We start from the raw sequence: 67701 nt of genomic DNA, 5'->3' as shown, positions 1-67701 counted from the left end.
AGCAAGAGGCCTGGTGGCTGGACGTGGCTCGAGGTCGGTAGGCGCTGGGCTCTCCTTCCTCTAAGCAGAAGCTGTTAATCATTTGCCCAAGTAACAACTCCAGGCCGGTGCGGCCCCTCCCCATGGCTTGACCCGCTCTGGCCTCCTCTCTGCTCCTGTATCCTTTGTCCTCCTCACACCCCACTCCCTCTGCCCCAGCCTCCCTCTGCAGAGATGCCAGGGCCTGTGCCCTCTGGAAGCCCCCACGCCTCGTGCACACCAGGGGCCCCTTGGACTCCTTCTCACTGGGGGCGGTTCTCAGCAGCCTTGCAGAGGGTGGAAGCCCTCCCCTCTGACAGATGGAGGCCTGGGGCGCGGGGCAGCACGGCCTGCCGAGGGCACCCCATTGCTGAGCGGGCCTGGGTGGCTCCTGGCTGCTGGTGGAGGCAGCGGAGCAAACAGGAAGTTTCTCTCCAGTCTCAGCCGCCTGGGGAGGGGGTCTGATTTGTCTTCAGCCTCTCGAGAGGGTGTCTGTTGACAGGGCAGGCGGGGCCTCGCTGAGGGGGCCTCCAGACCCAGAGCCCGGCAATGAGGGTGATCCCCTAACTCTCCCCATTTCTGCCTGCAGGGATGTTGGCACTGGCCACCTTCGGCCAGGAACATGGGCTCTGGCCTCTGGCCCCTGGCTGGCCCGGGCACGCCCCACCCACTCTGGGACACTGGTCCTTCTGCGCAGAGAGCTTTCTGACCTACACATGCTCCTCTGCTCCCGACCACATCCCTGTGGAATGTCCAGCGGCGACCAGTCCCCCCAGTCAGGTGGCCATCCTCCAGGACCCTCTGCCCAGGGAGGAAACAGTGAGAGGCCCAAAGAGGAGAAGGCCCTGAGGTTTACACAGCCTTGGCCTTGAGGGCACCTGGCTGCCCAGCCTGCAGGGTGGGGGCTGCCTCCGCTGTTTGGTTACCTGCTTTACAAATGAGGAGACTGAGGCCCAGGTCGGGAGTCACCAGCTGGGAGGAGGTGGAGCTGGGAAAACAGTTGGGTGAAGGGCAGGGCTTGGAGGAGGCCAGCTTCTTATGTAGTCACCTAACTGACACCTGTGCTGGGCCCAGGGAGGCTGGGGACAGGCTCTAGGGAGAACCACCGGCTACTAGAAAGCCAAGTGCAGACGCTGCTGCAGGGGGGACCGGGGACTGGACACTGCCCGCTGTGGTGGTGCCCCTGAGGAGCCTTGAGGCAGGTACTAAAACAGGGGAGGTGGGCAGCGATGGCCAGGAGGGGCCCAGGCAGTGACCTGACGTGGGTGGTGGGGAGTGCTGGCGCAGGTTAGTGTCGGAAGAGTTCTTTGCAGGGAGAGTGTCCTTGGACTCAGAGCTGGCCGGTGTCAGGATGAAGCACTTAGCAAACCCTGCCAGAGGGTGACCTTGGGTAGGTCTCGGCAGAACCCTCTCCTTCCCTGTTTACTGGCTGATGGGGGAAGTGTGGGCTCAGGGCTTGGGGCAGCCCCAGGCTGTACCACCACAGGCTGCTGGAGGCCAGGGTCAGGCAGCCCGGGAACCCTCCCTCAAGTTCCTGGTGACCAGGGCTAGAGGCAAACAACGAGGAAGAAGGAGGGCAATGGGGTGGGGGGACCTATGGCACAGCAGGCTGGCGCAGGCAGATGGGGCAGGGTCCAGGGGTCTGCTGTGCAGAGCACGACCCCGCCAGAGTCTCAGCTCCAGCCTTACCTTGGGGTTTTCCTGACTTTTTAAAGCACCAGCATGTCCACCCCTGGGTGACCCACCTGCCTGACCCACCACTGTCCAAAGTCACCTGTTCCTCTTGGTGTTGGGGGCACAAGGGCTGCTGGGACTGGGGGGCCTTGGCCCCTTAGGGAACTTGGGGCTTTATGAAACATGTTTTTAAAGTCCCTGCCATCAAGCCAGGCCAGCGCTGTCCTGGGGCTCCCCAGCTCCATGCTGGTGATGGGGGTGGGTCCGAGGGTTGTCAGGATGGGCTGGGGCTCTTGTGGTCACCTGCTGCAGGTGGGGAGGTGTGACCCGGAACAGCAGGCAGGCCCTTGGGTGGAGGGGACCTTGCCCTGGGCAAGGCTAAAGGCAGCCACCTGCACCTGGCCCCAAACCCTGGGTAAGGAGCCCCAGGTGGCAGACGGGCATGAATCCTGTGGTTGCCACCAGCCAACGGTCCTCTGGCCTCTGCTTGTGAAGGTAACAAGTAATCAAGTGGCACACAGTTGGGCACCAGAGGTCTGCCAGCTGGCTGTCTCCAAGGAGAATAGAACACAGAGGTGACTACTCCTGGGGAGGTTCTGGGCTCAAGTGTGCCCACCCTTACCCGGCCAGAGGGCTTAGCTGTGGAGGGTGGTGACCGAGACGCTCAGGCAGTGTCCTCGCCATGCCCTCGAGGGCCCTGGTGTCCCTGCCAAGCTCACTGCCCCCTTAACTGCAGGGCTGAGTGCTGGCCTCAGCTCCCGTGGCCACCCTCGGTGCTGGTGGCCTGCCTACCCGGAGTGCTGCTCCCTCTGGGCCGCAGCCCCCTCTCCCCCGGGGTCTGGGCTGAAAGGTCCTCTTCCCAGGAGGCCCTTCATCCCCTGGTGTCCCTTCCCTGCTGTTTTCTCTGTCCTCCATCCCTTCTGCACTGAGCCCGGAGAGGGCCTTGTCCCAGCCCAGGGGCCGTCCTGCCCAGCGTGCCCACCCCAGCGTCTGAGCTGCAGGCCTCGGGTCCCCAAACCCTCTCACAGCCGGGCACCTTCCCTGCGCTGCCCAGCGCTCACCAGCCCTCGTGGACTCCCAGCTTTGACTCGGTCCATGATGTGTGTGGCCCTGCGGGAGGGGGCTGTGCTGACCAGGCAAAGCCACGTCCCGGAGAGACACGGCCCCTGTGCTAGAGCTCCCCCTTCCCTCGGGTCTGCTCGGGAGGACCCACCACCGTTTCCTCCCTGGGCTGCCAGGCGGCTCGGGAAGCCTCGCCCTCTCCTGGCCTGGCTGTTCCTGCTGCCCAGAATGCTGTTCCAGGCAGTGAATTCATAAGGCAGTACAGGCCCCCAGGGCCCTTCTGAAGCGGCCCGCTCACCCTGGGGCGTCTGTCCCTTGTCTGCCCTCTGAAGTCTGCTTGACCAGGGCTGGGGCTGGCATCTGAATCGGGGCAGATCCAGCTCTTGGCCCCTGGGTTCTGCCAGCTGTCACTGCCCTTCTGTGGGCTCAGTGAGGGTGGAGTCCCAGTGGGGTGTGTTGGACATTGTTACCTGACATTTGATTCTGTCAGCTGCCCCCCTGCTAGAGAGGGGGCTAGAGGCCCTGTCCCCCTCCTCCTCCTCGTCCTGTGCACACTCAGCTGGAGCTTGCTCTGCGAGGCGCTGTTCTGGGCCCTTTAGATAACCCCCCGAGATCCTCACCCTGGCCCTGCGGCAGGGACTCCACTCGCCCTCATTTGCCTGATGAGGTCACGAGGCCTGGAGAGGTGGGGAGCCCCTGGCGTCTGGCGCAGGGTCCAGATGCTGTTCCCTACTGGCCCTGGCTGCCTACACGGTGGCCTCCCCAGTGTCCAGCCCGTGGTCTTCTCCCAGCCTCGCTGCGTTGGGCGCTGATGGTCCCTGGGCGCCGGCTCGTTGGCGGCCTTCTTCTTCCCAGATTTCCCAGCCCCACCCACAGCCCTGCCTTTCCTTCCAAGGTGGGGGCACCACCACCAGGGTCTTCTGGTGTCCCAGAGCCAGGCTGCCCCCAGAAGTGCACCCCTCCCTGCCACAGTCATCTGCTGTTTGAGGAGCAGCCCTCTGTGCTGGACCTTGTCATCGGCTCACCACTGACCTGCCCCTGTCCTTCTCTCCCCTGCCTGCTGTCCCCTTGTCCAGCCCCATCACTCCGCCAGGGCTAGTGCAGTGGAGCTGGCTGACTTCCTGCTCCTCTTCTCCCTCGATGGTCTGACCCCACCTGGTCTCACACAGTAGCCGTGGCACAGGTGGCTATTAAAATTAAAATTAAATTGCAAATAGGTTGTTCAGTTGCTATGGCCAAGTTCAAGTGCTCAGTAGCCACCTGTGGCTAGAGGCTGTTGCACTGGACAACACAGGCCAGGGACATTCCCACCATCACAGAATGTGCGGTGGGACGGCACTCGAGGCTGGGTAGGTTGATCCTCTGCAGGCACAGCTGGCGGGACTCGCTCTGCTGAGAGCCTTCCGTGGCTTGGGGTGGAGGCCTGCCTGCTTAGAGGAGGGGTCAGCTGGGCCTGGGCCCTGAAGATCAGTGAGTGTGCCCAGGTGAGCAGACGAGCGGTCTAACAAGTTGCTTTACCCCTCTGAACCTCAGTTTTTTCATCTGTAAAATGGGGATGAATATTCCTAGCTCGGAGGATGGGGATGAGGGTAAAGCGTGTATAAACCTCCCTCCGTCGCCTGGGACGTAATAAGCATGAAATCAGTGTTGACAGGAAAGAGGTGAGGCAGGGGCAGGTCATGGAAGGGGAGGGTCATAAGTGGCCCGAGAGCAGAGCCATGAAGGCTTCTGAGCACTGCCACCCTACTGGCTGGCGCCTGAGGGTGCTTGGCCTGACCTCCAGCACTGTCCAGTAGAATGTTCTGGGCTGCTGGAAATGTTCTGCATCTGTACTGTCCAGGGGTCTCTGGGGACCAGAAACTGATATCTTGGGTAGGACTATAACCCATTTGGGGAGGGGGTCACCCTAGCAGGGGCAGGTCCCAACCTTGGGAACCAACTTCCCTGGGCACTTGCCCCCCACTCAGTGGGAGAGTTCTGCGGCAGCCAGCAGGTGCCGGGGTCAGGCTGAGCAGGGGCGGGTTTGGAGGGAGAAGGGGCCAGGTCTAGGGGGAGGGTGCAGTGGGCCCCCCATGGAAGGCGTTCTTTGGGGCAGGCTTTGAATAGAAGCTTTCAGGGAGGTCACCTTGAAATGGCCAGGAGGGCTGGGTACTGCTGGGACCTGGACCCCAGTCTGCCCAGACCTGCCTGGCTGGAGCGTGGCCTCCGTCTCCCCGCTGGGCCCTGGTTTCCTCACCCAGCACGGGCACCTGGCAGCTAGTCCACTTGCCCCAGCGGGAGCAGGATTTGCAAGAATCTCTGGCTACCCCGGGAAGATGGCGCCCTGGGGCAGGCCTGGCCCCTAAAGCAGATTTCCTCTCTCTGGTTCTGGGGCAGGACATCATGGTACCCAAATTCTTCCCTCCGCCCAGCTATCTGTGTTTTGTCTGGAGAAGGACGGACGTTCCCGTCTGCAGCCCCCTGGACCTCGGGTCTGCTGGTCAGCAGGTGCGGGATGCTGGGGTGCCTCGGTTTGCATCTGTCTCAGTCCCACCCGCTGAGCAAGCAGCTCAACCGCTCCCGGCCTGTGTCCACCTGCAGAGTAGACGCACACCTGCCTCCCAGGGCTGGGCCCAAGAACCGGCCCCTAATCTCTCTCCCCTGTTCACACACAGCAGGGCTCTGCAACTTCGGTGGTTAGCCTGGATGATACACTGGCTGTAGTGTGGCCATCAGGCCCTGCCTGGCTACATTAAAGGACAAAGCCACAGGGCTGAAGGGACAAACCCAGCATCAGTTTCCCTCTGGTCTCGTTCCAGGATCTGCCCTGTCTGTAGCCACCTCTCCTGCCCACCATTCTGGAGGTGGGAGGGTGTCACAAAACCTCAAGTTGGATGGACTCTTGTTGGACTCGGAGACCAGGGGAGGTGGGCACCATCTCCTGGGACACTGGCTTTCTCAGCTTTACACCAGGAAATGAATCAGAACCCACAGTGAGGACCCCAGGGAGGCTGATGTGGATCAACGGAGCGGAAGGAATGTCCAACAGTCCGGGGGCTTGGGGTTGGAGCACCGGGGCTGGACATGCACAGGCCAGACTCGAAAGTAGCAAGGTCACTGGATCCAGGAACCCGCAGAGCCAGGACTCTGGACCCTCTGCGAGGTTCCAGATGCTCTGGGTTCTGGCTGCAGGTCTTTTTTTAAAAATATTTTTAAATTATACATGAACACAATATCTTTATTTTGGTTGTTTTTTTTTTTTTTTTTTTTTTATGTGGTGCTGAGGATCGAACCCAGTGCCTCGCATGTTCAAGGCAAGCGCTCTGCCACTGAGCCACAATCCCAGCCCCCTGGCTGCAGGTCTTGAAAGCCTGATGAGTCACTGAGAAATGTCCCTTAGGATGGTGGGGGCCACTTAGTGGCAAGCACCCCCAGTTGGCCCCATCCTTTAGCAAAGCCAGCCAGGAGCAAGGCATGCTCCTGCATTGGGTTGACTGACAGGAAACCCAAAAGGAAGGAGAGCAAAAAGTCGGCCTTTATAGATAGAGCATCTCTCAGTATCAGCCTCTGCAGGATGCTTCGACATCATGGCTCATCCCGGTCTCCCACAGGACAGCAAAGCAGAACATGACTTTTTCCTGAGGCTCAGAGAAACTCAGCAACTTACCTAAGGGCACACAGCTATTTAGTCACAGCCTTGGGATTCAAACTATCTTCCAAACTTCCCTTAGCAATGAGGGCCAGGGTTAATAACATCCAGTGTGTGCCTAGGCATATTTCCGGCTCTTTGTGAGGATTTTTAAAAAAGGGAAATAGAGACATGGGCAGGCAGAGGAACTCACCGGGATCACAGGCATGTTCATAACTGGCCGTCATAAGCCACTAGCCTGCCCTGGGCCTCTGGAGCTACCAGACAAGGCAGGGTCTGCTGCAGAGACCCACCCCCTGGAGTGGAAGGTGACCCCAGGGAGGCAGACAGCAGCGCAGTCAAGATGTCCTTGAAGTCGTAGATGGTGACTCAGGAGGCAGTGAGGGTCTCTCCTGGACTGGCATCTGTGGATGGACCACTCCCACCCAGGAGAGGAGGCGGAGGGCAGGCTGGGTGGTATCCAGAACTCCCCTCCTGAGCACGCCCACTGTGCCTGGAGCACCTACTGGGTGTTGAACCCTCTGCTGCCATATAGGGGTGAGGCCTGCCCTCGTCACCTCGGGGCCGAGCTAGGACCCTGGTCAGCGCAGGAGAGCTCAGGACCACGGAGAGCTCCACAGGAGCCTCCTGTCACTCTAGTGACAGCTGTCATTGTAAGTTTGTGCCCCAGAGCTGCTGCCTGCTCAGGGAGCCCCACTGCACAGCCTCAAAGAGCACCTGGCTACCCTCCACCTGAGCCTGACTCTGAGGTCATGGCTGGGTCATTGTGATGGGTAATTTTTTTTTTTTGGGTGGGGGTGCTGGGTGTTGAACCCAGGGCCTTATACACACAGGCACTCCACCAACTGAGCTATATCCCCAGCCCTGTGATGGGTAATTTTTTTTTTTTTTTTGGTACCAAGTATTGAACTCAGGGTCACTGAGCCACATCCCCAGCCCCGTTTTGTATTTTATTTAGAGACAGGGTCTCACTGAGTTGCTTAAGGCCTCACTTTTCCGAGGCTGGCTTTGAACTCATGAGCCTCCTGCCTCAGCCTCCCGAGCCAGTGGGATTACAGGCGTGCGCCACCGCGTCCAGCTTGTGATGGGTAATTTTAAGTATAGGTATCACCTTGACTGAATTAAGAAACACCTAGAAAACTGGTAATGCATTACTTCTGTGTGTCTGTGAGGGTGTTTCTGGAGGAGACTGGTGCGTGGGTCAGTGGGCTAAGGGGAAGATCCACCCTCAGCGAGGGTGGGCGCCATCACTCAGCCGGGGCCAGTAGAATGAAAAGACTGAGAAGGACAAGTGGACCTGGGACACTTCCCCTGCCATGAGACACCAGGCTTTATGTCCCTGGGACTCCAGGACGTGACACCGGTCCTCTCCCTCCCCACCAACCAGTTTCTCAGGCCTTCAGCCTCGGATGGAGGATTACACCATCAGCTCTCCTGGTCCTGAGACCTCTGGACTTGGCCTGAGCCTTGCAGCCAGCATGGGAGCCGGGCCTTAGGTCAGTCTTGTCTTCCTGTGTCCTAGTGCTCAGCAAGGATCCGGCACATGGTGGGCACTCGGCAGGTATGTGCTAAGTGGTGAGTGACCCGGGCCGGTCGGGTGAGCACCCGGCGGGGTGGTGTGTGGATTAAAAGTGACCGTGGCTGTCCACCTGCTGGGCGTCTTCACTGGCCACAGGTGGACTCCTTACGGGTTCCACTTGGGTGGAACTTGGCAGATGGAAGGCTCCCAGGGGAAATTTACCGTGGGCTGCCGTCCGACCAGGGACCCTGAAGCATCAGATGTGGTTCTGACTCGCCGTGTTTGGCACAGTGTGACTTACATCATCCCTCTGGCCTCAGTTTCCTTGTCTGAAAAATGGGGGTGACATGACACCTGCTCTGTGTTGGGAAGATTTGGGGAGGTCCCATGTGTACCGTGCTCAGGACAGTGGCACATGTTGGCATTGGTGATGGGTCATCGTCATGCCTGGGGGGTTCTCAATGACACTTTGTAACAGAGGCAGGAATGCCACCGCCAGCCCCCTGGCCCGGGTGGCACTAGCCTGCCTGCAGTAACCAGTGCTGGCCACCTGCAGTCATGAGGGACAGAGGCCATGGCCAAGTCCTGACTCAGCCACGTCGTGATGTCCTTTGGGGAAGGACTTGCCGTCTTCTCGAGTTGCAGGGTGGTCTCCAGGAGCCCCTGAGCTTGTTTATACTCCATTCTGCTTGTGCGCCGCCTTGGTCCAAAAATGTACGTGAGACACTTGACAAACTTAGTGAAGAGCAAAAGGAGGAGGCTACGGAGAGTGAGCTGCAAAACACCTGTGGGGCCACAGGGAAGGGCCGAGAAAGTGTGAGGGTGGATCTTCCCCTTAGCCCCTGACCCACGCCGGCTTCACCCAGCCGGCCGGTCCCCTGACCCGCCAGTGGCTCAGCCAGGAGGGGACCTGCTGGGTTCCAGGTTCGCAGCAGCAGGCCCTGCCCTGGAGGCCCTAGCCCATCAGCGGAGCAGTCCCGGGCACTGACGAGCCTGTCTTCGAAGGGCACAGCTGCTGGTGTAACCGGATCCTGGCAGCCAGCCTGGCCAGGGAGCCCGGGGCGGCTGGGTCAGTTCGACCTCAGCGGGTCCCCGGAGGCCCATCCCACCAAGCAGGGTCCCCAGCCTCTTACTGTGCCAGGGAATTGAGTCTGGATGGCAACCCTAGGCCGCCCTTCACAACTCATGGCCAGTTGAGTCCAGCAAGGGCTGGGATGGGGGCGTGTGCCCCACAGGCAGGTCCCCAGCAAGGAAGAACCATCCACCAGAAGGATCCAGGTCCCGGAACCCCACAGTGGTCACGGTGGGGAGCCGCTGTGTAGACCTTGGGCTGCAGTGGTACCTTCTGCTTGTCCCTGCTGGTCACGACCTCCTCTCCACCTGCCCTCCTCTGCCTGATGCCACCCACCTTCGGCTCGCCCTGCTGGCCTGATCTGCTCTGTCACACTTGGCCAGCCCAGGGCCAAATGCTCCCAGGGAGCAGCCCCTCCCCCCAAGAGCCCCATCTCTGGCCTGGGTAGCTGGCATTTAGCCGAGGTCAGGCCCCCGCTCTGGCTTGTCCTCCTGGCCTGCAGTATGGTTCTCAGGCCCCTGGGGAACAGCTCTAAGGGGCAGGCATTTCAGTGGAAGGAAGCGAGACTCCTGGGTCCAGGGTTGGAGGAGATGGTCCTCCAACACTGAGCTCCACGTGATTTCGGGGTCACGCACTGCATGGTGCTGCGCCTTGTGACACTGAAGCTTAGAGAAAGTGAGGTTGGGGCTCCCAGCCTGAGCGTCGAAGGAGCACCCGCAGCCCGCCAGGGACTCCACCCGTGCTGCCGATGAGGAAACTGAGGCTCTGGGGGTGAAGCGCTTGCTTAAGAACACAGTGGTCTGAAGCCAAGTGCTGTCCTCGGCTAGAGAGCAAGGGGACTGGATGGCAGGAGGGCACCCAGATGACCTGGAGGAAGAACCAGAGAGTAAGGACAAGCCACAAAAAGGGATATTTTGAGGGAAAGAATGTCATGGGTGGAGGGATGGTGCCAGATGCCAAAGGCCAGCTGCTCCTGTGACCCAGTGCCCACTGCCCCCAGGCAAGGTCACCTGGTGTCAGGTCACCTCTGTGCCTGCTCTTCTTTAGACAAAGGGGTGTGATCTCCTGGCCTACCTGCCCGTCTCCCCAGGTTCAGGGACAAAATGAAGCAGGTGGCTGCAGTCTGAAGTGCTCTGCACAAGCTCATTTGCAAGATAAAAGTGTCCTTGGTGGGGTGTGTGGCCAATGGCAGACCTGAGGCTCTGAGTTCAGCCCCAGCACCCAAACCAAAACCCCCTGAAACAATTAAAAAACCCAGTGAAGGGTGGCGTCCGGTTAACAGTGGCGCCTCAGTGTTGGTCTCCCCCTTGTGACTAATGTGCCGTGGTGGGGTCGGGTGTTAACTCGGGGGGACCAGGTGAGACATGTGAGGGACCTCTCCTGTATGTGTGACCTTTCTGATAATCCACAAATATCCCCCAATCCTGTATGGGATTGAACCCAGGGTGCTCTTCTGCTGAGCTACATTCCAGCCCTTTTTATTCTTTAATCTGAGGCAGGATTTTGCTAAATTGCCCAGGTTGGCCTTGAACTGGCAATCTTCCTGCCTCAGCCTCCCGGGTTGCTGAGATCATAGGCATGTTCCATCGAGCCTGGAGATCTACAAGTATTCTAAAATTAAAATTAAGTTGGAAAAAAAAAAGAAAGAAAAGAACATACAAGCATCTCTATTGTATAGCCATAAACCAATCATAAACTGCATACATATAGCAAATGGCTGTATCGTGCATCCCTCGGGGACAGAGAGTGTTTTAGTCAGATTTTTTGCTGCTCTGACTGAAAGATCTGACCCGAACAGTTTTGGTTCAGAGGTCTTACTCCATGGAAGGCCGGCTCCATTCCTCAGGGTTTGAGGTGGGGCAGGACATCATGGAGGAAGAGTGTGGCAGAGGGAAGCACAGAGAGACTCCACTCCCAGATACAAATATCACCCCACAGCCACGCCCCATGAGCCACTTCTCCAGCGACACCCCGCCTGCCTCCAGGTCCCGCTCAGTGAATCCCTATCAGGGAATTAATTCACTGATTAGGTGAAGACTATAGCCCAATCTTCTCTCCTCCAAACCTTGCATGTCTCACGTGAGCTTTTGGGGGACACCACATCCAAACCATAACAGAGAGTGAGTGATTCATTCAAAAGAACCAGGGAGCGGGTTCACTCTCTGTTGTGGTTCAGTGGTAGACAACTTGCCTGGCATGTGTGAGGCACTGGGTTTGATTCTCCGCACCACATATAAGTAAATAAAATAAAGGTCGTTCAACAACTAAAAAAAATTTTAAAAAAAACAATAACGGAGTATTACATGAGATTTAAAAGGAAATAGGAAGGCTGGGGATGTGGCTCAAGCGGTGGCGCGCTCGCCTGGCATGCGTGTGGCCAGGGCATGCGTGCGGCCCGGGTTCGGTCCTCAGCACCACATACAAAGATGTTGTGTCCGCCAAAAACTAAAAAATAAATATTAAAAAAAAATCTCTCTCTCTTAAAAAAAAAAAGGAAATAGGAGATTTGTTTCTACCAATATGAAAATCATTGAGGAAAACAACTTGATTGGATACGGAGTCTAATGTAAGACCTGTGACAAATATTAGATCAAAAACAGAAAAATTGCATGGAAAACCAGTAGTACACCTCAAATTGTAGGGCTTGGGTGAATGCAAGGTACTGGGGATTAAACCCAGCGGTGCTTAACCACGGAGCCACATCCCCAGCCCTTTTTTAGATTTTATTTAGAGATAGGGACTCATTGAGTTGCCTAGGGCCTGCCTAAATTGCTGAGGCTGGCTTTGAACTTGTGATCCTCCTGCTTCCGCCTCCCAAGACACTGCAATCCCAGGCCTGGGCCGCGGCGCCTGACTAAGCAAGAAATATTTAATGTGTTTCTTTCTTGGTACTGGGGACTGAACCCAGAGTCACTCCTCCCACTGAGTTATGTTCCCAGCCCTTTTGGTTTTTCATTTTGAGAGGGTCTCACCGAGTTGTCTAGGCTGGCTTCCAACTGTGATCCTCCCCTATCAGTGTCCCTGCGTAGCTGGGATTACAGGCGTGGGCCACCACGCCCAGCTCTGTTTAATTTAGTTTTTAAAATGAAATCCCAGTGATTCCACAGCTGTGACAGGAGAGCAATTTAGTGAGACCTTGTTTCAAAAGAAAGCTTTAAAAAGGGGGCAGGGGAGGCAACTCAGGTCCGGCGGAGCGTCGGAGGAAGAGACCACACAAGAGACCAGCTTCATGCAATAGGCAGGAGGGAGTTTATTGAACCAGCATGCTGGGGCTCAAGGCTCACTCAGGAAAGGAGAGCAGCCCAGAGCAGAAGTCAAGCAGAGCTTAAGTACACTTTTTGGAGAGGGTAAGGGGCTTTGCATACATCAGAACAAATCATCTTGAGGCGCAGGAAAATTGAACAACAACCCTGAGCCATGATTAGTACATTTATTGGCGGGAACAGTCTGGGCAGGGGCGATTGGTCACTACTAAGTGGGGTACATATTTAAACTGATTGGTTTTGTGGCCTGGATGTTTTCCTACCGAGCTATTTGGAGCCCTTAGCTAATAAACAACCAGGGATTCAATGGAAATATTACTGAGCAGTTCAGGTATTGTCCTAACAGCTACAGAGATTACAGGTTCCCGGAGTTGCAGAGGAATTTTAACAATACCTGGTCTATTATTTTCTTTTTTTAGCCCAAGCCTTTCAATTTAGAAACTTTACAATGCCCACTCTTTTACACTTTAACTCAGACTCTTTCAGCTTAGAGTCAGCTTGGAAATTTTACCTTTACATTCCCCACTCCTTTTTTTGACCACTTTTAATCTTAAAAAGTACTGAATCATAATTATTGGTGGGTCTCATTTTCCATTTCTGCCAGTGAAGCATATTGTTGTCTGATTACCATGAGTTCCACCTGTCCAATCTGAGCCTGGAGAAAAGAAACTATGCGGTTAAGCAAACAGGGACCCACAGTTAGTAACAGCATAAGAATGATCAAGGGTCCAGCTAGAGCTGATAGGAGTGTAGTTAACCAGGGGGACTGAGCTTGCCTACATGGGCGAGGCCAAAAAAGAGTCAGAACTGAGTGTGTTTCCATGAGATCTGTGCATTTTTAAAAATACATTTTTTAGTTGTAGATGGACACAAGATCTTTTTTTATTTTTATGTGGATCGAACCCAGTGCCTCAAACGTGCGAGGCAAGCGCTTTGCCACTGAGCTACAGCCCCAGCCCTGAGATCTGTGAATTTTTTTCAATGAAAAAGTATTGAAACGGTGTGCCTATGTCCACAAGATCGGTGGATGGTGGGATGCAGGACACGAGGCTGGGCACCTGAGGGGTTTTCAGGAAGCTGGTTTATTGGCTGCAGCTGGCCAAGAGTGTGGCTCATGTCTAAAATTCTCCTCTGGACCATGAGTCTAGAAATTCTTTGTACTTTTACCCAATGTGGGTGTTGGAGAGTGTTGGTGTTTTACATTTTTGCAAAAGTTTACATAAAAGTAATTTTTTCCTTGCAAACTGCCATTTACAAACCACAATTACCAAACCACGGTGCCCCCTGCAGAAGATTTTGCTGATAGCTGATATCTAGAGGCTCAGAGGAACTTACATGTTACAAATATAGTGGGGGGCTGGGGTTGTGGCTCAGAGGCTGAGCGCTTGCCTCCCATGTGTGGGCCACTGGGTTTGATCTTCAGCATCACATACAAAAATAAATAAATAACACGAAGATATTGTGTCCATCTACAACTGAAAAAAAATATGGTGGGGGTTTCTGCTTATTATTGTTAAGAGTCTTCTGTGGTCTCTGGCCTGTTTCATTTCTGCCTTTGAATGATCTTTATTTATTTATTTATTTATTTATAATTACTTATTTATTTTTTAGTTTTCGGCGGACACAAGCCCCAATCATTATTTATTTAAATCAAACATTATCATCATCCTCTTGGCTTAAAGCTTTATAGAATGTCACAATCTTAGTTGTCATATCTTTTTTTCCAACAGCTGCTTCTAGAGTGGACCCAATAATGCACAGGGAGCCAAACATGGGAGTAATAAACAGGTTCAGGGCAGAATACCTACTAGGCCAATTAAGCTTTTGAATCTACCAAGAGTAGAAAACCACAGGATATCAAAGGCCGGAGCAGTTTGATTAGCAATAATTTCCAGTACAGTCTGTAAGCCAACACTCCAATGTGGCAAGACAGTTCTGTAGTGCCAGCTGCCCTCCAGGGTCCAGGCAGCAGGACCAGGAGTGGCGATAATTCTCTGGGGTGACCATTCATCCTTACCCCAAGTTTGTTGACCTCCTAGATTAAATCCTTTTCTAATGGATCCCTAGGTCTTTTCCAGAGACAAATAGTCATCCAATTACAGCATCTTTCTGGTGGGGCAAGTCCTAAATATATATATAATCACTCCCTAATTATAATAAATTGACTTGACCCACAGTTCACAAAATTTCTACCACTGAGGCAAGAGTGGGGTAGAGCCCCCTAAGATTAAAAAGGAAACCAAACTAAGTGATAGACCAACATATAGGTTAAACAGTATAAGTTAACAATGTCAAATTAATAACACCAAACAAACCCTAGAAAACCTGATAACCTGATAAGCAAGATTAATATATATAGGAAATTTTGTTACCAAGGGTCCAGTCAGTTGGAGTTACTGTTATCAAATCTGTAGCAAAAACCAAGCGGAGAACTACATATATGGCTAGAGGTGGGTGACAATGCATTAGGGGGACTGTCTTAGAGGATGAACCGAGTCCATTTGTCCTGGTGGGAAGATTCTCTTCTGCCGGGTGCCGATCAGCCAGGCCCTGGGTGGCTGAAGCAGGGCTGTGGTCTCCTCAAGCTTGGACCATGCTCGGGTTAGTGAGCTTCCGGAGTGACCAGAGGAGGGCTGTTGTCCTTCTGACCCTCAGTCTTCTCTGGTGTTCCCTCTGGTCAGTTTCAGGGGTGCAGCGGGGTCTGGAGTTCACCCCCAGGCTTAAGCCTGATGTAGTGAATCCAGGGACATACCTCTGCAACTTTTCCTGCAGTTGGGGTGCACAAAATAACAGTGACAGGACCCTTCCAAAGAGGTTCTAGGGGCTGACTATTCCATTCGTAGGCCTGAGGGAGGGTGCAGACTGACTGGCAATCTCTCTGACCCACTGGTTGGGAGTCTGTGAGGTTCCCCCTAAAGCCTGAAGCTGTTGCCTCAATGTTAATTCTCCTTTTCCCTTAAGTCCCCTGTAACCCCCTGATTAGTGGGGGTCCCCCATGCACTAGCTCAGAGGGAGAGCATCCAGTCCTCTTGATGGAGTGATCTAATCCGTAATGGAGCAGTAGGGAGGAGTTCATCCCAGTGCAGGTGAACTTCCAGACCCAGTTTGAGCCTTTAAAGTCCAATCCATCCTTTCTACTTTACCAGAACTCTGTAGTCTGTAGGGCGTATGTAACTTTCACCTGATATTTCAACTCTTGGCCAATAATCATATGACCTCTGCCACAAAAGTTGGCCGGTCATCTGAGCCAGTGGTTATGGGGATACCAAATCTAGGAAGCTGGGGCAGGAGGATCAGCCTCGGCAATTTAGCATGGTGCTAAGCAGCTCAGCGAGACCCTGTCTCTAAATAAAATACAAAAAATTGGGCTGGGGAGGTGGCTCAGTGGTCAAGTGCCCTTGAGTTCAATACCAAAAAAAAAAAAAAAAAGATATTTCTAACCCCGTGAGCACGGCAGTTCAGGGAAGTCCACTCCCAAGTCCTCAAAGGTGCTTTCTCCTGTAGCCTGGATTCCTGCTGGGAGCCTTGGCCCTGGGGGGGTTGTTGCAGGCACCAGTTTTGCACTGTTCCCACGTCACCTGGGAAGTGCTCGAGAGCCAGGGATGTAGGAATGCTGACTCAGGACAGTCTCAATGCTGTTTGGCCCATGTGTGCTCCCCCTGGACCTGCCTGATGAAGGCAGGGGCCGGAGTCTCAGGGATGGCCAAGCGGCCATCAGAAAACCTCCCCCATCCGCCTGGGAGACACCTTCCTTTTCCAGTCTTAAACCAATCACCTCCACGCTGGGGATATCTTGGCTTTGTCCTGGTGGGACCCTCCCTTTGGGTGACTTCTGGGTTTGTGGTGAGGGCAGCTGCAAGGAGACCCCTCTTCTTGGTCTCAGTTATGAAAATTGTGGTGGCTACTTCATCAGCTCATTGGCATTTTTTCTTTTTTTAGCAAAGTTTTTGGCGTTTTCGGCGAGTATCTCTGTGGGCTGGTTTTACTCGCTGGCAGTCTGGTGCCTCAGGGTCAAAGGGAGGGAGGGTTGGAGGGTCTTGCACAGTCGTTCCTAGAACTGGCTGGGGCTTTCCTCAGGCTTTGGAGCACTCCGGATAGCTTGTTCCTGGTTGGGGCTCTCATTTCCCCTTCCTTTAGGCTGCCCACAAGGGCCTCTTGATATCTCTTTATCTTTAGGTGCTCTCACTCTTCCTGGGGTCCCACCCTGGGTCTCTGTTGGGGCACTGGGCCTGGGCACAGGACTGAATGTTGCCTTGTGCGTCCGGAGCGTGTGCCTCTAGCCACTTGCAAGCTGCTGGGATCACTTCTGGGCTCTGTCGTCAACTCAGGTGGGCAGGTGGGTCTGGGTACTGGATCACATCAGATCAACCAGGGCCCAAGGCTTCTCCATGTAAGAGGGAGTATGATTTTTCCAGTTCAAGAGATCAATGGTGGGGAAAGGCTGGCTGCAAAACTACATTGTCCCCCTCAGACGTTTCCCTCCTGGTCAACATAAGCAGGTCCTCTACTCTCTCGCAGGGACATTGGGAGAGCGCTCACCTGAGTCATGGCTCTGGTCTTGGGACAAGTTTTCTGCCTTGGTCTCGGGGTGGAGGAGTCTGGCTCTGAGGAAGCCTCTGGCACTGAGGACGTTGAAGGAGGATGGAGTAGCCAGTGTTGAGGACCGTTGTCTGTTGCCTCTGGGGACAAGGGGGCTGAAGGGACAGTCTGCTGTCTCGGTGGTCTTGGCAATGTTGGGTAGAATGGCACATAAGGTGGTGGGTTCTCTTGTGGCTCATGGAAAAAACTGGTTTCCTTTCTGTCTTTTCTTTGTCAGGATTTTCCTGTTGAGTTCCCTTCTGTTGAGTCCTAGAGGCCACTATAGCCCGGGCTAATGCCAACTTAGACCATCCTTCCAGACAGGCTCTCAGCCAAAGGAACTGTTTCTGCACTGTCTCTTGCCAGCATTCAGTGTAAGGGAACTGGTCTGGTGACCAGGGGTTCTGTCAACTCTTAAACAGACCTCACCAAGGACACTTTTATCTAAAGATCCTTCTGGTGGCCATTCTAATTCACAAAGTATATAACCTTTGTGGAGGGAGCTTCACCCCACAGTAACCATTCAGAACTTTTCTTATGGTTTCCTAACATACATTTCAAAAGACTCAGTTTCCTTGGTGTGCCTCCCATGTTCCACCCTGCGTGGTGTCTCACATTAGGTCAAGACTCACTTTGTGGTCTCCGGCTGATCTCCTCTTGGGGACTTAGAGTCCTCTTAGCTTTATGGGTGGGCAACAACCCCCTACCTGGAGCTTCCCCCAAACCTTCCCTTGTCCCTCTCATTCACACACTTGTACACAGACATGATCAGAGCAAAATTTCTGTACCATCCCAGCTGCACAATTCCAAAACCAAAGAAGGGAGTCACGGCCTCCCCTACGCTCACTGACCCCCAACAGAGACTCCTTGGGCAACTCCCTGGGTCTTCTTAATAGTTGACAGGACCCCCAGACACCCTGACCAATTCCCTTACCCTGAATGCCGGCAGGTTACTCAGGGCCTCAGAGGTGATCAGCCTCTCTTCCACCTGCTCAGGCCTCCAGGGGGAAGTCAGACGGGCTACCACTAAAGGAGCCGGTCCTACCTGTTCAGCTCCCTAGTCCTGGTGCCTGCTCCTCGTGGGTTCCACTGTGCTTCAGGGTGGCTGCTCCAGGGCACCCAGTGCCTCCCCCACAGGCAGAGTCGCTGTGGTGCACCAAAGGGAAGCACTGTCCTCCAACGCCCCGGGGAAGCCAGACCCTGGAGAGGTGGAAAAGCCATCTTTGGCTCCACTGTCCCATCTGGAATTGCCAAATGAAGTAGGACAGAGAGGCAGTCTATTGGCTGCACCGGCCAGTCCAGAGTGTGTCTGAAATCCTCCTCTGGACCATGAGTCTAGAAATTCTTTGAACTTTATACCCAGTGGCAGCAGTGTGGCGGGGGTGGGGGGAGTTGGGGCGTGTGTATGGCCAGGAGGCTTGGAGTTTTACATTTTTAAAGAAGTCTACATAAAAGTAATTTTTTTTCCTGCAAACTTGGCATTTACAAACAGAGGAAGGTCCAAACCACAATGCCCTCTGCACAAGATTCTGCTGATAGCTGATACCTTGTGCAAAAACTTTCTGACAAGGCTCAGAGGAACTTATATATTACAGAAATGGTGGGGGTTTCTGCTTAATTATGAAAAGGGACTCCAGGGTGAGGGTCTCTGTCCTGTTTCAGATGGATGAATAGATAGATAGGGAACAGCCCCCCACCCTCTGCAGTGCAGGATGGGACCCCAGTGGGTAGGGGTTAGCCTGCTGGCCCCTCCCCTGGGGCAGTACAGCATTTCCATGGAGCATTCCCAGGTTGCACATTGCTTCTGGAGCAAATCCTAGCCCTGCAGTTGGTCCAGTCACGGTGGGCCAGGCGGAGAAGCAGCGGGCTGAGGGGATAGCCCTGGTGGCTTGGGATCTCTGGGGACAAGGGCTGTGGGAGCAAGGGGCAGTTTCCTTGACCCTGGGACTTCCAGGGGCTTTGGTGCTGCCGTGGACCCTTAGGGGGCAGGAGGTGGGTGACTCTATGCAGGATGGCCTCAAACATGGTGCCAAGAGTAAAGGCTCCCCCTCCACCCTGCCCTCACCTGTCCTCCCTAGGAGAAGAGCCCCAGGCTGCCCCTGACGGTCCACTCTCTCCTTTTTTCGCAGGATGAAGATGAGACGCTACAAGCTCTTTTTCATGTTCTGTATGGCCGGCCTGTGCCTCATCTCCTTCTTGCACTTCTTTAAGACCCTGTCCTATGTCACCTTCCCCCGAGAACTGGCCTCTCTCAGCCCTAACCTCGTGTCCAGCTTCTTCTGGAACAATGCCCCCGTTACACCTCAGGCCAGCCCTGAGCCCGGTGGCCCGGACCTGCTGCGAACCCCACTCTACTCCCACTCGCCTCTGCTCCAGCCCTTGTCCCCCAGCAAGGCCACCGAGGAACTCCACCGGGTGGACTTTGTGCTGCCCGAGGACACCACCGAGTATTTTGTGCGCACCAAAGCGGGGGGCGTGTGCTTTAAGCCAGGGACCAAAATGCTGGATAAGCCACCCTCAGGGCGGCCCGAGGAGAAACCCGAGGGGGCGTACGGCCCTTCCACCCGGGGCCCGCGGCGCCCTCCCCGGCACACGCTGACGGCCCGGGAGCGTGCGAGCAGGCAGGGCGCCAGGCGCAAGTGGGTGGAGTGCGTGTGCCTGCCCGGCTGGCACGGGCCCAGCTGCGGGGTGCCCACGGTGGTGCAGTACTCCAACCTGCCCACCAAGGAGCGGCTGGTGCCCAGGGAGGTGCCGCGGCGCGTCATCAACGCCATCAACATCAACCACGAGTTCGACCTGCTGGACGTGCGCTTCCACGAGCTGGGCGACGTGGTGGACGCCTTCGTGGTGTGCGAGTCCAACTTCACGGCCTACGGGGAGCCGCGGCCGCTCAAGTTCCGCGAGATGCTGACCAACGGCACCTTCGAGTACATCCGCCACAAGGTGCTCTACGTCTTCCTGGACCACTTCCCGCCCGGCGGCCGGCAGGACGGCTGGATCGCCGACGACTACCTGCGCACCTTCCTCACGCAGGACGGCGTCTCGCGCCTGCGCAACCTGCGGCCCGACGACGTCTTCATCATCGACGACGCCGACGAGATCCCGGCGCGCGACGGCGTCCTCTTCCTCAAGCTCTACGACGGCTGGACGGAGCCCTTCGCCTTCCACATGCGCAAGTCGCTCTACGGCTTCTTCTGGAAGCAGCCGGGCACCCTGGAGGTGGTGTCGGGCTGCACGGTGGACATGCTGCAGGCCGTGTACGGGCTGGACGGCATCCGCCTGCGCCGCCGCCAGTACTACACCATGCCCAACTTCCGCCAGTACGAGAACCGCACCGGCCACATCCTGGTGCAGTGGTCGCTGGGCAGCCCCCTGCACTTCGCCGGCTGGCACTGCTCCTGGTGCTTCACGCCCGAGGGCATCTACTTCAAGCTCGTGTCCGCCCAGAACGGCGACTTCCCCCGCTGGGGTGACTACGAGGACAAGCGGGACCTCAATTACATCCGGAGCTTGATCCGCACCGGCGGCTGGTTTGACGGCACGCAGCAGGAGTACCCGCCCGCCGACCCCAGCGAGCACATGTACGCCCCCAAGTACCTGCTCAAGAACTACGACCAGTTCCGCTACCTGCTCGACAACCCCTACCAGGAGCCCAGGAGCACCGAGGAAGGCGCGCGGAGCAAGGGCCCCCGCGAGGGAAGGCCACCCGCCGCCAGGGGCCAATCGGACGTGGTCGAAGGCTAGGGCTGCGCGATCGCATCGGCAGAGGGCAGTGAGGCGTGGTGGCCACCCCCAGAGTTCTGGCCTCCTGCCGGCTTGGGGCTTCTTGGGAGGACCAGGAGTAGGTCGGTGATCTTCCCTGTGCAAGTCCTTGTGCGTCAAGATCAGGTCTCTAAGCTCAATAAAGAAGAAAAAGGAAATCCTTCCTGCCAGGACACGGGAGCAAGCCAGACAACTCCGCAGTCCTTCTGCTGCCAAGAGGGCGGTGGCCAGGAGGTGCTACTGGAGAGTGCAGCAGGTGGCGCGGAATGGAGCCGGCAGGGACTCACCAGGCAGCCACGTGGGGGCTGCAGCCTGGGGGAGAGAAGACGGCCTTGGGCCTCCTGGGGCTTGGGACCTGCAGAGAGATCAGGACATCCCAGGAGTCCGCGGGCTCTGTAAATAAGTGCGTTTGGGTCCAGGGGCAAGAGGGGGTACCTAGTGGGGGGGCAGGGAGCATGGCATGGAGCTGAGAGGAGCGCTAAGGGGGCTTCACAGTGTCCTTGGAGTTCTGGGCAGGAGGGATTTGAGGCCCCCCGCCGCCTGCCCCTCCCGGCTGAGGTAGGCTGGGCCCCTGGCCTTGAGGGTCCCTCTTGCCTTTCATATTGCTGCCCGTGGGCTGCCTCGCAGGGACCCACAGTCCAGTTCTCAGGTGGGATGAGAGCAGGGGCCGGGGGGGATGGGGAGCTTAGTAGAGGGTCCCAGAGAGGGGAGGCCCACATGAGGCCTCTCCCTCCACACACCGTGGCCCCAGCCTGCCTCGTCCCTGGGGCAGTCACTCTTGTGCCCCTCCTTAGGGCTGATTAGGGTCCAGGAAGGGGCCATGAGGCTCTTCTGGGCCCAAAAGGGACATTCAGGCCAGTTATATGTCAACCCGTTCCTCTTGGTTTGCCTTGGGAGAGGGAAGGTGTTTGTTGGAGTAAGTTCTAAGCTGTTGTAAGTAAAGAGACTGAAATTCAAGCAAGACAAGCTTGTGGGTGGTTCATTGTCCACAGGGAGATGGTTGAGGCCAGAGGGCGGCTCTGCTTCCTCCAGCCACACCTTCCAAGTCTGGATACAGGGCTGCTCCGGAGCCCCCTATCAGGGGGTGGGAAGGGCACCTTTCCCACTAAGGACAGGAGCCAGGAATCCAGTCATTTTCATGGCATCTCATTGGCCACAACTTGGCTACAATAACCTCCAGGGAGACTGGGATATGTAATCTCTGGGCTCCTGGTGCCCGGCCTCGACTTGGGAGAAGAGGCTCTTAGGATGGATGTGGGGAAGCAGCATGTTGGGGAAGGGGCAGAAATGAGTGTTTGAGTCTTGGGTCCTGCTCTCGTTGTTCAGAGCTTCTAGAATGAGCCGTTCCCACTCTCCTGTCCGCACAGGGCTAGGGTACAGCAAGAGCCTGCAGGTCGGGGGGAGGGCGGCACGCCCCCCTCCCCTGACCCCCCTCAGCCGTTCCCCGTGATGCCCGTGTGCAGAGGCTGCTGTGGAATGGCCGTGTGTGTGCGTGTGTATTTACGGGCATGGGTGCATGCTGGTGTGTATTGTCCACGTCTGTGTCGACGGTCCCCGTACGTAGGCGCTTGTGTGTAGGTGTGGGAGTCCCGGTCCTGGACCTGGAGCCTGTGGCCACACTTCCCATGGCTCCCCCAGATGACCGAGGCAGAAAGCCCATGGAGAGCCCAGAAAACAAAGCTAAAGGGGATTCAGGGTGTCTGTCTGTCTGTCTGTCAGTCTGAGGAATGAGAATTGTCCGGGTCTGAGGCCGAAAGCTTCGAGCCCTCTACCCCTCAGCCCCTCTGGCCCCACTGTGCCTCCTGATCCCCACACCCGGTGGGTTTTGGGGGAGTCTTACTGGAGGGTTCCTGATGGGCTGGGAGGGCTCTCTGCTGCCACTGCTCTGTCTGGGGACGTGCCAGATGTACACATGGTGGGGGAGCTGGCCTCAGCAGCTCGGGGCAGGCATGGAGCAGGCTGAGAGGGCTCCATGGCTCCTCTCTGCCTCCATCTAGTGGACACCCCCGAGGGAACCCCTCCTTTGGAGTCACAGAACCTCTCTCCTTGGGGCTGAGTCTTGGCTCTAGAAGTCAGGCTTCGGTTGGGGCAGGGGCCACCTCTGCTGGCCCTGTGACAGGCAGTCTCTGGGGCTTCTGCATCATTCCTGAGCCTCAGCCCAGGGCCTCCCTCCTGATGGCTTCCTGGCCCCCCAGCCCTGCTCAGCTGCTTCAGGGATGGCCCCTCCCAGGGCAGCTGCGGCCCTCAGCCCAAGGCACGGCCTGGACTCGGGGAAGAACGGGAGAAACTCAGGCCCGGGCGGCCCTCCTCGCTTCTCCCACCATGCGGAGGGCACACTCGGCCAGAAGTGGAGGCCAGGCCTTGGGTGCAGGGGGCAGCCGTGAGAGCCAGGGCCGGGACGTGGGGTGAGAGTTCCACATATGACCGCAGCGTACACTGGGAATTTGGGGGGCAGGGGATCCCCAGGGCTGTTCCCCAATATGAAAGGAAACCAAACAATGTGAACCGCAGGACACCACTGCCCTGTCACCATGTCCAGATCTCTCCCCAGCAACCACTGGCCCGTGACCTCCAGACTGGGGTGGGCTTCTGTGTCGGCATCCAGCAGGCCTCGTCCACCTGGGGTCACAGGGTTCTAGGGACAGGTGCGGGAGAGCTTTAGGGCAAAGGTGGTATTCTGAGTGGGGACACAGGACTTGCCCAGGCAGAAGGCAGGACCCTGGGAAGTGTGTAATTTAAGGACACCAAGAATAATAATAGTATTATTTTTTTTGTAAAGGAAAATCAATATGTACATTCTGAAATCATTTTCTCTGTAAATGGTTGAATTTCATTTCACCCTTAAAGGGATGCTTAAAGGAGAAGATAATATTATTAATAAAAACAGCTGCGAAGTCTGAAGGTGTGTGTGTGTGTGTGTGGAGGGTGGGAGGCAGGGGTGGGGGTGGGAGGCAGAGGTGCGGGTGGTGGCCCTGGTCTTGCCACCAGGTATGGTCAGTGGGTGATGAGGCCTCCCTGAGGGCTAGATGGCCACGGGGACAAGGGGCCCCACTGAAGGCCTTCACTCAGGGAGATGGCCACCCTCCAGCCTGGGGCGCCTCTTCCCTCAGGCAGTGGACACAGGCTCAGCAATGGAGGACGCCAGTTCAAGTCCAGCAGGAGGAGGTGGCCAGTCTGGCCCCTGGTCTGCTGGCCCCCTGGGGGAGGACAGCATCCTCCTCTGCAGGAACAGTCATCTTCTCTCTGTGGAGCTGGCCTTGGACTTGTGCTGTGACAGTACCTGTGGCCTTGGAGTGTGGGGGCCTTCCTGGAGGCCTCTTTCCAGAGTGGACACTGGCATTTGTCCTGGGGGACCCTGGTGTGTTCTAGGAGAGTCCCGGCTGTGGGAACAGACACTCTCTGAGCCCAACCTGGGTTCCTTGTGGGTTCCTCTGGCTTAGCTGGCAGGCCCAGAGGGTGGAGCAGTGGTGTCAGGTTGGTGGCCTGAACAGGGACTCCCGTCTCCCGAGCACTCATGGGGTGCCAGGCACTTTAACCAGGCTAAGCTCTGACTCCCTGGGGCACAGGGGAGGGGCCAATTCTACCTGATAAAGGAAACAACGAGTGGACACCTCTATTCAGCCAGAAGGGGGCGATGGTGAGCCATGTCCTATAGATCAAGTTTATAACTTCTAAGTCATGTCCTGGGTGAATCCACCACCACCACCGTCGCCAGTATTTGCAGGCATTACTTATTAGTTGCCTATTTTGTGCCAAACTCTGGGCTAAATGCACAGATGTGGAAGGTGAGACGTAGACACCGACGCCCTAGGTGTGTGCATGGCGGAGTGGGTCTGCCCCGCTTCACAAGCTGGGCCTCCCTCCATCCACAGCTGCGCGCAGGGTCGGGGAGGAAGCTGGGGAAGAGGCCAGGGAGAGGAGGGGGCCGAGGTGGTGCTCATGTTCCAAGACCATCCAAGCTCCTGACAGGCCCGGCAGGGCGCCAGGTCAGGGGACCCAGAGAGGGATCACGGTCAGTTGTCAGGGAGCACAGGTAAGCACTGGCTCAGAACGGTGATGTGAGGGCTGGCGCAACGTTAGCAGAGCCAGGAAGACAGCACGGAAACGGCTTGAAGTCCTCCTCCCGGCCAGAAGGTAGGTGTGCGGGCGCTGGGCGGCCCTGCCCTGGGGGTGCACATTCTCCTCCCACTGAGTCCCCTGTCTCTAAAGATGGCCCCTGGCGTCTCAGTGCTCCTAGCCCACAAGGACAGGGCCTGCTTAGCGACCTGTGAAACCTCACCCAGTGGGACAGCAGGGCAGTGGGACAGCAGGTCCATGCTGAAGGCCATTCCTGGCCAGGTCTGAGTGAGTGGTGGGCAGGGAAACCCTGAGGTCCTGAGAGTCCATGCCTGAGGCCAGCCAGGAGCCCCTCCTGTCACCCCAAGTCAGGAAGCACCCTGCCCAGGGCCAGCCCTGGCCAGCACCCTTGGCCCCTCACTTGATCTTCTAGTGAATTCTCAGACTCGGAACAGAAAATAGATCCCTTTAAATTAAAAAGAAAAAAAATACTTTTAGTTTCTCGAACATTTATTTATTTATTTTGGGGGGTGGGTGCCAGGGATTGAACTCAGGGGCATTCGGCCACTGAGCCCCATCCCCAGCCCTATTGTATTTTAGTTAGAGACAGGGTCTCACTTAGCTGCTTTGAGCCTCGCTATTGCTGAGGCTGACTCTGAAGTCACGATCCTCCTGCCTCAGCCTCCTGAGCCACTGGGATTACGGGCACCCGCTCAAATATTTATTGTTGGAAAACAAACCACCGGAGTCTGAGTAGATTCGAACAGCAATGTATTTACTCACAGTTGTAGGGTCCAGACTGGGCTCCGCAGAGGGGCTCTGCTGTCCGGCAGCAGGTGGACAGTAGCCACAGGATGCACTTGCCCACGTGGGCCTGGGCAGGTGACAAAGGAAGGAATAACAGAGGAACGAGCCCGTCACCCATCTCTGATCACCACCACAGACAGGACTCCAGGCCCCACAGACCCACTGAGATGAGGCTCTGAGAAAGAGGCCTGCTGCCGAAATTGTCACTGAATCTCATCCCGAGGACTGTCACACAGGCTCCAACTGGAGGGCAGTCTGGAAAACTGGCTGCTGTCCCGCACACGCTTCGCCCGCCACCCTGACCCTCCGTGGCGATTGCAGACGCAGCCGGACCCTGCAGCAGGTCACAAGCCACCTTCAAACACTCCCTCTGGGTGCTCGGAGCATCCACAGGGAAAGCACCAAGAGTGACACAAAGCTCTGCCACCGTGGCTTCAAGGGGCCACCTGCTTGCCCAGCGTCCCCTGAGTGTGCGCCCGGCTGCACCGCGATCCAGTCTCCAAGCTCACGCGAAGCCGCGGAGCTGTGGGTGGTTTGCTACACGGCTTGATGGCAGCCACAGGTGACTGAGCCATTTTGCTTTTAGTGATGTCAGAAAAGCCAACCCAGGGAGGCAACTAGTGAGGCGGGAAGGGATCTGCTGCTTGTTAACGTGACACTGGGGGCACTGCTGGCTTCGGCTGCAGCCCGAGGAGGAGCTGGTTGCCCAGGGCCAACAAGCCCTGTGTGGCTCGGCTCAGCTCACTTCCCGACCTGCGAGTTCCCGCTCTCACAGGGGTTTGCCTTGGGGTAGTCAGCTCTCCACCCTGTGACCAGACGCCCGAGACCATCAACTGATAAAGCGTAAAGGTTGACTTTAGCCTGGGGTTTCAGAGGTCTCAGTCCATGACTGCTTGGCCGCGTGGCCTTGGAGCCTGTGGTGAGGTGGCTGGCAGAATGCAGCAGAGGCTGCTCACCTCGTGACAGCCAAGGAATAGAGACCGCAAGACACCCACTGCCCAAGGACCACCCCGATCAACAAATGGGAGGGTGTCACACTGAACCGCTTCTTCACAGCAAAGGAAACAGTCAAGGACGTGAAGAGAGGGCCTGCGGAGAGGGAGAGGACTTGGCCCCCTGCTCCTCAGATCAGCACTAATCTCCTGGAGAAAACCGTCAGGTGGAATGTCAACTGTGTGCCAGGCTCCCACGGGGACCCCCGATTCCTGGAAGCTCCCAGGACCCTCGCTCTGGCAGTCTGTCCCCGTGGCCTGCCACCCCGGGGGCCCACCGAAGCCCTCGGCCACGTCTCCTCCCAACCCAGGCCCACCCGCCAGTGCTGGCTGCTGAGGGACGTCTTCTGCCCCCGGAGTCAGAGCCACCGGGCAGCGGGCCAGGGTCTCCCGACGACGCTGTGGCCACCTGGGTGCACCCGACGTTCAGCGCAGCCCTGGGCTCCACCACCAGGAGGGGGCTCCAGGGCACAGGGCCAGGCTCTGGGCACAGGCCACCATGTTGGACCCTCAGGGCGTGGGAGTGGTCAGGGCAGGTCACCCTTCCTCCTCTGCACCCGAGTGGCCCCTGGAGGGGCCCTTCCCTGTTCCAGCCTGCCAGACAGGAGCTGGGGGACCTGGAGCACCCCTGGGAGGTGCCTGCTCCTCATCAGGGCCGGGTCCTGCGGCTCCCAGCCGCTCTTGCTGGGCTGCGCTGCCTCCTGGTGGAGGGCGAGGCGCCTGCCCTCGCTCCCAGCTTCCGCCTCATCTCACTTGAGGCCACCTGCGACGTGAAGCTGTTTGTACAAACACATGTCGCAAAAGGCGAGAGCAGTACTCAACGTTAGAATACAGGGCCATGACGATAAAGCAAAATCAAGCCTCAGAAATAACACAGGAGGAGAGAAGGAAACTTCTAGAACATGCTCAGAGGTGGCCACACTTTGAGGATAGACACTGATGGGGGCATCCAGGTGCTGACCACGCCAGGGCTGGGCGTCTTCCTCATCTTGGTGTCCCTCCCCAGCACTCTGCCCAGGGCCCAGCGGTGCGCACTGAATCCCCGCTGGGTCCTGCTGCCGCGGTGAGCACTGAGCAAGCTCCCTGGGCCTGCACCCCGCGTCATTAGTAATGATTAGTATCGACCTGTGCCTCGCGGCAGGTCCCTGAAGAGTCAGGTCCCAAGGAGCCGCCCCCGGGCAGCCAGGGCAGCCACCCTCTTAGTGGAGATTCACGTGTCCCCTGGCCTGAGGACAGAGGCCCTCCGCAGGGTCAGTGGGAGGCTTGCTAGACGGTGACGTCACCAAGTAGAAGTCACCGCGCACAGTGGCTCTGGCCTGACCGGCCTGGGCTGCTTCCTGGTGCTGCCCCCTGACAGGCTCCCGGAGCAGGTGGCCTGGGTGCAAGGTCCCCGGGTTCCCAGCCTCCCGCGGGCCGAGCCCAGGGGGAGGCTAGGTGTGGGGGCAAGGGGCCCAGAGACTCCAGGGGAAGAAAGAGCGCGGGTGGCACCGCCACATGTGTCACACCAGGCCCTCGCGTCCCTGGGAGCAGACCTGCTCGTCGTCCCGGGCCGCGCCCCCCGTGCTGCACCTGACACAGCAACAGCCCCCGCTGCCCCTTCTCCCTCCATCCATTCCCCAGCAGGGCCGCACAGCCACAGGGGCCTTGGTGCAAAGTGACAGGTCACTGTCACCCGCTGGGTGCACCAGACATGCATCACTGGCCGCGAAGCACCAGTTTCATTAGCATGATAAACTGCAGCTGGGCGTGTGGCCCACGCCTGTAACACCAGCAGGAGGATCGCGAGTTCAAAGCCAGCCTCAGCAGTGGCAAGGCAGCTCAGGGAGACCCTGTCCCTAAATAAAACACAAAATAGGGCTGGGGTGTGGTCAGGGGTCGAGTGCCCTGAGTTCAATCCCCGGGGCCAAAATAATAAATAAATAAATAAAAATGATAACTGCCTTGTGCTGAAGATGTCTTCTAGGAAATGTTCACCTCCATGAGGTCAGTGACATGAACGGGCTCCTCAGATGGAGTGCCCTTGTGCTGTATGTAACCTGAACAACCATCCCCAGCAGCCCTGCTTCTGCATTCGAGATTTGATCCTCTCACACTCCCAACCTTAAAGTCACCTCTGGCGCCCCATCATCACAGTGCCAAGTCAGAGTTCTTGGCACAGCTTTGGGGAGTGCCTGCGACCCTGCCATGCTACTTGTCCTAGCCACTTGGACAGAAGTAAACAGCTGACTCAAAGGTAGCCTACCCACTGTGGCAGCACTGCCCGGCACACAGGGTCCTTTGAGGAGCTGAGCCGGGCCAGCAGAGGAAGCAGAAGCTGTCAAGAGGTGGTGAGCGGAGCGGTACAGGCAGAGGAGCGGTGACAGATGCCAGCCTCCAGCATTCTGTGCTGGGGGGTCCTTGGGACAACCCAACCTGAGCAGCCCTCGGGGGGCTCTGGCAGTGGGCTCCAAGTCACCTCCAGAGCCGCGACTCCGGGGGCCTGCAACGCCCCCGAATAGGCAGGGTCTGGGCAGCCTCAGCATTCTAAGATGGGGTCCTCAGGTCCATGCAGGAGGCTTGCACATGACAAAGGTGACACTTGGTGGCACTGGGAGGAGGGATCATCAGTAAATACCTGACAGCAGGAAAAGGACTCATTCTAAGCCAGGCGTGGTAGCTCAGGCCTGTCATCCCAGCGGCTCAGGAGGCTGAGGCAGGAGGACCAGGCGTGCAAAGCCAGCCTCAGCCACTTAGTGAGGCCCTAAGCAACTTAACGAATAAAGTATAAAAAGGGCTGGGACGCGGCTCAGTGGTTAAGCGCCCTGGGTTCAATCCCCGGTACAACAAAAAAAAAGACTCATTCTAACCCGTACCTCCCTCCTTTCATGGAAAGGAATCCAGGTGAACACATCAAAGATAGAACTTTTTTTCTTTTTTGCCAAGTTGCAATTAAGCCCAGAGCCTCGTGCTCCACCGCTGAGCTACAGCCCCGCCCAGCCCTGACTGTGCCCCCCAGTCCTGGGATGGCACCCCGGGGCCACTGCATGCTGACAAGTGCCCTTCCATGGAGCTGCATCCTCAGGGTCTCTTCAGCTTGTCCAGGATGGCCTTGGACTTGTGATCCTCCTGCCTCGGTTTCCCGGGGAACTGGGATCATGGGCAGGTCCCACCTCACCAAACCAGAAATATTTTTCTTTTCTTTTCCTTTTTTTTAACAGTACCTTTATTTTATTTTTTTATTTTGTGTGAGGCTGAGGATTGGACCCAGACACATGCTGGGCAAGCGCTCTGCCACTGAGCTACAGCCCAGCCCAGAAATTTTTCTCTAAAGTGCCATTCAGCTTGTCCTTATTCGAAGCTTCAGGGCTTTGTGACTGAAGACTGGGGGCAGTCACTCTGATTCCACTCTTCCAGTGAGGAAGGAGACCCCAACGAGACCTTGGCGGACCACAGGAGCCCGTGGGTGAGAGTAAGCCACCCGGGGTGAGACTCTAGGGAGCGGTGGGGCTTGAGGAGCTGGGAGCTCGTGTTCTGTCAAAGGTGGTGGCCGTTCCTCAGCCCAGGGGGGAGCCGGGGGAATCCAGATCCTGCGGTGATTTCCACCAAGTGGAGAGCTGGTTGGTCATCTTCTGGGGCTTCTTTCTTTTTGAGGAGAAGCTGAACACTTCCTGGGTATCCGGGTTGCCCCCAGGAGGTAGGGGCTGTAATCAGCCCGGCGAGGCGACCCTGTCTGTGCAGGGGGTACGTTGCAGGACCCTGGCAGAGACGCGGGACACCAGGGCATTCATGTTTTTATCTGTGCCAGCCGAGGCTCAGCGGATTCCTAGCCAAAGGCTGAGCCCCTATGGCAGGGGCACAAGGCCTTGTGTACTCTTGTTAGCCTTTCTTTCTTTCTTTCTTACCTACTGGTTCTTTGTGTCCCCAGCCGTCCACTTCCAGGCCACCGAGCAGCAACACTGTTGCAGTGGCTGTGGGGGGCGCGGCCAGGCGGGCAGAGGGCAGCCTGTTGACTTTCTCTGTTCCCTGAGAGATCTCCCCCACAGGTACCCCGGCCCCCGCCCCCTCAGGACTGCAGCGGGGACCAGCAGCGATACACATGTGGCTCTGTGAGGGGACAGGTGCCTTCATGAGGCAGCTGCTCTGGCCTGGCGCCATGGGGGCAGCTGGGCTTCCGTGGGCCCGTCGAGGGCCTCCCCTGCTGCCCGGGCTGTGGGGTTCGGGTCCGGTGAACTCGTGGCTGACGACATCCCACGACAGCAGACCCCAGGAAGGGGAGGCGAGGGTCTGTGACCAAGATTCCTGGGTCCCTGTCTGGCTCGCATCCCACCGGCCCCCCATTACCCCAGCAGCCTCTGTCCACCCCGGGGTCGGCGGGAGGCGCAGGGCGGGGGGACCTTCTGTCCTGTCCACCAGGATCCTCCCAGAAGTTCGGAGGAGCATTTACCGAGGGTCTCAGCGTCCTGAGGCAGCCACTGGGCAGAGCAGGTCAGGGGCAAGGTCAGGGGCAAGGTCAGGGGCGGCTGCCTGCCTCTGTGATGTCACTCCACCAGGGTCCCTCCCTGCGGTGTTTCCAGCTCTCTCCCAGCCCCTCCCAGGGCACACAGCTGGCTTTTGTCCCCTCCAGCTGTCCTGCCCGCTCTCTCTCGTCCCATTCATTCTGCAGGCCCCGGCTCTGCCCTGAACTCTCGGGATTGCTGGCCTTTGTGACCGCACCCCCCAAGCCTCAAGGACACTCTGTCTTCTGACTGTTCCTCCCCAGCGTCCCTCTGCTTCTTCAATCTTAGATTCCAGGGTCCCCAGGGTTCCCTCTTCTTGTCCTCGTTCTGCACTCTGGTCGTTTGGCCTGTGGACGGTGTAGAGCCCCAGACCTGACTCCTAAGGCTTTTTAAGGTCCCATTTCCTCGGATGCCGTCGGGACACCGCCACTTCTCTTGCCCACCTGTGCTGAGAATAATGGGAGCTGGCACTGCCAGGGCCGCGCATGGGGAGAGTTTGGTCCCTGTGAACTCTTGCTGATGAGTGGACGCGGTGGTCACCTGGGGACTGATCTGCTGGGCTGGGCCAGCTCACAAAGCAGCGAGGCTGATTTTCCCCAGACACAAGCTGTGCCATGGCGCAGACTTCTCACTGCTGTTAGGTCAGGGTCAGGTTACAGGCTGTGGCCTGCCAGCCCTGGGTGGCTGATCCCTGTCCTTGGGCCATCACCTGGAAAGCCCTCTGAGACCTCTGTCATGGTTATAAAGCTTGTTGCAAAAGCTCCATGTGACCTGTGTGATCTCCACCGCCCCCCGCCCCCGCTTGCTACAGTGGGTTGGTGTCCACCTCCCGGCTCTTCTGGGTCCCTGTGGCACCTGCGAAGTCTTCACTCTAGTGCTTGTCCCCTCACTGTCTCTCCCGTGACCCTGACCTTCAGGAGGACGAGAACGGCACGTTTATTTCCTCATTCCATCCTTTAATCCTGGTTCATACTAGGTGCTCAATAAACGCGAGTGAGTGACCACTTAACCCAGATTCATTTCCACCCCACTGGAGATGGGGGTTCACCCGGGCCATTCAGCAAAAACGTTTGGTTCCTTTTCGTTTTGCATCCTGCCTTGGCCCTCCAGAGCCCAGACCCTCGAACGCTGAGACTGTCCAGGGCCAGGGGACCATGACTTAGGATTCCCTTAAGGTCCTGCCCTCGAGCCGCTGTCCCTGGGGTCCAGTCTGCTTGTGCATCAGTATTTCCATGTGCCCGTCCACGCCACATAACGACACAAGCCCCCCTTATTGCAAACTGTCACCCCTTACAGCCCCCTCTCTGGCTTCATTGCCAACAGCCTATAGGATGGTCCTTGTATCACTTTCTCCAGCCACCGACATGGAAGCTATGGCTCCAGGGCCCAACTCTGCTCGGCTCCCACCAACCACGTGCCCTTTTCAAACTAGACAACTGGGTCCCGGCGAAAGGGTCCATTTCTCCTGGTTCTTTGTCTTTCTAGAAAGTATCCATCCGTCCATACATTCAACACCGCACACCGTGTGCGTGTCCCTGTCTAGGGGGACAAGTGATCCCCTTGCCTTCACCAGACGTGAGACCTGGGCTTACATCAGTCTTGCTTTCTCAATCCAAGAGATTCCAGAAGGCCCCGTGTTCCATGAAACCCAGCAAAGCCCTGAGATGTGGGTCAGTGCCCCTGTTGAGCGCCTCTGGTCTACAGTACGAGCACCATGGGTATACATCTGGGTGCAGATGATAGCCTGCTGTCCATCCCCCACTCCGCAGGAGCACGGGGGGCAGGAGGGGCATCCTGACCCTGGGGAGGCCGACCCTGAGGTGAGACCTCCTCCGAAGTATCTCCCTCCATCCTTCCCTCCTAAAAATAATATTCTACAGACCAGAAGGTCAGGAGGGATCAGAGCGGTCACCTGGTCTTCCAGCTGGAAATGTCACCAATTAGATTTAACTGGGTCACAAAATTATTCCCTTAAAGAGCAAAGTAGGGCAGTCAAGAAGAACAGAAAGGACACACGTTTCAGAGTAAAGCAGACTTGGGTCCCACTGTGTGCCTCTCTGTGCGCCTCTCTGCTGCCCAGCTCCGTGTCTCAAAGATGTTATGAGGACTGGGGATGTGGCTCAAGCGGTAGCGCGCTCGCCTGGCATGCGTGCGGCCCGGGTTCGATCCTCAGCACCACATACCAACAAAGCTGTTGTGTCCGCCGAGAACTAAAAAATAAATATTAAAAATTCTCTCTCTCACTCTCTCTTTAAAAAAAAAAAAAAAAAAAAAAAGATGTTATGAACCTTTCTAGGTCTTTGTTTCCTTTTTCTTCTTTTTTTAATACCCGGGACTGAACCCAGGGGCCCTTAACTACTGAGCCACATCCTCCCCTTTTCAAATATTTTATGTAGCAACAGGGTCTCGCTGAGTTGGTTAGGGCCTCACTAAGTTGTCGATGCTGGCTTTGAACTTGTGATCCTCCTGCCTCAGCCTCCAGAGTCGCTGAGGCGTGTGCCACCATGCCCCGCTTCGGTCTTGGTTTCCTCATCTATAAAATTAGGATAATGGTGACTAGCAAACAGGGACACTGAATTAGACTGCGTTTGGCCCGTGTTTGGCATGTAGTATGTGCTTAGTGAAGGCGGCTCTGGGGTGTGGTCCTGCCTGGGTGGTGGGAGGGAGACCATCTTGTTTCCCAGGCCAGGCCAGCCCTTGGGGAGTGATTCCCAAGGCCCTGGAACACACAGTCCTTAAGCCTCCTTCAGGCCTCTGTCTGGGACCCTCCCTCCCCCAGAGGCCCCAGGGGCTCACAGTCTCCCCGGGGTGCAGTCACAGGAAGTCCCCTCCCCCACCGAGTGGAGACTGGAAAGTGGCCTTCTCCCAGGGATTTGGAATCCCCATCCCCGGAACAGGCTCCTAAATAGCAGGATGGTGGCAGGGCCATTGCTGAGGCAGAAGCCAGAAGCCATTGGCTCTTCTCTGTCAGAGCCACAGTAGCAAATTCTGCCTCCCTGCCTCCAAGTACACTCCAGAGCTGGCCCCTTCTCCCTGCACCGCCCCTTTCTGGCCTGAATGCCATCCTCTCTTCCAGGGGTTTGGCAATGCCCTCTTGAGGGGCCCCCTGCTCAGCCCCGGCTCCTTTCCATTACTCTCCCTCCAGGTTGACCCTGTTGAATGGGAAGCCAGGTCCCATTGCCCGGGTTTCAAACCTGCTCACCTGCGTCTCCCTCCCGTCCCATAAGGACCTCTCTTGGCCCCTCTGCTGCTCGAGAACAATTCAAGTTTAAGGCTCTTCTCTGGAGAGTTGTCCCTGTTATTAGGAGGGCCTTTCTGGATCTCTCTCTCCTGACCACTGGCTGGCTGGCTCACTGCCTCCTCAGGCCCTCTTCCTCCTGTCCTTGTCCGCCTACATATGTGGGGTGTGTGTGCCTGTGTGTGTGCCTGTGTGTGTTTTAGTGACACTGGGAACTGAACCAGGGGCATGGTACCACTGGGATACATCCCCAATCCTTTTTATTTATTTTAATTTTGAGACAAGTTCTTGGTAAGTTTACAAGGCTGGCCTCAATTTTGCTATCCTCCTGCCTCAGCCTCCTGGGTAGCTGGTATTACAGGAGCGCACTAACAGAGCACTGCCATCTCCCAGCTCTTGAGATAGCAGTTTCCATTGGGGCCACAGCAGGGCCTAGCTCCTTAGAGGTCCAGGATTTGTGGCTTGAAAGAATGAATAAGTCGACAATTACCTGTAATTCCCCAAGTCCCTCCTGCTGAACAGTTTATCCCAACAGTCTAGGTGCGAGAAAGGTTAGGAGACTTGTCAGAGAGCCACTCACCTGAGTCCCAAACCCCAGCAACCCTGGCTGGGGGAGGCACTGGGGACTGGGGCTCACAGATTCTGGAGGGACACGGCCACCAACCCGAAGTACAGTGAGAGACAGAAGCAGTTGGTGAAGAACACGGAACAGGTGCGGAGAAACGGGTTCATTGTTGGACAAAGAGCGGTGCAGGCATCTCTGGGGGCCCAGAAACAACCTGAGGGTTGGAGGAAGGGGCTGGAAAAGGCGGGGACATTTGAGGTAGACCTGGAAGCAAGGGCTGGAGTTTGCCCGGAGACAAGAGGCCCAGGAGGCCGGCCCGGCATGGAGGGATCAAAGGAAGCGATCCGAGAAAGTGGGTTTGGAAGAGTTCCGAAGCCAGAGAGGGTATAAGGGTGTCAGAGTCCCTCAGAGCCCGGGCCCGAGGTCAGCAGTCAGCGCAGGGGGCTGGCCAGAGCCCGTGGCGGCCAGGGGCTGGCAGGAGGTGGCCGGTCTAACAGTCTGAGGGCGACTCCCGCAATCACTCCCCACCGCACACTCTGGGAATCCGCGGGGCCCACCGCCGCCCCAAAAACTCCGGGGGCGGGGCCCGCAGATTTCTGCAGGCCGGTCCCTGGATGACGTCACCCACGGAGGCGGGGCTCAGGGAAGTGGGCGGATCCCCACGCGAGGGGCGGGGCCCGACGGAGCCCTCGGCCCCGCCTCGGGAGGGAGGCAGTGGAGCGAAGACCGGAAGTCCGCCCGCTCCTGGCTCCCCTCAGTCCCTCCCTCGGCTCGGTGCGCAAGGTCGCGTCCCGGAAGTAAAGGGGCCATGTTGATGGGTGACCCCGAGAGAGGTACCGGGCCAGTGGCGAGTCCTGAGGAGTGGTAGCGCGCGGCCCGCGGTGAGTGAGAGCAGGCGTAGGGTCCGCCGGGGGCCGCCTCCGGCCCAGCCCGCCCTGAGCCTCCCCCCGGCCTCTCGGTGGCTCCTCCCGCCTCATCTCCCGGGTCCTCCCGGGGTCTTGGCGTCGGGGGAGCGAGCGTGGACCGGCGGGGCCGCCGCGCGTCGCCCGGCGCCCTTCAGGAGCAGCCCGCGGGTTGGTGGCTCTCCGCATCGGGCACCTCCCGTTTCCTGCGGCTTGTCCCGGGGCCCTCGGGGCCCTCGGGACCGCGGGGGCGCCTCTGCAGCTGAGGGAAAGGGGACAGCGACGGTGGCTGGCCCGAGCGCCCCGGGAGGTCGGCCAGGCTGGGCTGTGGTCGACTCGCCGTGGGCCCCAAGTCCAGATCGCCCCTCGGCCCCGCCGCTCCCCCGTGTCTGACACGCGAGGTTGTTCCTTCCGCGGAGGCACGTCGCAAACCCCGAGGTCGGGCGGGTTGAGCCGGGCAGTGCCGGCGCTGCGCTGGGGAAGTTCAGGGCGCCCCGAGAGCCTCGCAGGCCTCCCTGCACAGCTGTGGGTCCTGGGCGAGCCACTTCCACCGGGAGCTCCGCTGCCTCCACTTACACGGGATAACGTGACACTGGGGTTGCTGAGGGAGAGGGGCCCGGGTGGGAGGTGCTTAGAACATGCCTGGTGGAGAGTCGGGATCACTTGTTAGGAACGCTGACCACCTCCTGGCTCTCAGTTTAGATGTAATAATGGATGACAAAGCACTTTACTCCATCCCTGTGTGGGGCTTCTTGTTACTGTGGTCCGTGTGTAACTAGTGTGTCAGGGAGCATCAGCCTGGAGGTGGCACCGTGGTAGCTGTCCTGATAGGCTCAGTGTGTGCTGAGAGCTGCTGTAAACATACTCACTTTAAGACTCAGACCAACCATCTGGGCAAAATATGATCTCTCCCCACTAACAGATGAGGAACTAGGCAAACAGAGGTTAGGGAACTTGCTCCAGGTCATGCTGCTCATAAGTGGTGGGCCCAGGACTCAAGTGTGGCTGAGTCCTTATCATCAACTACTCTAGACCATGGCCATCTACTTAACAGGTGCTTTACATGGCAGTTCTCAAAATAACCTTATGTGGTAGGTACTTGTACCATAATAGCATCATCTCCATTTCATAAGTGAAGAAGCTGATGCTCAGAGGGGCAAGTATTTTACCTAGAGTCATAGCAAGTAAGTGGCAGAGCAGTATTCCAGCCCAGGCACAGACCAGGATCTGAGCCCTGGTGAGCCACACTCTGGACTTCCCTGGAGGTAGTGTTGGGAGGCTGAAGTCCAATCCTAACCCTGCCACAAGTCACAGTGTAACCTTGGAAGTCCGAATCTTGGATTGAAAACCTGATCTCCCCAGGAGTGGTGGTACACTACTTTTGTCCCAGCTGCTTGGGAAGCCAAGGAGGGAGGATCACAAGCTGGAGGCTGGTCTGGACAACACAGTGAGACCCCATACATAGTCTCTGTATGCTCTGCTGTCATTAATTCTGATTCTAGGCTTTTATATCTTCCCTCTGCTTAGAGTGTGACGCCCAGCCCCTAAAGTCCCCCATGGCCCCGTGGAGCCGAGAGGCGGTGCTGAGTCTCTATCGGGCTCTGCTGCGCCAGGGCCGAGAACTTCGCTACACTGATAGAGACTTCTACTTTGCCTCCATCCGCCGTGAGTTCCGGAAAAATCAGAAGCTAGAGGATCCTGAGGCCCGGGAGAAGCAGCTGGAGAAGGGCCTCGTCTTCCTCCGCAGCAAACTAGGGGGGCTTATTTAGGATCCTCTCTTTCTCCTCCCACTCTAATTTCAAGGGAAAGAGGACAAAGGTGCCTTCTGTAGACATTCCTGCTCTCTTCCAGCCCCTCCTCACAGATGCATTAAGACTCCTCAGGTAGGTCCTTGTTCCTGTAGGTTTCTTTCTTTTTTTTTTTTTCTTTTTCTTTTTTTTTTTTCTAATATGGGGGACCAGGAAAGGAAGAACCTTTCCTTTGTGACCAGAGCCCGCCCTTTGATCCTTTGAAATCAGAGGAGGAAATGGACAAGTTAATAGAAGTGGGTTCTCTTATTGAGAAAAACAGGACCTGAGTTTCAAGTCCCACCAGAACCATTTTATCACAACTTTATTTCATAGAACACTTTATATATAAAAATGTTAGGAAAGACGTTGGTTAATACCATTTGAGTTCAGCTTCAAGCTCACCTGTTCTTCAGTTAGATTCAGGTATACTGTGGGTCAGATCATGCTCTGGAAGATAGCTGTTCTGTTACAAGACAATTTATAAAGCAAGCATAGCATACAGACTGCAGAGTTCAAAGATTGAGATTTAAATATATATTTTTTAGTTGTATATAGACACAATATCTTTATTTATTTATCTTTATGTGGTGTTGAGGATCGAACCCAGTGCCTCACACATGCCAGGCAAGTGCTCTACCACTGAGCCACAACCCCAGCCCCAAAGATTGAGATTTAAATCCTGGCACTGCTGCTAATGGCTATGAGGCTTAGGGCATGTCACTAAACTGTTCTAGGCCTTCATTTCCTTATTTGGAAAGTGCAAATAATAGTACCTCCCTCTTTAGGTTCCATGAGAATTGAATGAGTGTGCACACAGCACTGGGGATGCTATTGTGAGGGGTGTGCTAGCTGTCTTTAGCTCTCCCAGTGTTATTAAGAAGTCCCACTGCAGTATAGTGATCATATTTAATTCAGCAGCCTTTCCGGAAGGCCTTGTATAGCCCTGGCATTCTGGTGGGCTCTGGGGAGAGAGATTAATGATACTGCCCATCAAGGAACTCACTCTAAGGAGATCGGTGGGAAGTAATTCTAATGTAAGCAGCTCTATCCTTGAGGGTTGTAGGAAGAGTTGTGGAGACAATGAAAGCACAGCTCTACCTTGGGCTGTGTGGTGGGAGGGGATCCCAGGTGGCTATAGAAAAGAGGACATTTGTCTACGGCCATACCACCCTGAACGCGCCCGATCTCGTCTGATCTCGGAAGTTAAGCAGGGTCGGGCCTGGTTAGTACTTGGATGGGAGAAAAGAGGACATTTGAGGTGTACCTCATATGAGAAATAGAAACTCATCAGACAGGGGGACGAGAATAAGCAGGTGCCTGGACATGGGAACTGCATTTCGTAATGGCTAGAAACATCTGTAAGGCACGTGGCTGGAGTTGAGGCTGGGCCAGATCTGGAAGAACATTGTTAAGGACTGTGGTGGGACCATCACAGCTTTGTAAGAATGCAGTGACATTTGTGTCTTGGAGCATGCCAGGGTGATGTGGAGAGTAAACTGGTGAGAGAAAACAGAGGCACTGAATCTGGCCAGATGGATTAAAGGGCTAAGGTTGTGGTGGATGGTTAAATATAAATACAGCATGTACAACTAGGGCAGCGCAATCAGTTGGCTGAGGCAGGAGGAGACAGAATGAAGGGTAGCTGTGGTCTAAGGCTTATCAGTTGGGTAGAAGGTGCTGTTTTGGGTAGAGATGGAAATCAGGAGGAGGAGCCTTATGTAATGACTTTTGGTTCTCATTAGCCATGTACATTGATTGGCAGAACTGCCTTTGGTAATACAAGGTCAGGGGTGGATGATGCCCCTGGGAGCCTGCTTGCACAGGGAGGGGTAGTGGATATGGAAGGGAAATAGCAAATTATTAAAGCCTCTTTGTTCCTATTCTGTTTTGACTCTGAGCTACACTATATCTTGCTATCACAACCCACTCAAAAAAAAAAAAAAAAAAACAACTTCAGGTTAAGAGGGGTTCCCTATGGTTCATTTATACAATGGATATTCACTATGTTAAAAATTGTACCCTAAGTCTGGGCGCCGTGGTTCATGCATGTGATCCCAGCAGCTTGGGAGGCTGGGGCAGGAGGATCATGAGTTCAAAGCCAGCCTCAGCAAAAGCAAGGTGCTAAGCAACTCAGTAAGACCCTGTCTCTAAATAAAATATAAAAAAGGGATGGGAGTGTGGCTCAGTGGCTGAGTGCCCCCCCCCCCCAAAAAAAAAAAAAAAGATTGCATCCTAAGGACACAGCAGTGAATGCACCAGAATGTTCCCAAGAAAGCTGGTGGTCTAGTAGGTAATAGAAGAGATGTGAATAAGGTGGAGTTTGGAAACTGTTTGGGTCTCCCATAGATTAGTTCTCCCTAGCAGCATAAGCCCTAGGTTCAAATCCTGGCTGCACAACTTATTGGTGTGGTATGTTACCATGGGCCAGTTATTTAGCATCTGCCTCATTTTTTTCATCTTTAAATTGGAGTTAACAGTATTACTGACCTCATAGGATTGTTGCTGTGAAGAATTAATGTGTGTAAAGTGCCCAGCACAAGGGCTCTCTTTCCTACCCATCACAAAGCATCATGAGGGACACTCTAGGAAAACACAGATCAACAAGACAAAAGCATAATAGATTAATCAAAGTTTTATATGTGCACAGGAGCCTTCATAATGAAGGCCCAAAGACCCAGATTAAATTACCCATTGTTATGCTTAGGTTCTTGGAAGTGTGAATAGCTGTGCAGAAAAATGACTGGACAGAAATTATGATTTACAGTGATGGATGGAGAGGGGAAGCCCAGCAAGGCTGCCTGGCCTTGTTACCTTTGGCTCCTCAGCTGTAGCATCTCCTCCTGTGGCTCCTTTATGGAATGGGAGGGGGCGTGTCTTAGGACTGTAGTCAAAAGAAGGTCAGAGAATGTTATTGCAAAAAGATGGGGGAAAGATGGAGTAATATTTTTAGGCTTTAATGCTGGCTTTTGGGTTCTGGTTTCCATGACTTGCCATAGAGAATGAGGGGTGAGAGACAGGAGGGTGGGGAAAGGTTAGAGGGACTTTGTTCCTGAGGCTTTCACTTTGGCTGTCAGGAGCCTCCACACTTGCTATTAGCTCTTCTCATGTACATGCCAGATATATTTATAAAAAAGCCTATGACTTTCAAGTAAACTAAGTTGGAAAGTTCATAGCTCGACCTTTCAAGCTAGAATGCTGCAAGACCCATCGTCCTTACTATCTTGAGTGATGAGTGTTTCTTTACCCATTTTTGTGTCTAGGGAAACAAGTAAAACTTGTCCAAAATGTTGGCATACCTAGTCCTGGCCAGAGTCAGAATCAGCTCAGAGTTCCTTTTTTTTTTTGGCGGGCAGGGGCGGGTACCAGGATTGAACTCGGGGACACTCAACCACTGAGCCACAAGCCAACCCTATTTTGTATTTTATTTAGAGACAGGGTCTGAGTTGCTTAGTGCTTTGTTTTTGCTGAGGCCGGCTTTAAACTCATGATCCTCCTGCCTCAGCCTCTCAAGCTGCTGGGATTACCGGCGTGTGCTACCATGCCTGGCTTCTTTTTTTGTTTCTTAAACTATTTAAGCATTTAAGTATATACTTCAATAGTATTAAGCTTATGCACATTGTTGTGGAACAGATCGCCAGAACTTTTTTCATCTAGCAAATCAAACTAAACCTATTAAACCACACTGGTCCTTTATTGCCCTAAGGAACCAGGCCCCACCTCCTTGGAAGGTGGAGTTCCTCTCAGCTAGTGGGCTGCAGGATGTGCCACGGAGAGCAGTTTCACCAAGCAGGTTGAATTAAGTTAGAATAAGGATGGCATCTCCTTGTAGGAGCTTGTGAATGCTCTTTCTCCTCCAGGTTACCCGATCTATGATGTCACCTGGTCCTTGGATGGGGTGGGGGCATTGCATTAGGGCAGGAGAGTCTTTAACAAGCCTGCTGTACTTAATAGTTTCAATCTGAAGCCCAGGATAGTTTCAGCATGAGTTTTAGGGGCCAGTGTAGCTCCACCTGAAAAGGTGCAGATTGCCTTAGAGGACAGGTGGGACTGTCGAGTGCTTCCTGGAAACTGACCTTGTGCCCTGTAGATGGGAATCTTAAATAACTTAATGACAGCCCTCATTTGTGGAACATGTTTACAGTTTATAAAATGTTCACAGACAGCATTGCAACAGAGTTTTTTCCTCACTGCAGCCTGTGATTTGGGGCCATGTGGGGATCATTTTCCCCTTTTCATAGCTGAGGGGTTAAGTAACCATTTGCGGTCACCCAGCTAATTAGTCAGGGCTCTAGGCAAACTCTCAGTCTCACGATTTCCTACTGTAAAGCCCATGTTTTTGTTAGAATACCATGCAATTGCTGGAATGAGTATAGTCAGAAGTATTTCTTTTTTGAGGGGCACAGAAGGATAGGCAGGGGCATGAGATGTGACACTAGTAATATCCTGTTGTTACAGGGTATTGAGAAATGTGATCTGATATTGGAAGATACCACATGGTACACAATTTCATTTTTCCGGGTATTTCCTGAAATATAGGTCACAGGCAGTGGGAGAGAGCAGCAGGCTGGGAGCAGGAGTCAGGTATGGCCCACAAGGCCCTCCTTTACTAGGGAAAGGCTCAGGGCTACTTTAATCAGGATGATTCCAAGATGTAGCCCGGGAGCAAGTGTGTACTTGCCTTGCTTGAGCACCAGGCAGGAGGCCTCTTCTGGTTTGTGTCATGTACACTTTGTAGGTGACTGTGTTTTGAGTTCACAGGACATTTGAGCAGATGGCTGATTGGTTGGTTTAGTTTTCTAGTCTACAGCTGAGACTAGAGTGTTGTGTTTTTTTTCTCGGCATTACCTGAGCTTTGGTAGTCCCACTGTGTACTTTCCCCAAGAAACAAGCATTTGTCAAGTAGCAGCATTCACAAAGTGAAAGAGATCACTTTCTCTCACATGGACTTGTAGTTGTGTTTCTATGTACAGGGTGTTTGGTCACTTTTGTGTTCATAACAAGGACTGACAGTGAACTTCATGCTCTCTGATTGCAGATCACGGGGCGGTTTACCCACAGTAAACATGGTCAGTTTCCCCTCCCTTGTATCCAGTTATATCATAAGATCTGGTGCCTTTCTTTAGGCCCTAGGCTTGAGTGCTAGAGGCAAGACCTGACCTTGACAGGAGAGGGGGCGCAAGGCGCATGGTTCCTGAGGTCCCAGGTGGTGATAGCTGTGTTCTTTGTTCATTCGCAGGTGAGCAATGGCAGGCGCTGGTGAGCGCAAAGGCAAGAAGGATGACAATGGCATTGGCACAGCCATTGATTTTGTGCTCTCCAATGCCCGGCTGGTGCTGGGGGTGGGTGGAGCAGCCATGCTGGGCATCGCCACACTGGCGGTTAAGCGGGTAAGTGCACACAGCCAGGGCCAGGGGTGGGAGGCAGTAAGGCAGCCTCACAGAGTAGAGCTCAGTAGAAACAAGACTTTGATACTGCCGGTCTAACTTGGTGTTGGAATCAGATATCTGAGGCCTTGAGTCTGTTTCCAGGACTCTGCCCTAAAGAAATGATTGGAAATACAAATAAATGTATCCTGGCAAGTAAAAAATTGCAAATAACTGAAGTGTCCTTTAAAATAGTGGCACTACACCAATTGCATACTTCTATTTCCCTTGCCTACTTTTTTGTTTTTAAACACTCATCTCTACCTGTGTACTTTATATTTAGCTTGTTTGTTATGTCTTGCCTATATCTCTCTGGGAGACTAGAAACTGATGAGGGCAGGGATTTGGGCCTCTTTGGCTTGATGGTTTATTCTTGGCACCTAGAAAAATGCCCAGCATGCAGTAGCCTCCCGATAAAGTCAGCTCTCTTTATCTGTGGGTTCCACATCCACAGACACAACCAGCCACAGATCGAAAATATTTAAAATGTGTCTGGGGGGCCAGGGATGTGGCTTAGTGGTAGAGTGCTTGCCTTGCATGTGTGAGGCCCTGGTTTTGATCACTGCAAAAAAAAAAAAAAGTGTACTGAACTTGTAGAGACTTTTTTCCTTGTTATTATTCCCTAAACAATACTGTTTAAGAATATAGCATTACCATTACATTAGATATTATAAAAAATCTGCAGATGACTTAAAGTACATAGGTTAAATGCAGTGTATTGTGCCCTCAGAGGAACTTGAGCATCAGAAGGTTTTAGAAACCTTAGGGTGTTCCCCTGGAATACCAAGGGATGATTTTTTTTTGTTGTTGTTCTAGGGATTAAACCCAAGGGCACTTTACTACTAATCTATATCCCCAGTCCTTTTCATTTTAATTTTTTAAAATATATATATTTTTAAATTTTTGATGGATTTTTATTTTTTTACTTATATATGATGCTGAGAATTGAACCCAGTACCTCACACATGCCAGGCAGGTACTCTACACTGAGCCAAAACCCCAGCCCTTATTTTAATTTTTGGAGACAGGGTTTTGCCAAGTTGCTGAGGGTCTTGCTAAATTGCTGAGGCTGACCTTGAACCTGTGATTTTCCTCCCTCAGCCTCCTAAGTAGCTGGGATTACAGGTGTCCACTACTGTGCTTGGCACTATTTGTTAAATAAATGAATCATTGTTCAAAATCATGGTGTATTCATAATATATGAATGTATAGTCAGAAAATGTGGAAGCATCCTAGTCATATGAGGAAATGATCAAAATGATAAATGAAAAAATTCCATTTCAAAAGTACACATAAGTACATATACGTGTGGTGGTACATGCTTGTAATCCCAGCAACTTGGGAGGCTGAGGTAGGAGGATTTAAGTTTGAGACCAATCTTAGCAATTTAGCTAGACCCTGTCTTAAAATAGAAAATAAAAAGGGCTGGGGATGTAGTTGATTGGTGGAGTGCCCCTGGGTTCAATTCCCCAGTACGACACCACTGGAAAAAAACAAAGTAGTGGAGGCTGGGGATGTGGCTTGGTGGTAGAGTGCTTCCCTAGCATGTGCTAGGTTCTGAGTTCAATCCTGAGCATAGGTAAAAGAAGTAATTGGCACTTACTAGGGCCAAACTTCTGGGGAGCAGGGGATTGGAAGGAAATAGAGAAGGAAAGGCAGGTATATGTCCTGGGCCCTCTGTGCCATTTCAGATGTATGACCGGGCAATCAGTGCCCCAACCAGTCCCACCCGCCTGAGTCATTCAGGGAAAAGGAGCTGGGAAGAACCAAACTGGATGGGCTCCCCCCGACTGCTGAACAAGGACATGAAGACAGGCCTGAGCCGGTCCCTACAGACCCTTCCCACAGACTCTTTGGCCTTTGACACAGGTGAGAGGGGATGTTACCCTGCTGGAACTGCCTCTGGACTTGATCACTACTCCTTCGTTGCACAGATTTCTTGAGCACACTTGTGCCGGGCACCGTGCAGGTACTTGTCCTTTGTGCCCAGCCCTTCTCCTTTCTGGGGCTGAGGCAGCTGTGGACTGAGCAAGCATGGGAAGAGCTCATGTGCCTCTCTCTCTTGCCTTGGCAGATACATTCTGCCCGCCCCGGCCCAAGCCATTGGCCCGGAAGGGCCAGGTAGACTTGAAGAAGTCACGACTCCGCATGTCCCTGCAGGAGAAACTTCTTACTTACTACCGGAACCGGGCAGCCATCCCTGCTGGAGAGCAGGCTCGGGCCAAGCAAGCTGCCGTGGACATATGTGCTGAGCTCCGGAGCTTCCTACGGGCCAAGTTGCCTGACATGCCACTTCGGGACATGTATTTGAGTGGCAGCCTCTATGACGACCTGCAGGTAACATGGTGGTTCTCACAAAGGGTGGGGCTGGGCTCTGACCAGAAGCTTCTCAGTAGTGTCATCAGTCTAGAAAGTCCTGGGCTGACCAGGCAGACTGAGGTTCTGCTGTGAACCTGCTCCTGGGCAGCTTTGGTTTTGCTCACGTCATCTTTAACCTTCTCATTTTTAGTCATATTCACAATTTTGAAGAAAGTGTAAGAAAACTGCTCCTTCCTATATTCTTGTTCCCATCTCTCCTTTCCGGTTTCCTCACGACATGGATTGCTTTGGTGACATGAAAGAATTCTTGGCTTCTGTTCTTTTTTTTTTTTTTTTTTTTTAAAGAGAGAGTGAGAGAGGAGAGAGAGAGAGAGAGAATTTTTTTAATATTTATTTTTTAGTTCTCGGCGGACGCAACATCTTTGTTGGTATGTGGTGCTGAGGATCGAACCCGGGCCGCACGCATGCCAGGCGAGCGCGCTACCGCTGAGCCACATCTCCAGCCCTTGGCTTCTGTTCTTGTTGGGGAATGCAAGATGGTGGCGCCTGTGTGTGGGGAAGCATGTCCCTTGAGCAGAGTAAACCCCTCAAAACCTTTTTAATTTTGCTCTGGCAGGTGGTGACAGCCGACCACATCCAACTCATTGTGCCCCTTGTGCTGGAGCAGAACCTGTGGTCATGCATCCCTGGTGAGGACACGATCATGAACGTCCCTGGCTTCTTCCTGGTTCGTCGTGAGAATCCAGAGTACTTTCCTCGTGGTAGCAGTTACTGGGACCGCTGTGTTGTCGGGGGCTATCTCTCCCCAAAGACAGTAGCAGACACTTTTGAGAAGGTTGTGGCTGGCTCTATTAACTGGCCGGCCATCGGGTCCCTCTTGGACTATGTGATCCGGCCAGCTCCACCTCCAGAGGCCCTGACACTTGAAGTGCAGTATGAGCGGGACAAACATCTTGTCATTGACTTCCTGCCATCAGTGACCCTTGGTGACACTGTCTTGGTGGCCAGACCACACCGGCTAGCCCAGTATGACAACCTGTGGCGGCTGAGCCTGCGTCCTGCTGAGACAGCGCGTCTGCGGGCTTTGGACCAGGCTGATTCAGGCTGCCGATCGCTGTGCCTCAAGATACTCAAGGCCATATGCAAGTCCACTCCAGCTCTGGGCCCCCTCACTGCCAGCCAGCTAACCAATGTCATCCTCCACCTGGCCCAGGAGGAGGCTGACTGGTCTCCAGATATGCTAGCTGACCGTTTCCTGCAGGCTCTGAGGGGACTCATCAGCTACTTAGAGGCAGGAGTCCTGCCCAGTGCCCTAAACCCCAAGGTGAACTTATTTGCAGAGCTCACCCCTGGAGAAATAGACGAATTGGGATATACTCTCTATTGCTCATTGTCTGAGCCGGAAGTGCTGCTGCAGACGTAGGGCAGTGAAGGCCAGAGCAGGTGTTGGGCGGTCAGGCACTGGAGTCTCCGATAGAAACAGCTGGCTACATGGCTGGTGCCTCACAGGGTCCCTAGGTGCCTCCTGTCTTGCTGGCCATCTTCCTGGTCACTTCATGCTGATTAGAATGACATCTCTTCGATCTCCTATTTTCTCACCCAACCCTTTTTATTTTTGTTACCAAACACTGTGCTCCCTACTCCCTGCCTTGCTCCAGGCTGATTTTTTTCTGGAATGAATTGAGAAGGTGCAGTGCTGGCCTGAGTTGTTGAGACCACTGGGTGTTTTGCATTTTGGCCCAGGTTTCCTTTTGCCTCTTCCTGTTCAGTGTCTTTTCTATCTTTTCCTCTTGTTCATGCCTTGTTTTGCTCTTGTCCTTGGAGCATATCTGCCTAATCAAGGTGTTGCCTTTTAGTTGAATATCACAGAAGAGCTGTGACTGCATATTTGCAAGCTGAACTCTGCAGAGTGAGTGCTGAGACAGTATTTAGGGTTTCTGGGGCTGAGGCTGGTGGAAAGGAGCCAGCTTTTAACCCTGGTTCCTGGAAAACAAATCCACCCTCCCCGTCCCCTCAACTTGAATCCTTAAGTGCTGATAGCATCTCTCCTGGGAACACAGTTGTCAACCCACACAGGATAAACTGGATGCAGAGTTATTTGGAGATTGTATTTCTTAGTGAACCATCAGCAAGACCACAGGATTGGGGGTGGGAGAGACGGGTTCAGAGGGTCTGGTGGAGGGCCTGCATGCCCACTGTCTCTCCGTGAGCCAGACAAGGGAGGCATGGGGCAGCGAGGGCAGCACCTCCCGTGGGTGCTGGCTTCGTCTCTTTCCTTCTCTGTTGCCAACAGAACAAGGCCTTGTAGGAACACAGCCTCAGCAGTAGAGGCTCAGTGTCAGCTGGAAAACTCAGTCCCAGTTGGGGCCTGGTGCCTGTGTGTGGCCCCCCCCCAGTGGGCCCTGCCTTTCTAGGAGGCTGCCTTAGAGTAAAGACAGGCCCAGCAGCCAGTCCTCCTTCCTGCAGTGTCTGCCACAGCAGTGGGAGAGGAGTGTTTGCTAAGCGTTCCTGGCATCTCCAGAGGCCGAGGGGCAAGCGAACATGCACAGCCCTCTTTTCCTGGTCTTGCCTTTCACTTGACAGCTGGGCAGATGGGTGCTAGCCAGGGAGAGAGGACCCGGAAGAAATTGCAGAAGAGGGAGGCGGGCACTCCCCACACTCCTTCCTGTTTCCTGCTGCTAAAATTGCTCTACTTATGGCAATGGATGTATATCCAGAGGGCAGGGGGGAGTGGTTAATACTCATCAGTGTGTCTTCCTGATTTGTGTTTTTTTTCCCTGTTGGAAGCAAGAGGCTGGCAGCAGTTCTCTTTCTTTTCTGCCTATTCAGTATTTTGTTCTCCCATCAAGTCTTATTTTATGAATTCTTTACTACCTCTCCATCAGTGGGATTCTGGGAAGCTGTCTCAGCCCTTTCCTGACAGTGACATGATTCTTTAAATAGCACTGACACCTCGGCATCCCAGAGTTTAGGGCAGAGATAGGTGTCGTCCCTTTTTTGTCAGATTCGGAGGTTAGAACTAGGGTAGCCTGGCTGTTTGGTCTCTGCCTCTTCTCTGGTACATACACAAGGAGTCCTTGTGGGAGTCCAGTTGTTTCTGAAAAGGCAAGAACCTTGACAGAGCCGAGCGTCTGGTTGTCCATCAGAAGCAAAGGGGAGTTTAAAACCTCTGTGTGCCTGCGTACTATCTGGGTGACTGATGTGGAGGGGATGGAGTGCAACCTGACATTGAGAGCTCGGATGACCCATCTAGAGCCCAGTAGAGGGGAGGGTTGATAGCTACAGAAGCAGATTATTATTTGTTGAGATAAAGGATTTGGTTTCCAAAGTAAATTTTATAAATATTATAAAACTTTAAAAATTCCCAAGTTGCCATCTCTGACTAAATTCTATATAAAACATTGGGAAGAACTCAAAAATAAGAAAAAAAAAAGGCTTTAAAAGACCCTCAAGATTTCAGAGTCCCAAATTATCAAAGCCAAGCATACCTGAATCTAGGTGAGGAAATGAGTTTATTTCCTCTTTTTCAGGGCAACTCTGACTTAATAACTATGCTTCACAAAACCATAACTTCATTTTAGAATTGAGCCTCTTACTAGTCCTGAGAAGCCTTGGTCCTGTGGGTCTGCTGACTGGGCTGGCTGTCCTCTTGCTGCCATTTTCCTCACAATAAAATGTGGATCATGACCAAGTGCTCTGGGCTGCTTGGATGGAAGAGGGCAAAATTCTGCCTTTTTAAAAAACTCTTTGGGGAAAGATGAAGTAGCTGTCCCCATTACTCTGCCTCTCTGTTCAGCGTCTCCCACTTTTGCCATGAAGGAACAGCATCTGCTTTTCCTCCTCCCTCTGGAGATCCTGTTGGCACCATCTAGATTAGCAAATCATATACTCAGCTTGATGCCTAAAATGTACTCATTGTTATCCCGAACACCTAAAAACTCCATGTTTATTTTGGTTTGTCCCTGTTTTGCCTCTTCCTAAAAAATGAGTTCTGGATAGCAGTATTTTTCTTTTTATACTTGGTTTTGACTTTTTAAAACTAAAGGAAAGAAATGGTGAAGGCCACGTTTGGAAAAGCTATGTTGAGGTGGTCTCTTGGCAGCTGGGTCTCGGAGTGATTATCTACCTGTTCACATTCCGGATGAGCTGATTTTGCTTCCTTGTTTTCTACTCAAGCTCAAATGGTTTAGAGGAAGCATCAGCTTCAAGATCAAGGGCCCTGGAGAGGCTCTGAAGGGGTTTCTGTAGGGAGGCATAACCTTGTGTCCAGAGCCCTCGGCCACGCATGGTATGCTTTCACTGGGTTAGAACATTAACTCTCAAAAGAGTTGCCAGAACTCTGCCCTTTTGCCTTAAGTTTAAGGTGAGGGAGAATGGCAAGAGACATTTTAGGACTAGAGCTAATTCCTGCCACAGGATGTAGCCTTTTTATAAATTATTTATTAAAGAGTGGCCAAAATTCCAGAAATGTGGGTTCTGTGGTCAGCTGCATACAGGGTGTTGTTTACCTTTTCCTTTTGATCACCTCATTAAGTTCTTGGTCCTTGAGGTCAAGTCTACAACTTAACTTCCAGTCACTTGCCTGCCCTTCAGTGGTGGCTGATGTGTTAGTTCATAGACTGGAGTCCACCACCAGTCTCTGTGTCCTGTCTTGGCTAGGACTATATAGGAGCAGCTTAGCCCTGAGACCCAGAGAATCGTTATCCTTTTTTTCTCCTTGAGGGAGGAAATTTAACTGGGGAACACAATGTCCTTCCACAGCATGGGAAGAAGAAAATAAAAATCTTTCCAACAACTTTGACTTTTGTGTGTGATACAGAATGTTTTACTATGGGAGTGCTGGGTCTGCGTTTTTCAGTCAGAAACTGACATGTTTCACCTGAGTCTCTTTAATGGCACGGGTGGGACAAGGTACCACCAGACTCATTTTTCTATGGCCTTGGCAGTGTCAAAACTGGGGAAGTGTCACTTTTTAAAATTCTCAACCACTTGAAAGGTCCTCAGACGCCTCAAAAGTCTGTAGAGCAAAAGGAGGACACTCCTCCCAGGGGGCCTGAATTATTCCTTTGAAAGACATGAATAATGGCTCAGGATTCTTACTGTCTTTCACTGAAAGACAACTTCTGTATGTCTCATGGTACCCCATAGGGAAAGGAAAACCACACTTACCCAGCATCCAGGATGCCTTGGATCGCGTTCTAGTGTCGGTTTCATGTAACTATAAACAGGAGTCCTCTGCGGAAGTAGGTGATGGCATGGGATTGGGAGGTCAGGGCCTGAAACCTGAGTTCTAATAATAGTAACAATAGCAACTATTTATTGGCCACTATGTAGGAGGCAGCCTGCTAAGTGCTTTATGTATATGGTCTCACTCCATTCCTAGGACGAGGAGGCTCAATCGATGAGAAAACAGGTATGTCACTTTGTCAAATGTCCCAGCTAATAAATGACAGAGCCAGCATTTGTAGAAATGATATTTGTATGGCAGACGCAAGTGGAGGGGAAGGTTTCTACCTTCAGGGGAACGGACTGTGGAGGGAGGTTTCTCGGCACTCCGGCCTCCCGCGGGTGGGGGCGCGGGCCCTGCCCACTAGGACCACAGTTTCTAACCATCACCCCGCCCCCAGCCAAACGACCCTGAGCAGGCTTCGCTTCACAAGGCCATTGGGAGGGCTTGTAGGGAAGCTGTCCGTGCCTGGCAGTTAATCAGAACTCCCCTAGGGCGACACCAGTCGCATGAAACCTGCTCTTGGGGGAATCGAGTCTGCACGAGCCGAAGTCCTCATACTTTTATTTTCGAATGGGCAACGTGAACATAGAATATGGAGACGACACGCATCCTTCCGGACTCGGGCTCAGAGAAGGGACGCAGAGCTGGCCCTTGAGTGAAGGTGGGTAGGGCTCGGGTGACCGCCCAATGAGGCCCCACCAGGAGCGCCGTCCCAGTCCCCGATTTCTGCTGCGGTCCTCGAGCCTACCTGGGGCGGCCTGGCCAGCCGCTCGCTGTCGGCTCCACTGGAAAATAAAGTCTTGGGCCAGGTGACTTTCAGTGACCTTTCCGGGTCGGAAGCAGCTCAACCGTCCGGAAGGGAGCGAGCGCCCTGGTGGGTGGGAGGGGGGACTTGGGCTGTCATTTGGCTAATTCCGAGTAGGAAGGACCCCCAGCCAGGCCCGGCTGCCACTGTTTGCGGCGTCCCGGGTAAAGCTGCCTGCTAGCGGAAGCCGGCCCGTTTGTGACCGCTCGGCAAGGGGCCGGGCTGAGGGAGCCACTGAAGCCCCAGGGTCTCAAACAAGAACAGAGGTGACCGCCCTGCGAGGGGCTCCTACCCACCCGGATCTTGGGCTTGCTGAACAGCCCGCCCACTTCAGGCCTGGAGCCAATAGGAACTCAAAATAGACATGATTCACCACGCATGGGCCAATCGGCTCGACGCGCGCTTCCCATCAGCATCTCGCGCGATAACCAGGCGGCTAGGTCTTCTAAAAAAAGCTTCCCTGGCAAGAAAAACTTCTCTCCCCGCCCTTTCAGCTAACACCGGAAGCGAGGCGTGTCTGAGAGATCCCTCCGCGACCCGCGGCTGCCGAGGGAAGGACATGACTCCTACGTTGTAGGGCTCCTGTAAAATAGTGCGCCCTTTTCTTTCATGAGACCTTGAATAAACTCCTCTCCCTCCAAAACTACTTCCCTGGCATACAGACAGGGCTGGCGCCGGTGGGGAGATCACACATATGGGAACGAGTGAGTCGATGGCTAAGGTCACGTGGTCGCAGCGGAAGGATGCGCTCTGTGCTGCGTCCCACTGGCGGAGCCTATAAAGAGCCGGCGGGCGCCGCGCACGGCCATTTCTGTCCCGTCCGCCGGTAGACGTAGAATTGCGATTGAGCGTAGGCCTTCCCTCCTCCCCCCGCAGGGCGCGCGGCCACCATGGCGTATTAGAGGCAGCAGTGCCTGCGGCAGCGTTGGCCTTTGCAGCGGCGGCAGCAGCACCAGGCTCTGCAGCGGCAACCCCTGACGGCTTAGCCATGGCGTGAGTACCGGGGCGGACCGCGCTGCCGGGCGCCCTGCATGGGCGGGGGCTCTCGGCTTGGCTGGGCGCGGCTTTCTGCCGGGCGCGTCGCCGAGGGGGAAGCGGTTTTATGAGCGCCCGGACGCGCGGTCCTTGTTTTGGCGTTTCCGGGGCGCGGGCGCTCCCGGCCCTCGGCACTCCTGGAATCGCTGGGGTCCCGGCCGCCCCGCGAACGTGGCAGCAGCCAAGATGGCGGCGGGGCCGTGAGTCACGGGGCGGGGCGGTGGCCCTATTTGGAAGTGGGGACGAGTGCCTTCCCCTGGGTGACCGGCTGCGGAATGGCCGAGACTCCTCCGCGTCCATTTTGTGCAACCTGAGCTGGAGGCAGGGAAGGCGGACACAATGGCCCTGGCGCCACGTGCTCCAGACTCGCCACCTGCGTGTGTGATGGGATTCCCAGCCCAGCCCACCTCTAAGGGGTCTTGTCTACTGATTCCCATCCAGGCTTTTCACGGCATCCAGCAGCAGCGTTGCTGTAATCGACAGAGACACCTTCGAATTAAGCACATTCCTCGATTCCAGCAAAGCCCCACAACATGACCGAGATGAGCTTACTGAGCAGCGAGGTGTTGGCGGGGGACTTGATGTCCCCCTTCGACCAGTCGGGTTTGGGGGCTGAAGAAAGCCTAGGTCTCCTAGATGACTACCTGGAGGTGGCCAAGCACTTCAAACCTCATGGGTTCTCCGGCGACAAGGCTAAGGCGGGCTCCTCCGAGTGGCTGGCTGTGGATGGGTTGGTCGATGCCTCAGACACTGGCAAGGGTGAGTGGGCCACTTGAAGGTGCCCATGTGTGGCCATTCGTGATGGGTCTAGGGTCTGTAATGTAAGTGACTCAACTGGCTCCCGTCATCCTTCACTCTGAATTCTTTTGCAGAGGATGCCTTCTCCGGGACAGATTGGATGTTGGAGAAAATGGATCTGAAGGAGTTTGACTTTGATGCCCTGTTGAGTATAGATGACCTGGAAACCATGCCAGATGAGCTTTTGGCCACGTTATATGATACATGTGATCTCTTTCCCCCTCTAGTCCAGGAGACTAATAAGGAGCCACCCCAGGTAGTGAACCTAATTGGCCATCTCCCAGAAAGTTCAAAAACAGACCAGGTTGCCCCTTTCACGTTCTTTCAACCTCTTTCCCTTTCCCCTGGGGATCTTTCTTCCACTCAAGATCATTCCTTTAGCTTAGAGCTCGGCAGTGAAGTGGATATCTCTGAAGGAGAGAGGAAGCCCGACTCTGCTGCTTATGGTACTATGATCCCTCAGTGTGTCAAGGAGGAAGATGGCCCCTCAGATAATGACAGTGGCATCTGCATGAGCCCAGAGTCCTACCTGGGCTCTCCCCAGCATAGCCCTTCTACCTCTAAGGGCTCTCCTAATGTCAGCCTGCCATCTCCAGGTGGCCCTTGTGGGTCTAACCGCCCCAAACCTTATGACCCTCCTGGGGATAAAATGGTTATAGCAAAAGTAAAAGGTGAGAAGCTGGATAAAAAGTTGAAAAAAATGGAGCAAAACAAGACAGCAGCCACCAGGTACCGCCAGAAGAAGAGGGCAGAACAGGAAGCACTCACTGGTGAGTGTAAAGAGCTAGAAAAGAAGAATGAGGCTCTGAAAGAGAAGGCAGATTCTCTGGCCAAGGAGATCCAATATCTGAAAGATTTGATAGAAGAGGTCCGCAAAGCAAGGGGGAAAAAAAGGGTCCCTCAGTAGGGTAGTCAGGAGTGCTGTGCTTGTACATAGGTGTCTTGTGCTGAAGCTGTGTTGTAATAAATTATTTTGTAGCTAAAGTAATAGTTCAGTCTTGCTGTGTTTCTTGACTCTGGTAAGGAACCCCTCTTCAAGCAACCCCCCTTACACACACACCCTCTTTGTGTAACCAGAGGATATTTTCACAAGGGATGATCCTGGAGTACTGAGCGTCTTCAACTCCACTGGGCCTGGTTTCCTCAGATCTGGTGGTTTCTATTTGATCCCTAGGGGAGAAGGCTGTTGGGCCAGATGCTTCATTGTGCTTTTACTCAGTTCTGAGACAGCTGGCAGGGTAGAGGGAGGGGCTGCCTGGGTTTCACCTGTTCCCTTGTTTGGCTTTGGGCCAACACCTGTTAATACCAAGATGAGGTCACCCAGAACTTAAGTGCACAAGAGGATTAGGTTCCACTTGGAAGATTTGAATTCTGCAGTGGCCTCTTTAGTGGCTCCCCAGGTAAGCCTTTAGGCAGGACAGCTGAGGATTATATTCCCCATATTTGGATTCGTTGGAGGGGAACTGTCTTGGGTAATATAGGCCCTATTGTGGCATGTGGGTACAAGGCCCTGCTCACCTTTTTCCCTGAATGGGAAACTACCTACACAGGTTTTATGTAAAATATAAGGATTTGACCTAAGCCTGCTAGATTTAGGTCACTGACTAGTAGGTGACTCCAGGACACTTAAAGGCAGTCTATGGTTGTGGGGTGGGACTTTAGCTAAAAAAGCAATGTGAGGGCCTGGATTCAATCCTCAGCACCACATAAAACTAAAATAGAGATGTGTCCACCAAAAAAAAAAAAAATATATATATATATTTTAAAAGACTGGTGGTAGCCATGTATCCACAAGGAGATAGCCATCTCATCTTGTGAGTGCCAGGTGGTGACAGGAGGCCTGAAAGTTGAGATGTACAGCAGCTTTGGAAAATGACTCAGCCACCCTGATGGGAGTCATCAGTCACACAAGGGTGTGGGGTGCCCTCATTTGGCATGAAAACTGGTGCTAAGAGGATCAGCACAGCCAAAGCTGGGATGCTGGCTGTGTTTCCTGCAGCTCCCTGACCCAGAGGCACTGGTAAAGCCCAATCTCTTTACCTTTGAGAGGCAGGAAGCATCTGAGTGTATGGTGATGGGTGTGACCTCGTTAGGAAGGGGCCCTGGAGCCTGGTCATCCTTACACTATGATATGAGCTGAGTGCTGAGCCAGCTCCTTGCTAAGCTGCTTAAGACAGTTAACAGCTGTCCAAAGACGCTAGAATGTGGCCCTCCCACCCCCAGCAAAAACCAGCAGGAGGGAAAAGTTGGAAGATCCATCATCACTCCTTTGGAACAGTCCCTGCTTGGGAGGCCCTCAAAGTCCTGGTTGCTACAGTTAGGATTGGTGGCACCCTCTCCTGCCTGCCCTGACCTGGATAGGCAGGCAGTAGGTTGAGCTTCCTAAAGCAGGTAGAGGCCACCTGGAAATATGACCTGACTCCAAACTGCTTTTAGGCAGTTTCCCCTCCTGTGTACCCACTAAAGTGAGCAACTAAAGGCTAGGAAGAGGCCAGAGTGTGTGTATGGCAAACTATTAAAAACCTGCTTTTTAAAATTTTTATTTAAAAAAAGTTGAAGGATACAATGTTTAACTCAGGGGTCTTACACTGCAAGGTAAGCACTGTACCTCTGAGCCACAACCCCATGCCCTGCTTTTTATTTTTTAAATGTGGTGTTAAGGATGGAACCCAGTTTCACACCTGCCCGGCAAGTTCTCTGCCACTGAGCTACAGCTCCAGCCCTCTGCTTTCTTCAGGGGGCCTGCCAACGTTTTGGCAGATTGTCATTCCCACCTCTGACCTACCCAACCTCAAAGGACCCACAGAAACCTTGGGAGTTCTCAGGTTAGGGGAGGGGTGGTTGTTAGAGGCCCCTAGTCCTCCATGGGGCCACTGTGTGCCTCTGCTAAGTTGCACCATTCATTCCACACTACCTATCCCCTACCTGTCCTGTCACTGCCTGCTGGAAAGGGCCCAGTCTGCCCTCCTGTGGTGGTGTGGCTCAAGTACAACCTGCTCAGGCAGATCAGAGTAAGACACTGCTTCTTCCGGACTACTCCCAATGCCTCCCAATGCCGGGAAACTGCCTTACCCTATGTGACACAGGAAGGATCCAGTGGGCTTCATACCAGAGCAGGAAACCTGGGTGCTGTGGGGGAACTGGCAGAAACCACCTACTGGTGCCCATAGCAGAGCCCAGCCTCCTGGGGGTAGCTGAGGCAGCTGCACTTCTGTCCTCCCCAGACTTGCCTTCTTGCCTGGAACAAAGCTCCCAGCAGCTGCAAATGTTATTTTTGCCTCAAAAATAACAGCAGCACACCTCTAGGGAGGAGCTGGGCAAACAGCTCCCTGGATGGCCATCTGCCCTAGGCCTGGACTGGAAGAATTCTGACATGGAGCTCCTAGATCCATGCAGGGGGGAGTTCCAGAGGAGATGGAAGACACCCCATAAAAGATCAGAAGCACATAGCTCAGGTCATGTTTATTAGGGCCCAGAAGCCCATCGAGCAGCCACCTTCATGTTCCTGGAGCGCAATCCCTAAGGGCCCATTACCAACAAACAGCCCAGAGGCCTTACCTGGGCAAAGCAAAAAGAAGTGTTCTTTTCTGGCAGGTGCAAATGGCCCCTCATGACTCTTTCAACAACCAAGCCTGCAAAGGTCAGCTCCAGTTTGAGTATAAATCTGCTCCAAGGCTTCTAGCTCATTAGCTCCATTCCTATCTTCCAGTGCTTCCGGCTATGGGGCTTCCTTGAACCAGGCTGGTCGTGCATCATCTGCTGGCTATGCCTGGCTTGGCTGAGTCCCAAGGCCAGCAGAGGCAGGGAAGTCCTAGGAAGATGGGCCCAAGTGCCTCTCCCATGGGTCCCTCCAGGAAGCCTAGCTGCCAAAGTATTCTTGTTGGAACTTCTGGAAGTCTTCCTCAGTGAACACAGTACCCTCGGCTACCTTCTTCTTCTTAGTCTTGGCCACAGGCCGGTCACAGGCCTTGCGGCCCCGGTTTTGGCGCAGAATCTAGGGAGTGTACAAAGTGAGGGCAAACTGCTTCTATTTTCAGAAAAGCAGACCAAGGCCCACAAGGTCACAGGGGAGTATGGCTCAAGGTAGGGCTGGACCATCCTCTCCCCAACCACTCTGCTGACCTTCATGGGTTAGCCCAACTTCCACCCTGTACTCAGGGCAGAGATACCATGCATTCTGAGGAAAGGCCTCAGCCATCACTCTCCAGGACAAACCTGTTGGGTCACAGACTCCTCTACCGTGCTTCTCTTGCTGGTCATAAACTTCAGGTTTGTTCTGAGATGGTTTTGACACTCTCGCTTCTGGTACTCAGCTGTGGGTGGCAAGCAAGGACCCTCGTTTTAGAATTACTCTCTGGAAGTCTCCTGGGTCCCTGGCCCTGCCAAAGGCCCATCCTGGATAACTGCAACAGTCTGGGCACTTCCTGACCAAATCTGTTTTCCACACAGGTAGGTCCTACTAAACCCTCACCTGTAGGCCCCTGGGGTTCCCAGTTGGTCCTGACTCTTTCAACAAATATGTCCCTAGCACAACTGTGTCAGGCTCTGATTTGGGTGTTGGGCACACAGCAAGAAACAGCAAAAACGCTTGCCCTCATACAACTTATACTGTAGTAAGTGGGAAAAGATGGGAAACCAGGTAAACAATAGTTTTGAGACTGATTCACTTTATAGAGAAAAATAGGAGATAGAAAAGAGCCAGGGGTAGAGGGCTGCAATTTCAATATAGGAAGGTCTAAGAAGCAAATTTCACTGAATGACACAAGAACAAAGACCCAAAAGACAAGAGTTGTGGACGTTTGGGGAAGGGCACATGTCTGGGTAGAGGGAGCAACCAGTTCAAACACTGAAAACTCAGGGCTCTTATGGAGAACATCAGGAGACATGGAAGGGTGAGGTAAAGGGGAAACAAGGCTTGAGGATCACTTGAGATCCCCTTGGTGCTGATTAGAATGAGACTACTAGGAGAGTAGTGGGTGGAAGGTAGAGACCAGCAAGGAGGCTCTGGCAATAATCCAGACAAGAGGTGAGGCGTCCTAGACCAACGAGCAGCCACAGAGGTATTTTGTGGGGTGGCTGCCAAGGCTTGCTGTTCCTTATACCCATCAATTATGTGCCCACCCTTGGGCTGGACATCAGGGCCACACACAAGCCCAACGGAAGTCTGGTGTGAGGAACTCCCAGTCCAGCAAGGGAGACAGCAAAAAGGAACCCCAGTGACAGAGTGGTGAAGAAAAGGGCTGAATGGGCAGGAATGGCCTCTTGGGGACTAAGCTCCTGTGGCACAGCACATTTCACTGGTGCTCCAGTCTGTCCCACTTCCCTGCTTCCACATCTTTGCTCCTGCTGTTTCCTCCTTGTCATTTCTAACTCTAGCAAATACATAAACACTTCTTATGCACCAAGCCCTGTGGATTCAAAGACACCCAACAGTGTTTCCCATCCTGCCCACACCTGCTCCTCCCCAAGGCTTTCTATTCTGTTAACAGCAGCACCATTCCTAAGAGTTCTTCTATAAACTGGGATCCCTCTTCACAGTCAAATCACCACTCCAGCCCATGATGCTCCCTCCTCAATACCTTGCAACTGCACAATTCTCTGTTATCTCTGCTGCTATCAGCACTGCATTAAGCACAGCAACTCCCACTTGAATGAAGCTAAAGAGCAGGACTCTGGGGGCTGGGGATGTGGCTCAAGCGGTAACGCTGTTCGCCTGGCATGCGCAGGGCGCTGGGTTCGATCCTCAGCACCACATAAAAATAAAATAAAGATGTTGTGTCCGCTGAGAACTAAAAAATAAATATTGAAAAATTCTCTCTCTCTCTGAATAAAGTCTATCTTTAAAAAAAAAAAAAAGCAGGACTCTGGAGACACACTGCCTAGTGTCCATATGTTCCATCTGGTCAGGTATTTCTTTTTGCATCTGTAAAATGGGGGTGATAGCTGTGCCAACATCACCGGGTTGGTATGGGGATCAAACGAGTTACAATTTGCATAGGGCTTAGAACAGCACCTGGAGGTATTCAACTGTTAAGTGCTCCATCTTAATCCTTGTTCACTACATGTTTCAAAGGCCACAAGCTCCTTTCTCACTCAGGACCTCTACACAAGCTATTCTTCCTAGACTAGTCTTTTCCTTTCACTTGGCCACTCTCACTCTCACGCCGCCACCTGCTCTCAGCCTAAAGGAGGCTGACTTGGCCTTTATTCCAAACCCCTCTCAGAGCACCTTTGTCTTTTACATCCCCGCCAGGGCCGCGGTCCAGGAGGGCCCTTACTACGTGTTTCCTCCTCCCGCACGTCCAGGGCCCCGCTGCGCCATATCCAAGGAACGTATCAAGTCCTGCCTCAAGTGCCACCTCCTCCAGGGCGCCGTCCCCAAACCTGGGGCAGCACGTCCAGACCCTCCCGCAACTCACCCAGCGCCGATTTGGGCACCTTTCCCTTGGCTGAGTTTCGCAGTTTCTGGGCCTGGCTCGCCTTCGCCTTCCGAGCCCGCTTCAGCTGAGCTCCGCTCGGCTTGGCCTGGCTTGGCGCGGCCCGGGAGGCTGTAGGGAAGAGAGACTTTGGTGGTGCTGCTGCCATCACGCCGTGGCTGAGTCGGCCCGGGTCATTCCTTACCCCGGGGCTTCTGCATGCGGCTCCCACCGTCCTCCAGCCCGCGCCGGACGCCCCCAGGAAATCCCTCCTCACCCTCGGATTCCGCCAGCAGCTCGAGACCCCTTCGCAGCAACGCGGCCGACATGACTGCGCCTGACCCGGCCCACGCTACTTCCGCGCTGATGGCTTTATTTGTCTCCGCGGAAACCCGCGCTAGAACAGAGGGTTCCGGAGTGGGCGGCGGAAGTCCCCACCTTCCACACGACGCATGCGTTAAAGGTGCACTCGGGCACGGAAGGAGGGCCGGAACTGGGAGCGGGTCAAGGCGAGGAAGGACACATTTGTTGTCCAATCCTAATCCAACAGGCTCCTTGCTAGCCAAACCACGCCTTCTCCCGGAAGTCGCCTGCAGTACTCGAGCTTGGTTGGTCAATTATTCTCCTGGGCTGGCGAGGCGTGGCGCGGGGCCGAGCGTTGCATTCTCTAGTTTTAGGAAAGGACATCGTGAGGCCGCATTTGGTTTCAGGTGCTTCTATCTAAGCAACTTACACCAAGGGAGTTTGTGTCCTCTGTTAAGCCAGACAGTAAAGACCTTTGCAAACATGCGGAAAGTGTATTTTTGTTTTGAAAAAATATACTTTTTCATAAAATATTTGTTACCAATAAGTTTTTTCTTCTGTAAAGTGAATTAATAAACATTTGAAAAGACCCCCGTTTCCCTGTCCAAGGAGAATCACACGAAACACTGGCTGCAAAAAGCAAGAGGTCTGTTTATTGGGACACAGGCGCCTGCGGGTGCCCAGCAGAACCTCAGCCGGAGCTTTGGTGAGCTGGCACACCGGGCTTGGGGATACAGAGATTTTTATAGGGTAAAAAGGCAGTCTTCACGCGGGGGAAGCAATAGGTTTCTTAGTAGTTAATTTTAAACCCAGCATATAGGCTACCTAAAGGGCAAAGTTGTTTTTCACTTTATGTTACTGGAAAAAAACATAAAAGCTACATGTTTGCACTCTGGTCCTCTTGTTCCTGCTTATTCAGGCGTGCCTTGGGACCTAACTAATTATCTGAAAAACACCTCTGGTGCCTGCGTAGGTTTGTGACATGCCTCGGTGGTTTTGCAACTAGGCCTGACGTTGTTGGGCTGGGGTCTTTCACATTTAAGATATTTTCTCAGTTTTAGTTTCTATTGTGTTAAATGTCAGTAGATATTAAGTTTTTAAGAGGGTAAAGGGCTTCTTAGACCCCACACTTTGAGAACGCCTTCCTGTGAGTAAGAGCCTGCTGGTCCAGGGCTCCCCCGGCAGCCCCTGCCCCGCGCTGGCACAGGCGACGGCGCAGAACCACTCCGTAAGTGAGTGGCAAACCAAAAGGAACGACTAAATTCACCGAGCAAACATGTTCTGAGGGCCTTCTGTATACGTGGCACATAGTGTGGGGCACTGAGCCTCCTCAGCCAGTCTCCCCGGTAGACCTCATGGTCCAACCTTCAGCTAGCCCCCAGGGAGGCCACCTCAATAACAGCACGTGCATCCAGGGTCAGGGTCCTGCTCTGCACGTCCCCAACCCTGAGGTAGGAACTGCTTTCCCCACTTTATAGAATAGGAAATCGAAGCCAAAGAACCCAGTGAGGTCATACCAGTGGTGCCATGATTGGGCATCGAGTCAGATTGATTTGGACGCTCCTGCACCAGCGAGCGGTCCAGGGGAGCAGCGCTGTGGTTCTGGGTGGGGCCTGTCAAGCCACAGAGACAGGAAAGCCCTTGGAGGATGAGGAGGAGCTGACCGAGTACGGTGATGGAGGATGGGAGACACAGCAGTGGCCCATGGGAGAGGAAGAGATGACCTGAGGGCCCAGTGGTCTCAGGGGCGGAGCTCTTTAATTTTGTCCTAAGGACCCTGGGGGCCCTGGAACCCAGCCGTGTGGTCTGACAGGTGTCTCTTTCCTGCTTCTAAGTAACCAGACTGTTTCCTTGTGTGTACTTGCTGTTTACTGTTTCCCCATCCGCGCCCTCAGCTCCAGGAGGGTGAGAATGGTTTTAGTATCTTATCCCCAGTCCCCGGAGCAGTGCTCCGCATATAGTTAGTGCCTCATAAAGGACAGGATGGAGAAAGGGTGGGTTTGGAATGACAGAGAGCAGCCGGTGGAGATGTCCAGGAGGTAGCGATGTCCAGGAGGTGGGGACATGGGATATGCCCAGGAGCAGAGCTCCGCAGGATGAAGGAACAAGTTGTCTCCTTCAGATGTGGGCCAGTCAGCACGTGGTCCCCAGGTGGGGGATTCTCCGTGTTCCAATGTCCCTGGGGCTGGGTGGATCCCAGCGTGTCCACCGGTCAGCCAGGCGCTCAGCCGGTGGTAGGCAGAGGCGCTGCCGCCGCGTGGCGGGGAAAGGAACTGACGGAGGCGGCGGTGCTGGACGCCATTCCCACCGGCGCACCACTAGGTGGCGCCGCAGGACAGCTTTCGTGGAGTCCGGTGCCCTCTTCCGAGTGTCCTTAGGGGTGTGGGGTCGGGACTCCCCTCTGCCCGGGCCGGCACTGTGTGGTCAGGCTCCCTTTTCTAGGGTGAGTGTGGGCAGGGGACAGCCCCCCGTGGGGCCCGAGTGGGCCACTCCGCAGCCTACCTGTGATGCCCGCTTCCTGCCAGGCTGTTTTGGGTCTGTAAAATGTGGGGCAGAGGGTGGGGAGCTGCCTCCTGCTGGTCTCCCTGTGGGACAGTGGGTCAAGAGGGCTCACGGGCAGGTTCTGGTCCCAGCTGTGTGGCCCTGAGAGAGCTGCTTTACTGCTCTGAGCCTCAGTTTCTACACGGGTCCCTGACAGGCCCTGGCTCTTTCCCTGGGTGCCCCTGGGTACTGCTCAGCTGGTCAGAGACCGCATAGAGGCACCATGGGGTGAGCGGAGTGGTGACCACCCTCCAGTCCCTGGGTCCCTGTTGGACCCAGCTCTGCCTCGGCCCAGGCTCAGGGGAGAAGGGCTCTGGAGGCTCCCGCTCGCGTGAGCGGGTGTGAGGTGTGGGTGCCCGCATGCGTAGGGGGCACAGGGTCTTTTGGAGGCGGGTGCGGGGACACTCGGAGTCCTGACTCCGTCTTTCTCTCAGCTCCTGGTCCTACCTCTGGCTCTCGGGGTCTCTGCCCCAGCCTGCTCTCTGTCCCTGTGTCTCTATGTCCTCTCTCTCTCCTGCCCATTCCCCAGCTCCTGGCTCTGGCCACCTTCAGATCGATCTAGAACCAAATGGAACTCCCAATGTCCTTTTCAGGCTGACGGTGATGGCGTCTCCTGCCCCAGGCCTGTCCCTCCCTCCCTCCCCCAGCTCTGGCCATCAGCAGCTTTGGAAAGCAGTTATGGGAGAGCTCAGGAGGAAGCCCATCTCTGCGCTGATGGGCTTTGGGCCTCTCTGGCCTCTGCCTCCCCTCCAGGCCTCTCAGCCTCCCTGGGCTGCCTCCCTGAGCCAAGACTCTTTCTCAAGGAGCCGCTGGTTCCAAGCTTCTTTTCTCCTGGCCGCCTGTCACCAGGCCATCGCCTCTCCTCAGTTCCCCAGAGCCACGATCCCTTGTGGTAGGGGAGGGGACCAAAGTGGCATGTTGAGCCTGGGGAGGTGGGTAGTGCTGGGGCTGTGTGTCTGCAAACAACCATCTTCCCTCTCTGGGCCTGCTGTCTCCTGGGAAGTAGCCCTTGAGAGGGATCCTCCAGCCGTCCTCCTGGCTGAGGGTGGCAGGGCCCAGACAGAGCCCTGCTCCCTGGGTCTGCAGGGAGGGCTCTGGAGCCAGGCTGCACAAGTTTAGACCCTGGCTCCACCTAGTCACGTGACCTTGGACGAGTCACATAACCTCTGTGTGCCTCAGTTTCCTCATTTGTGAGTTAAATATAATAGTCCCCACCTCACAGTCCCCTTGCACTTGAGGAGGCCGTGCAAAGCCCCTGACGTTCCACTGGACACAGAGCCGGGCTGTAGTGGGCACCCGTGGGACCTGTGCCCGCAACTGTGAGCCAGACCTGCACAAATAGGTGGCGCAGGGTCTCCATGTCCTGGGGTCTGCACCAGGTGGGCTGGAGGCCACAGAGCGAGGCTCAGGGGCCTGGAACCTGAGGACTGTTCAAACAGCCTCCGCCATCCCCAGAGCTGTGTGGCCTCGGGCTGCCCCACCTCTCTGGGCCAGGCCGGGGTGGCTGGGGCTCTCGCAGGGCGGACCAGGACCCAGTAAGGCCTAGGAGTGATGGGGTGCTGTCCAGAGACAGCAGCCGCGGGCCAGCAGCCCCGTGGGGGACCGGGGAGAGGCACTTTGGCTTCTCTTCCGTGGTGTTTAAGAGGCAGGAAGAATCTGCTGGAAATTCTCCGTGGAGACCTGGGGTCAGACTCGGGGATGGGGCGGGGCTCAAATGTGGGTCTTTTGGATGGCCCCAGCCCCCTGGTGGCCAAAGACAGCTCTGTGCCAAATGTGCCCTGGGAGCATGTCCTCCCCCGTCAGGCCACAGGTGCCCCTGGGCTGAAGGGGGGTGGTCCCCAGTCCTGCCAGGCCCCTGGGGCCACTGAACGGTTATGGGGAGAGAAAGGGTGAGTGGGAAGGCCCCCTGCCCCCCCAGCCCCTGGCCCCCTGTGGCTTGCCAACAGGGGGGAGTCTGAGGGTGGCCTTAGCAGGGTGCTGGAGCCCAGCTCTGGAGATGCGACCTCACCCTGAAGTCCAGAGTAAGTCCCTCTCTGCTCTGGGCCTCAGTGTCCCCATCTGTGCAGTGGGGACAGGCTATCACCTAGGTGGGGTAGGAGCGTTGCATAGAGGTGACGCTTTAGGGCTCGGAAGGGAGGAGATGGGGGCTGGGCTGGTTCTGGGGCCTCAGAGAGTTCAGGGGGATTCCGGCTCCCAGGGCTCTGGCTATTTTAGCCTTTAAGTCTAATTCTATCTCCATTAAGTTGCCAATTGTCAGGGCTGGGTGGTGGCTCAGCGGTAGGGCACTCGCCTAGCACGAGTGAGGCCCTGGGTTCCGTCCTCAGCACCACATAAAAAAATAAATAAAATAATATTTAAAAAAATAAATTGCCAATTGTCAACACACACACCTAGAACAGAGGTCCTGTTGTCCCAGTCACCAGGTGGGGGTGGGGAGGGGCGAGGCCCCCATCTTCTGACAAAGCAGGCCTTGCCTAGAGGTCCCTTCTCCCCGCCCACAGCTTGGGGGCCTCCTGCTCTAAGGCTGGGTCTTCAGGGGCGGGGACAGGGTTACCCTGCACAAATCCCCTTCCTGGCCTCGTTTCCCCTTCTGTGACTTGGGGGTCCCGAGGCCTCTCTCGCAGGGTTGTCCTGAGGATTCAGTTCACAAGTGTCTGCCTCTGAGGACAGGGGAGTGGAGTCAAGGCTGCCTCCTGCCCTGGGTCCCCGACTGGGCTCCAGCTGTGGACGAGGAGCCCAGAGCTGTGTGGGAGCGACCCCCCACCTGCTCACATCCTGAAGCCTTTTAACTTTAGGCCATTCTTCTCTTAGGAGGGGGATGCACATATCTAAAAAACGCAGGAGGGATCCTCTTTCCCCAGAGGATCCCCCACACAAGGAAGGGTAAAGAGAAGAATCTAGGAAGGGAGAGAGAGGCAGAGCCAGCAGGAAGGGATGAATACCCGCAGGAAGTAGTTATTTCCCCACTCACCTCTGCTGCAAGGAAGCTCCGATGGGATTGGATAATTCAGTCACCGTCAATAATTCAGTGTAATTAATTAATTACATGATTGTATTATATACTACTCTATTATTCAACTGCTATAAGTGTTCATTTCAACTTTCTGGAACTTCTAGCTCACGTCTGTTCTGTAAATGATTTCTGATCTTTTATTTTACTTTTAAAGAAAACTCCTTTAGAAATAGCTGAGAGTATAAATTATAAATTAGCAATTAGGACCAGAGAGAGAGAGAGAGAGAGAGAGAGAGAGAGAGAGAGAGAGGGGAGAGACTGGGCACATGGCTGTTCTGTGCCAACCTTTCAGTCCCTAAGCCTCAGTGATCGCCGTATTATACGTGGAGCCGGGAGAAGGACGTGGTGTGCGGGTGGTGGGGCGATGGCTGGAAAGTGCTTTGGAGCTTTTAATGCTACACTGATAAGAGCGCAATCCAGCAAGAACAAGGGTTCAAGACAGGGCCTGAGCATCAGATTCTCTTGCCCGCCATAGCAGGACATTTACACCATCTCCCCTGCTCTCACCCAGCAGCCTTGGCCCTTAGGAGGGCACAGGAAATGTGTTCCGCTGATGGAGTGTTGGAGGAGGGGAGGGTGGAGTCCCAAGCCCGGCCTGGCCTTGAAAGCAACCCTTGCAATCTGCAGCTCTTTTTTTTTTTTTTTTTTGCTGCCATGATCTTGGGAACAGGGAGCTGCTCAGCCTATAAGCAATAAACTATTGTATTAAAATTCAGAGCTCTCAGGGTCTGTTTGTTACAGCAGTGTAGGTTAACATAGCCTAACTAATACACCTCTTGCTTCCCCTCTTGATAATCCCTGGCACCCCTCAGCAGACCAGACTGGGCTCTGGGATGACCTGTGCTGCATGAGGGCCCAGAAGTAGGATGAGGAAGGGCAGGCTGGTCCCCCTGAAGGCTCAGCCATCACAGATGCACAAGGCACAGAAGCCCTGGTCTCTGCTGCCCCTCCACCCTGGCCAGGAGCTGGGCTGGAGCTCCCGGGGTCTGCTGGCCTTCCACTAGGCCTGGGGGCTTCCCCAGCTGTAGAGGAGAGGGGCTGAAGGTGTCTCAGAGGGGCCCTAACAGGGAAGCGGGGCCCTAACTGGGATTCCGCTGCCCCCTGCCGTGTCCTTCTTGGTAGCTGGGGAGAGTCAACCCACCCTGAGCCCCCTCTGTCCCTTCACCCCACAAGACTAGGCTGGGAGTGCCAGGGGCAGTGCTGGGCAGTGCTGGGGTGGTCCTTAGGCCCAGAGCTCCTGGCTGGTGTGTCCTGAAGGATGTGGCCAAGGAAGAGTCTCAGAGGAGGGGACACTCAGGGGTGGGGCAAGAGGCTCCACTGAGCACCTCCAACAGGGCTGTTTCCGTCCAGCCCAGAACATCCCCAGCCCACGCTTGTCCCTCTGTGTGCTCTGGGGACAGAGGGCGGCATCCCATGGTCCCTGCTGTCCAAGGGTCTGAACCTGGTGTGACTGGGGCCTGGGGGCAGGAGGAGAGGAGGGGATGTGGCTGGGGGTCTCAGACACCAGGCAGAGCACAGATGTCCTGAGGGTCAGGCAAGACGAGACTGCAGGGCCCTCCCTCGCAAATCATTAAGCGTTTTCAGGCAACAGTGGCCAAGGAGGGCATCAGCCTGGGCATTCCTGAGACAGCCTGCAGCCCACCCGGTACCACGGTGGCTGCCATGGGCTCTGGAGCCACATTCCCAGGCTCAGATCCAGAGGCTTAGCCTGCATGTGCCTCGTTTCCTCTGCTGCATCATGAAGAGCATAGTCAGGTCTCCGGGCCTCGGCTTGGCTGGGACAGCATGGCTCCGAGGCGGGGTGCCTGCTCATATTGCTTTTTTTTTTTTTTTTTTTTTTTTTAAGAGAGAGTGGGGGGGGAGGGAGAGAGAGAGAGAGAGAGGGAGAATTTTTAATATTTATTTTTTAGTTCTCGGCGGACACAACATCTTTGTTGGTATGTGGTGCTGAGGATCGAACCCGGGCCGCACGCATGCCAGACGAGCGTGCTACCGCTGAGCCACATCCCCAGCCCTCATATTGCTTTTGATGGCAGCTCGTGACCCCCCTTCCGGCTCCTGGTTTTCCTTAGCTTCAGCTCTCCGTGGGCCCCAAAGGTGAGCACCGCGGGGGGCGCCTGTCTGTCTGGGTCTCCTCTCGGTGGTGGGTGCCCAGCACCTACTATGTGTCAGACACTGTTGTTGAACACAGGAGCATCGATTTGCTTAGGTTAGAAAAATGCATTGAGCACCTACTATGTGCAGGGGCTGTTTGGATTCAGCACAAGGAGGGGTTGAGGCAGGGAAGCAGGAGCCGGCACCAGTGTGGGCAGAGATGGCCAAGCCCAGGGTGGGGGCTTGGGGTGCAGCTGGTGTCAACAGACTCGTGACAGGCGGCAGAAGGACTGGCTGGAGGAAGGAGTGTTCCTTGGTTGTGT

At 54.6% G+C, this 67701-nt stretch overlaps 5 protein-coding genes across 9 annotated transcripts; 4 read left to right on the top strand and 1 right to left on the bottom strand.

The window, feature by feature from the left end:
• The first annotated feature begins 7859 nt into the window (after positions 1-7859).
• Positions 7860-20558, top strand: Mgat3 (beta-1,4-mannosyl-glycoprotein 4-beta-N-acetylglucosaminyltransferase). The gene is made up of 2 exons (XM_026405963.2): positions 7860-7943; positions 18944-20558. The coding sequence occupies exon 2, from the start codon at positions 18945-18947 to the stop codon at positions 20556-20558; it is 1614 nt and encodes a 537-aa protein (XP_026261748.1). The 5' UTR covers positions 7860-7943; position 18944.
• A 14949-nt stretch (positions 20559-35507) lies between these two features.
• Miurf (mitochondrial elongation factor 1 upstream open reading frame) lies at positions 35508-37395 on the top strand. Its single transcript, XM_077798696.1, has 2 exons — positions 35508-35590; positions 37139-37395. Exon 2 carries the CDS (start codon positions 37168-37170, stop codon positions 37378-37380), a length of 213 nt encoding a protein of 70 aa, XP_077654822.1. The 5' UTR covers positions 35508-35590; positions 37139-37167; the 3' UTR covers positions 37381-37395.
• A 12-nt stretch (positions 37396-37407) lies between these two features.
• Positions 37408-49938, top strand: Mief1 (mitochondrial elongation factor 1). Of its 5 annotated transcripts, XM_026405927.2 has the most exons (5): positions 37408-37494; positions 42638-42788; positions 44516-44693; positions 44899-45161; positions 45760-49938. In XM_026405927.2, exons 2-5 carry the CDS (start codon positions 42645-42647, stop codon positions 46564-46566), a joined length of 1392 nt encoding a protein of 463 aa, XP_026261712.2. In that variant the 5' UTR covers positions 37408-37494; positions 42638-42644; the 3' UTR covers positions 46567-49938. The 5 variants fall into 5 exon arrangements, with proteins under 5 accessions (XP_026261712.2, XP_026261713.2, XP_026261714.1 ...); XM_026405928.2 differs by lacking the exon at positions 42638-42788; XM_026405929.2 differs by lacking the exons at positions 42638-42788; positions 44516-44693.
• A 2036-nt stretch (positions 49939-51974) lies between these two features.
• Atf4 (activating transcription factor 4) lies at positions 51975-53999 on the top strand. Its single transcript, XM_026405958.2, has 3 exons — positions 51975-52171; positions 52655-52972; positions 53086-53999. Exons 2-3 carry the CDS (start codon positions 52747-52749, stop codon positions 53916-53918), a joined length of 1059 nt encoding a protein of 352 aa, XP_026261743.2. The 5' UTR covers positions 51975-52171; positions 52655-52746; the 3' UTR covers positions 53919-53999.
• A 2385-nt stretch (positions 54000-56384) lies between these two features.
• Positions 56385-59870, bottom strand: Rps19bp1 (ribosomal protein S19 binding protein 1). The gene is made up of 4 exons (XM_026405939.2): positions 59705-59870; positions 59431-59559; positions 57227-57324; positions 56385-57005 (listed from the first exon to the last, which is right to left on the bottom strand). The coding sequence occupies exons 1-4, from the start codon at positions 59754-59756 to the stop codon at positions 56871-56873; spliced, it is 414 nt and encodes a 137-aa protein (XP_026261724.1). The 5' UTR covers positions 59757-59870; the 3' UTR covers positions 56385-56870.
• Between the last annotated feature and the right edge of the window lie 7831 nt (positions 59871-67701).

This window comes from Urocitellus parryii, chromosome 5 (genome assembly GCF_045843805.1).
Source record: "Urocitellus parryii isolate mUroPar1 chromosome 5, mUroPar1.hap1, whole genome shotgun sequence".
In the NCBI taxonomy this organism is placed as follows: Eukaryota; Metazoa; Chordata; class Mammalia; order Rodentia; family Sciuridae; genus Urocitellus; species Urocitellus parryii.
This window is presented reverse-complemented; position numbering and strand designations above follow the sequence as displayed.

Bases quoted from the DNA above. Each gene is read 5' to 3' on its own strand.
- Mgat3 (XM_026405963.2), top strand. From the start codon at position 18,945: ATGAAGATGAGACGCTACAAGCTCTTTTTCATGTTCTGTATGGCCGGC.
- Miurf (XM_077798696.1), top strand. From the start codon at position 37,168: ATGGCCCCGTGGAGCCGAGAGGCGGTGCTGAGTCTCTATCGGGCTCTG.
- Mief1 (XM_026405927.2), top strand. From the start codon at position 42,645: ATGGCAGGCGCTGGTGAGCGCAAAGGCAAGAAGGATGACAATGGCATT. The intron at 42,789-44,515 runs GTAAGTGCACAC...GTGCCATTTCAG, and splicing joins CCACACTGGCGGTTAAGCGG to ATGTATGACCGGGCAATCAG. The intron at 45,162-45,759 runs GTAACATGGTGG...TTGCTCTGGCAG, and splicing joins GCCTCTATGACGACCTGCAG to GTGGTGACAGCCGACCACAT.
- Atf4 (XM_026405958.2), top strand. From the start codon at position 52,747: ATGACCGAGATGAGCTTACTGAGCAGCGAGGTGTTGGCGGGGGACTTG. The intron at 52,973-53,085 runs GTGAGTGGGCCA...ATTCTTTTGCAG, and splicing joins TGCCTCAGACACTGGCAAGG to AGGATGCCTTCTCCGGGACA.
- Rps19bp1 (XM_026405939.2), bottom strand. From the start codon at position 59,756: ATGTCGGCCGCGTTGCTGCGAAGGGGTCTCGAGCTGCTGGCGGAATCC. The intron at 59,560-59,704 runs GTGAGGAGGGAT...TCTTCCCTACAG, and splicing joins GCTGCTGGCGGAATCCGAGG to CCTCCCGGGCCGCGCCAAGC. The intron at 57,006-57,226 runs GTTTGTCCTGGA...TACACTCCCTAG, and splicing joins AGGAGTCTGTGACCCAACAG to ATTCTGCGCCAAAACCGGGG.